The following is a 72,089-nucleotide window of genomic DNA, read 5'->3' on the forward strand; positions in this document are numbered from 1 at the left end:
AGTTGTGCACGCTAGTGCATGTATTAATTTGCCCTCTTCACATATGGAATCTTTGGTTTTTCTTGTTAATTTAGATCTACTTTTATTAATTAGTAAGTAGATTTCCATCTTAATCAGGTGTGGAGAGATCTGAAGCAGTTGCCATGGGTGCTGATGTTATCATCATGACAGTAAGTGCTCACGATGGGTGGACTTCAGAAGACACCAAACTTCTTGATAGGATTCAATCTAATAAGGTTTCACGAACAGCTCATCTCTCTTCTCTTAATTTTACATGTTGAGTCAATCACCTGTCCATCATGGTTAATAGTTTGAACTTGTGTTGGTCCATCCAGTTTTCTATCATCATATTTTATTAAGAATCTTTATCTGGGTTTAGAGTGTTATTGATTTCTTTTTAAGCTGCAGAAATCAATTGGATCTTCCTCCCCAGTGATTCTTGTAGTTAACAAAATAGACTGTGCTCCGTCTGCCCGAACCAAATGGGTTGATAAAGACGGTGATTCTTTCTGTAAGCGTGTTTTTACATGTGCTGTTACTGGCGAAGGAATACATGATTTGGAGAGAGCAATATTAGAAATTGTGGGCCTCAACAAGATTCCTACAGGCGGACGCAAATGGACTGTCAACCAGGTTAGAAACCTAAGCCCCACCCACCAATTTTCAATTGCCAAATTTAGTTGATATGTGGATCTGTTGGGGGTTGTGGTCAAAGGTAGAGTTGGTGAGTCTGTTAAGTTTGATTAAACTCATGGAATTTGGTTTATTCTGATTGTTTTACGTGATGTTCTTGGTAATTTATCAGAGGCAATGCGAGCAACTTGTTTGGACCAAGGAAGCTCTTTCAAGGTTGAAAGCGTCAATAGAGGAGGAACTGCCTCTTGACTTTTGGACAATCGATTTAAGAGATGCTGCATTGGCCCTGGGGCAGATAAGTGGAGAAGACATCTCTGAGGAGGTTTTGTCCAACATATTTGGTAAGTTCTGTATTGGTAAATAGATATTTCCAGTATGAAATTTTGTTTTATTTCTTTATTTTCTTCAGTCCTTTTATTCTAAAAATATTTATGGCTGGTGCCAGCAATGAGTGTCATGGTAGTGCTAGGCCGAAGGGTTAGAGATCATAACTGAATGGGGTATTTGTCAGGGAATTCCACCCACTTCTTTTGGACCTATTGTGCTTATATTAAATAGCATTATGCATAGTCATATACTTGAGAACTTTGTTTTTAGTAATCCAAAGTTTAATTCTCCGATTACTATTACTGTTCTGGCCAAATGGCTAATATCAAGAGACTTGGCTCTACTCCAATTTGAAAGACCATGATAGATGATACCAATGCTGCAAATACCACAATGCATGAGAGTGCGCCACCGCCACTGGTCTCGGGCGGCAAAATTATGATGCAGAAAAATTGGATGCTTGATACTAACAATGAAAACTACCATTTAAGATTTAAATGAATTCATTTAAAGAAAGGAAATGAAGACAATATTTGTCAAAAAATTAACTGTTGTTGGAATGTCCAGTTTCCCATAAATTAAACCAATTTTGGAAGTTTCTTTTTCCTCTTTTTTGGTTCCCTTGAAGAACTCGGTAGTTCTGGGTGAAAAAACTCGAGAATATTCTAGAAGGCCGAGGTTGTTCCTCCACACAATTTCCATTTGGTGCACTGGGTTCTCACATATGTCCACTCCCAATTAAGGGAAGATTAAGGATTTATTTGTAATGATGGAGGAGAAGGCCAAACTGAAGCCTAAAGTGGCTGCTACAAGCTCCCGATGAGGCGGGAGGACTTCTATAAAGACCTCTCCTGCTAAGAGAACTTCAGCGACCACAAAAGCCCAAGAGCATGAAGTCTATGGAGAAAAGGCTACGACAAACAAGAAGCAGAAAGGGTGGTATATGACGTTTCATTTTTTGCCATTAATTTGAATATGAGGGCAATGCAATTTTTAAGGGGGGGGGGGGGGGGGGGGGGGGGGGTGGGGGAACATTGTTTTTCAACAAAACATAAGTTTTCTATTTGCTATAATACGGCCACTACCTATTGAGCATTCCTCTTTCTACTTAATTGCCAAGTCGAATGGGAGATTAATATTTGCTCTGTCGTCTTCGTTACACACCGCCCATGTTGCCCATACACAGGTTTTTTTTTTTTTTTGGTTTGCTAATTCGATAGACGGGTAAATTAATCTCAAATACAGTTCTGTGTTGAGATTGTGCTTTTTTTTCTCTTTTTTTTTTTATTTTTTATTTTTATTGCTGCATGGTTATCCACATGAAAGGAGAAGAGTTCTTTGGGAGTGTTTTTTTGGTACGTTTAATGTGGTTTTAGTATTTGGAGCTTTTAATCAGCCATGCAAGAAACCAATGATTATAAGTAATGGAGCTTAAACTACCAAAACAAAACTATTACAATGCAACCTCAAAACTATAAAAAGCATTCCATTGCAGATTCAAACAATGTGTTTGAAAACATACCCCTATTCAAAGTCCCACAATTAGGGGTGTAAATTAGTCAGTCCGGTCCAGTCTGGTCTAGGTGATGGATCGAAATTTTCGGCTCATCATTTTTTCCAGACCAGACCGAACATACATAGGAACTAATGGGCCACGGTCGGTTGAAATTTTGAATTGGAAAGGATCCAACTATCTATTTTTAGTTTTTTTTATTATTATTAATCTCATTTTCACTTTCTTGTACTAAGGATAGTTGGTTTTAATGAAGATTATTAGTTGAAAAAAAAAAAAAAACTATAAACTATAAAAAGCTTATAATATGCACCCTCCTGAAAATAACGATAGAAATACACATTCCATTTATTATTTCGGGGGACATTTTTTCGTTTGTGAATATTGTTTTTCTACATTTGTTTTATTTTTCCTTGAAAATTAAAAAAGGACCCAACAAACAATACTGAGTGCGGCATGATCGTAGAAAACCATACGAGGGAGGGTAGTAAGATTCTCGTGTCCTTATTAGCATAACCAATGGGATACTTACAAAATTATTTAAATATAAGCTAAGGCAGATCAGCCATGCTGGAAACCAATTATACTGAATCTGCCAAAGCTTGTCCTCCTCTAGCTATGGGAATATGGTTGGCTATACTCAACTAAAAGACTATCAAAATTTACATCTAAGTTATCAAGATGTGACTCTGATTCAAGCAGCAAAAGTGCAAGCGGCCGTAATCACCTGTAAAGCACAACCGTTCTAACCGAGCACCTTGCGAAGTTCATCAATTAATTGTGCCCGAGTTGTTGGCTCCACCTGCATTGGATTCAAATAATCACCTCAGGTTTCTTGAGATGTAAACATGAATGCTTTGGAAACCAGAAACTTATTTTATAATGGCTTACCTTGCTTAGAAGGGCAGCAAGACCTTGAGGCAGGGCTTCCAAATCTGATATTGAGTCACCAATAGTTGTTAATTGATGCAATACCTTCTGGACCCTCAGCTGCTTAAGTTTATCCTCATAATTACTAAGATCATCCATCCATTTAAAGAAAACTTCATCATTTACCCAAGCATCTTCTCTGCCAACCGCAATATTGGAATCCCCAAACCATTTCTTGATTAAGTCCATTGCACATTGATGCGACAGTTGGTCACCACCAGCATCTGTCAGAGTCTTGATCAGTGACTCTTCAGCAATTCTCCTACGCAATCTCCGGTAGAAGAAAGAACGAGAATTAGCCCAATGCACAACTTCTCTAATGACCCCTTTTGCTGCCATCCTCAGGGAAGTATCATGTAGTTCAGCAAATTTGGTGGCTATCTGGGTGTACACAGGCAAAAGTTGCTTCTCACGGGCTCGGATCTGCTGCTGTAGAGATTCAATCAACCCATGAGCCCCATTGCTCCTGGATTCCAGAAGTTTTTCCTTCAGATTTATCAGCTGTTGATCAAGCCTACCCATGCACTCTAGCAGCTCCTTAGTTCTAAACTTGATCTCGATCATTCCCTCAGGCTCAAGGACATTACCTTTAGCTGTTCGATCAGCATACATCTCGATGTGGTTCGAATTGATCCGACTGTCCACAACCACCCATGCCCCACCACGGAGCTCGCCCATCCTAGGGATGTATACAAATACAGGCTGCTTGTATGTTCTAAGATTCTCAACAATGGTTGATCCAGCCTGAAGGATTCCTTCAAAAAGATCCCTCTGCCCACCTGAAAAGCCTCTCCAGTTGGCAAGAATGAAAAGTGGAAGCTCTTCTCTGTTGAAATCCAACAATGCCTGGGCCGTCTTAGTTGCAGAATCAGGAAACCATACCTGCCCAGCCTGAGGGACAACCCTTTCATGCGAATCAAGCTGGCCTGGGTCCGCAGGGATAACTTGCATGACCGTCTGTGTCTCAACGGCAACAATTCCCACAGGGATTCCTCCAAGCTTGGCCCTTCCTGTAACTACTGTTCTTGCCCAGCCTTCTAGTGTCTCGACAAAGCTATCCTTGTCAAAAATACCTCCCATCCACTTTCCACTATCATCCAATGCACCACTGATAGCACCACGAGGATCACACGAGTTTTCAGGGAGGTATTCAACAGCTCTTTCTGGAGGATCTGATGAACTAAGAATGGGAAGTGCACCACCTACACGTGAAGGTATGTAGCTAAGCCAGTTCAAGATAGCAGATATACCTTGAAGATCATGTGAAACTGTTAGATGAACCACCCCATTAGTTGCCATAATTTTAGGTCCACCAAGTTGCATGTGGGAGCTGTATACTTCCCGCCCAAGAAGCTTGTTTAGTGCAGAAAAACCAGTTAGAATTATGGGCTGATCAAGCCGCTGTATACACCTCATCCCAAGCCGAGCTAGATAAGCACCTATTCCAACAGTTCTGCCAGTCACATATGTTAAGGTAAAAGTTTCCTTGTATGCCCTTGAATATGCACCAGCAATTGCCCCACTGCCAGTTAAGTTCTCAACCCCCAAGCCATCGTCCTTCCCCACAATGGTATCTATAACCCATCTGGTCTCTCCACTAGGCAACTTTAGTTCATGTGCTATCACGGATGATCTGATCCGAGCATAATCATCAGGGTTTAAATATACATATTGGAAACCACGCTCTGGGCTTGATTCATCAGACCAACCAACTTTAAAGCAGGCTTTGACTTCATCAGCTACCCCAATACGAGCACCAGAGTTTGCTGCCAGATAAATTAATGGGATTTTCTTATCACATGCAAGATCAGTTACTGCAAGGAAGAATGCGTCCTCTTTTGGGCCAAAAGAACCAGCTTTGAAGGTCACATCATTTGCTACCACCAGTATCTTCCTTCCAGAAGGGAACTCAGGAGTAGACAATTCCATAAACCAGGCTACCATGCCAACATCATTGAGCGCAGGAGGCCGCTCCACAGGAATAAGAGGAGTACCCCAGGCACCACTTTGGTCAGCAAATTTGAGCTCTGTGACTTGGAGAGTAACTTTATCCTTAGGCCTTTTAATACCTGCAGACGGAACTACCCATGACTGTTCCAGTGCTGTCTCAAATGCCTGCAAGCAACATTTCCTCGGGTGACTATTCGAGATTCTTCTCTATATCAGAGAGAGAGAGAGAGAGAGAGAGAGAGAGAGAGATTGTAGAATACTCATGTTATGGTGCTTACCAGAGGAAAATCATAGCAGTAAGTGGTGTTGCTTCTCCTGGCCAAAAGACGTTTCCTATCGAGAACTCCCAAAGACTGATATTGTGCATTCACTGGCACACCATGTAGTGGACCCAAACCAGAGACCGAATGGTAGATCACCCTTTGTGTGCTGATATCCTCTAGTTCTCGATATGTCTGAATATTGTATCAAAGAATAATATGACAATTTAGAACTTAATCAACCTAGATATTAATTTAAAATAGCAATCCTAGTGTTACCACTGAATTTACTAACACTGAGAATTTTATAACTCTCCTATATGGGTATATTATTACATTAAATACTATTTCCCAGACAGTCAACACTGAGGAAAGACCAAAACTACCCTTAGCTACCTACCTTTTATACACACTACTAACTTTTGTACATCCCTGTCCATCGTCATGCTTTCATACTTATCTTCAATTCATCCAAACAATATAAGCAGAGTAGTTTACTTAGGCATATAAATGCAGTCCAATCATTGGTCAACCAAGAGCTTTTGTTTTTTGGGAGAGGTATGTTTCTACCAAATTGTTTGATTATCAAAGCCTGTAGGCCAGATTTTAAACAGGTCTAACATGACAAACATAAATTGAGAATGGTATACATACACGCCATACTGAGGCATCACCAATAGGCTACATTAGATTCTAAAAACCAACATATCAGCTTTCTAAATTCTTACTATTAGTGCCAACAATAGATTTCTTTATTAATAACTTCTTAATAGTTTGTAGAAAATTGATCCATCAGCAAGAGTTAGGTCTATTCTAAGTTTAACCTGTGATGCTAATTAATTACTGACGTATGGATCAGCAGCTACGTACTCAACTTTTTAGCAACTTTTGCAAACGAATGTTTACATTTTTTGAGTTGAAAAGGCATGGCTGGGTGGAACCCTTTCTTGAAAACTATAAATAATAAACACGCTTACATGTACAGTGCAGGTATGACCAGTCACATTTGTTACCACGACCCTCCAAGCACCATTTGCCTGTCTAGAAGAAGCCATCCAAAGCTTCACTTCCCACTCACAGACCCCTAATCTATGCATTCTTACACCAACAGACGTATGAATTTCATGTGCCAGTTCCTTCAAGATTGCCTCAACAGCACTTTCTTCTGCCTCAGCATCTATGTCAACCCTCCTGGCAAACATATCTTAATTGTAAGACCCCAGTAATGAAGTTCACATCTTATTCTGAAAGAAAAACCAATGACCTTAAAATAAACATAATTACTTTGAATAAGGCACAAGATCATCTATTTGCTGCTCCCGTACAATATAAAGATACATATGGCCATGATCAGACTTGACTGTAGTATTGTGTGTATTAAGTTCCAACTCCTCCATTGCAGCCATTAATGACCTTAAAATGCTCCTTGAAGTAAAAGACATAGCCCTTTGGCTACGTGTTGTTTCAGCATCCAGCTGCTGATATGCTGTTCCTTCATCTGACGTGGATTGTCTTACAAGCGTTCTGAGGAACATTCTTCGGATTGGTATTGGCTTGTCCACAACAGTGTACAAGTGCCATTGACGGTCCCGGGAAGGGGTATACTGTATATTTTCATAACCTTTAAGCTTTTCCTGCATTAAGACGAATATTTATAATTTATCAGGTGATATGAAATTATGGCTTTTGTGTCATTTTTAAGCATATACAGAAGGCTGAACCATATATCAGCTAACCAGCTCAAGGTAAATGGACAGAGGAGGCTCCAGATGGCGCAATAGAGGCTCCTCCTCGTAGTAGAGCTTTTCTGCCGACCAGGGGAAGGAGTGCCTCATAGGAGCTCGCCCTTCATCCCTCTGTATGATACAACTTATTACTCCAACACCTGCAGCACGTAGGCTAGAGCCTACTTCTTTCTCTTTAAGTATTTTGGCTAACTTGTTAATTCTCTCTTGCGCCTGATCTTCATCACCACTGAAAAGCATCAAAGGATAGCTCTGGTGAATAAGGGGTATTGTTATAAATGTTCTGATCACTAGATTGACAATCAGAAACTTCATCTCTCTGGCAAACATTTGACATGAGGAAAGAAAGAGGGAAGACGGGGGAGGATGAAAGGAAAACCGTAGCAGAGGAGGAAGATTTTAAAAAGAAACTATAAGCCGTTGCTTGGTATCCTAAATAGGGATGTCAAGTCCTTGAGGCTATATATGGCAATTCAATTCCAAGTAGACGGGTTGTTATTAAATTTTGACCAAATATTAATTAATGCTAGCAGATAAATTTAAATAAAATCTCAGTTTCTATATGATACAGAAATAAATTACTATTTATCCTTTGAGGCAACATATTTTAATGCGAGTAAAAAGGGCATTACATTACCTATCCTGAAGTAAACTCATCTGGTTGTTGATGCCAACCAATGCAATATGCATCATATTACCAAAGTTAGCTGGTTCTACCGATCCATTTGGAACTGCTTCATGAAGGTTGTGGGTTGTTTCTCTAATTGCAGCATCAATAATTGATGGAAGAAATTGAAGTGACTTAATAATGACCATGGCTCCCCATTTTCTCTCGCTGTGTTTCTCAACTAGTTTTTGTTCAGACATTTGATCTCCACTCCCATTCTTTCTCTCAATATGCTCTTCCAAAAACTCCCATGAAGTAATAAGACCAGATCTGTGCCACTGCATCCTTACACTCCCCTTTACAAGATAGGGCTGATGGCAAATAGACAGAGTGAAACAAGGAAATTATTGATATTAAAATAATCAGAAAGTTACAAGAGCTTGAATCATACCTGGTATAGCCTACGAACATAAGTCTCCACAACCCGTCTTTGAAGGGTGTGATCACTGTGGTCAAAGAGACCTATAAGGGCATCTTCAACAGCCAAAGGAGCACTAACGAGATCCTCCATTCTTTCATTAATGGCACTTTTTCTCTTGGGAGTATCCATATTTTCACCATCCTCAGTAAACATCTCTAATTCAGAAAGACTTCTAGCTATGCTGGAACGAAGTTCACTCAGTTTAGTTTGTTCCAGCAATTGGCTTGCCTTTAGTGCCAACTGCAAAAACAAACTACTATAAGGAATTTGTTTCAATGTTAAAAAAAAAAAAAAAAAAAAAAAAAACTTTAGAACATGGAAATAAACACTGACACTACTAAAAGATGAAAGGGAAAGATAAACCAAGAAGTGTAAACAACATATCCTCTACCCACGGTAGAGTTAGAAGTGATTATTTACAATCTAATAAGGTAAAGAACATAAAATTAAATCTTAAAAGTTAGCTATTCGTGCTTGAGTAACTCCCTGAAAAGCCCAACCTCAGAATAATTTGTATGGTTTAGTACAGAGAACCGGATTAGTGTATCTCTGTATGCAGCAGGATTAGGGTAAACAAGCTGTTCCAGGAGTTGCAGTATCAGCTTATTTTTACTCCTGACACCCTGCAGGCAATAAAATGCACATAGTTATATCATAACAAATTTTATGGAACTCTAAAATAGACAAGGGCAATCCAGCTGAGTGTGTAATAATTTGTACCTGATGTGAAAGCACAATATCCACAACCTTCAAAAGATCTTTCTTGTACTGAAGACGAAGGCGTTCAATTACATCAGCCTGGACAAGACAATTTACAAACGAAATTTGTGGGAATCATATCCAGTTCCAGAAATGTTTGGCTTTGTAAGGACTAATAACAAGCTTGAAGGACATACACACGTCTTCAAGACATTTAACTACTGTGCCTTGATCCCACTTTAGAAAAAGTAAATGCTCGAAATGTGAGAGTGCATTGAAATATACACATTGATAGAGTAATGAAAGTTCTAAAAAAAGCTGGAAAGAAAAAGAAGAGAGAGAATTGATAAACATAGTATTATAAATGGCTTTTCAGCATGCTTTGGTGAATCTAGCAGAAATGACAAGGCAGTGTGACAGCAATCAAAGGTTGTTCACACATGGAAGGAAAACCAGAATTCCATGAGAAAATTCAAGTTGGGACAAGACCTAAGACAGACACTCTAGAAGAGCAGAGGAAGAACACAATTAGGAGCACCAAAACCCCAATTCTAATGCTTCAATCAAAGCCAGCAGAATTTACAGAAGGCCAGAAAAGATTGGTCTTGGCTGTCCCTAATATGCAGCAAAAGATACATGCAATAGCGTGTAACATTGAAGAAAAATCTGTGTTCCATGCAGCAGGCTTACCTGGATGTTGTCACTGAATAATTCTTCCACAGACAAATACTCCTCAAAAAGCGACTGAACAATGACCCGGGCATGACTCTCTCTTCCACCCTCGTAAGACCTTGCCAGACTCAACAATGGTTCAACAAGCCTTTCTTGGGCTCCCTTTTCTTTATCAGGACAGGAAGATAGATGGGCCTGCAGTAAAAGAAGCATTTAAACTTAGTCTGTTGCAATTATGAGGAAACAAAAATTAACCTAAAATGAGGAATTTGAAATAGGAAACTCACTTCAAGAGCACCCCGTAATAATTTTGCAGGAAAATCAACATTCTGGGAGCTTGAAGTCCCCTCAAACTGCTTATATTTTGATTCCAGCTGAAAATTATTCACGGGTGAAGGCCAAATCAGAATCAAATATTATTCTACAGTCTCTATGTGAGCATAAAACTGGAGAGAAGACCTAGAAGACATTTACCTCATTCTTGAGTTCCTTTGGAAGGCGGGTTGCCAGAACAGCCAAGCACTCTTGCCACTGAAGAAAAGGGAGTTCGGGACTATCAAGGCAGTTGAGCAAGTTTTGCACCACCTGAGATTGTCAAACTACTTGATAAGACTGGTATTATGTCAAATTTAGTAAGGTTCATAATACTGTTTGAGGCTCCAAGTCACGAGGGAACAAGTTAACAAAGTACTTACTTCATCTATGTTGTGTTCATATCCTGCAAGAATCATTTGGGCCGTGTTTAAACTTGCAGCACATCTCTGATGAACCTTACCAGAAATTGCAGTTGGGGGCCCCAGGATTGGGAAGCTCCCATGAAAAGGTTCTGTTTTTCTTACAGCAGAAGGATCATCTAGATCAAGCCTAGCTATAAGTTCACCAGCCTACAAAAAAAGTGACTTCTTAACATCTGTCAAAATATTCAATTTCATAATTCTGTTGAACAAAATGTACCTGCATTGCTTGACCTTCTGACATTTTAAAGTGGATAACTCCAGAAGCCGGTGAAAGAAGAGGCATACACATCTTCATAACCTCAACCTCTGCATATGGTGTGTCAGCATCTATATGGCTACCATCCACAACCAGATACCTTAGAAGTTTGCATGGTGTCTCTGCTACCAACTTCGATGGATCATGGTCATTCTGGAGACAAGCAAATATTGGCAACAAATGTCACCATGCTGGGGAAAGACGGAAAAAAGGTAAGGCATGAGAAGAGAAGAAAATTAAGAGCACCTGAAGTAAGCAAGTCCTTCCATCAATGAGAAGGCGAGTTCCAGCTGCTTCTTCCTCGGCATATATAACATGACTGTTTCCATCCAACTGTACGAAAATTGACACTACCAGTCACGGTCACATACATAACTTAGAATCAACAAGATAACAAGGACTCACACAATAACAGTCACAGTCATGTACACAACTTAGAATAGAAAAGTTAGCAAGGTTCCACAGTGATATTGTCAGTTAAGAATTTATACAGCCCAAATTCTTAGCTTGTAATGAACCAATCTTCCACTGTGATGTTTCACATGTTTGGACTAATATGCATACAGACACTATTACATTTTTAAAACCTACAGCAAGAGTGCACACAAAGGCATGCGCACAAGCATGTGTGCACCCATACACATATTCATACGCATGTGTGGCACAGCTATCATACAGCCAGATAAATAGTTGACAGAACAAACACATACATAGTAAAATATAGATAGTTGACAAAAATTAGATTGAAAAAGTTTATAAAGTGTGACTATATTCAGATAATTTTAAGTAATAACAATTTACTTTATTAGCTTTATTTTTGCATACCCTTTATACCCTCTAAATTTAAACAGTTACAAGCAAGACTGCAACTATTCTACAAGCAAGACTGCAACTATTCATATAGCAATAAATACAAAATGTTCAAGAGTAAAAACTTGCCTGCATCAGCAAACCCCCATCACGTAAAGTATGTATCTCTGCTTCAATCTCTGACTCATTCATCCTCAACGTATAGCTTCCCGGCCCTCCCCTAGCCATATCAATCTAGAAACAGTTTTCCATCATGTTGGTGAAATGTATTAATAACCATATCAGCCACAAGTCTCCAAAATTCTTGATGCTTCAAAGGAACCTTCATAATGAATTGACATCATTGGAACACATACCGTATATTTGCTTCCTTCAATGTTCAAGGACACTTGAGAGTGGACAAGTGATATATGCTGCAAAGATTTATAAACATTAACATGTAAATAATTCATTCAACATGACATCAAAATTAGGACCTAAAATATAATATTATTTATCTTAGTACCTTTGGTGGGATTTGCCCCTTTTCAAGATAACCAACATAATCTGAAACCACAGCTGCACTGCTAGCAGATGCTTTCTGAGTTGGGCACAGTAGAATATATAAATGAACTTATTCTATGACAGAACACCCCATGGAATCCAGAAAATAATGGAAAACAGGTGTGCTTACAAGTAGAGCCCCTCCAACAACAGAGAGATACCAAGGAGGCCTTTCTGCTCTAACTCGCATGGCAATTCTACTGTCCAACCAACCAGTGTGGATCTTATTTTCTCTGTAATCTGAAGCCTGCACAAGATTTTTACCAGTGTTAGTAGTTTGTATTTCTTTCTTTCACTGCTTTTTTTAATGGTTGTTTTTAATGATGGACAGGATTGAATAGTTAACTAGTGACAGTTTACATGCAAAAGATCGATCGTATAATCAACATTGCTACGAATCTCTCCTCGAATTTGAATCTCCTTCAGACCAAGCACCATATTTGCGATAGCTAGAGGTCTGGACTCTCCAAACGCAAAAACATGTCCTGATAAACAAATCAAGGGTTTTAGCAATAAATCCTCCTTTGACGAATAAAGATACATGCATGGGCATACTTGTGTTTGTGATTTATTCTAGAAATATAGCCACTGTTCAGAAGAACAAATTACTAACAGAAACAGCAATATTCATTAGTTATATAGTTGATTCTTCTAAGCTACAACATTAATGAATCAAATTATTGGTGTTAAAAGGCACCCGATCACCCCTTTCTTTGAAAATCTTCTAAAGCTACTCCAAGGTATGAGTATTTTATATTTCTCCCGACGCTTTTTAGTAGTGATGCAATTTTATTAAAAGAATAGAAATTGCTCAACATAATAGCCATAAAAGAGTAGGAATCGCTCGTGCAAAATAATTTAAAATGTACAGGAGCTATTTTTTTTAATTTTACGTTGTCAAACTTGCAGCACTCATTAATTAATACATACCAAACTGAGAATCTGAGAATTCATGAATTCCTCCTCCAGACTGCAGATCACAATGTCAAGCACAATTCAGTCTGTGACTTCGAAGTTCAGTCCACATACAAATAAACAATAAAGATTACCTTAACAGAGAAGTATGCCCACACATTTGGCTTGCTTTTAAAACTCAGCTCCTGTGGAATGTGTATAACTTAGTACAGGATTATAATAGACATAAAGAAACACCAAAAGTAAGACTGCTATGAAGCTTCTTGGCTAACCTGTACTTTCCCACTTGTTGGTTTAAAACCATCATCTGGGTCCTCACTTGTTACACGCACAGCTACACAATGACCTTTTGGTCTTGTAGATTCTACCTTATCAAAATCGAATGGAGTGGCAAGAGTAGACGTTTTCCTCCAAGCATCATATCCTCCACCATATTCCCTTCCATAAAATCGCCTTATCTCTGATTAAGGCACATAAACTTAGAAGGTGAAAAACCAAAATTTTACGGCAAATAAAAAGAGCTTAAAAGAAACCATAAAATGCAGTAAGAACATACCAGGAATCTGCCACAGAGGGATACCCATCCCAACTGCAACTTGGGCTGCTGGTAGATTGATTTCAGCTATCCACTCAGTAACAGGGTGCTCCACCTAATAAGGATTAACTCATTAGACATTAGGCTATGCTTGTTAATAACCATTGCAATGACATCCTGCCCATGATTTAAACATCCAGCTGAACTCTTTTCATGATAAGCAGCATAGTTCGAAATTGCATTGTTAGCAATCACGAGGATTTCAAATTGTTTGGCAACTAACAGAAGGCAAACAGTGTCTCCATATCTACTGCAGGTCTATGCATCGGATGATCTTTTTCAAAATAGGACTCCAATAAACAAACTCAAAAGGAGCATATAAACAATTCATAAGAATGATGGCTAAATGAGCATTGCATGGGCTAGGATTAAGCTTAGAGCAAACATCACATACCTGCAAACGAGGGTTGAGCTCTAAGAAATAGTATTCACCAGTCTCCATACTGTAGAGATACTCAACTGTAGCAGCTCCAACATAGTTTACACATTTAGCTAACCTTCTAGCTGCTTGCTCAAGCTTTTTAACTGTTTCTAAAGGAGCTATAGTAATTGGACCCTCCTCAATAATCTGGTCAACAAAGATGTTCAAATTAGATCTATAAGAGAATATATCTCAGAGATAATGCCACACCTTAGAAAATTTAGGAGTAAGAAATTATGAAGAGAAAAAGACAAAGTAACACCAATTCATGAAAAGACAATAGTTGTGATAATGAACAAAAGAAACCATTTGCTATGGAGTAAGCAACATCTATATATATATATATATATATTTTTTGATAAGGAAGTAGGCAACATCTATATTTACAATATAAGAAAGTATCTTACCTTCTGATGCCGCCTTTGAACACTGCAATCACGACTATGCAAAGCTGCAACATTTCCATGCTGATCACAGAGTAACTGGACTTCTAAATGCCGGCTCTAATTACAAGTCACCAAATGAACTGTCAGAATATGATCTAGACTTCAAAAATTCTGGCAATTTAGATCGAAATGGAGTAGATAATCTAACCTGTGAAGCAACCTTCATTATGAATATGGGCGAGCCTGGAACTTCACCCTGAACTTGCTTGAATAATGCCCTAACTTCATCATCATTATGAACCTAGAAATTCATAGAATAACACAATTTACGTCAGTTCCTTTATTAAATAAGGCTGGTAGGTGGTCCAAGCAAGTTCCTTAATATGATCCATGACTAGCACATACAACAATAGAATATTTGCCACAGACAATTAGATATGCTGTCAAAATAATGCGATAATGACATGCATGACGCAAACCTTTCGTATGCCTTTACCACCACCACCCCAAGATGCCTTGATCATTGCAGGGTAACCAACAACTTGGCAGCTTGCAATCGCTTCCTCTGTTGTATAAACACATGCTTCCCTATATATTTCATCTGGAATTGTAACCAAGCAACTTTCTGGTGGAATTTTCACCTGGATAACAAACATTTTGGAGATTAGATGTGTAATGACCTTGCAAATAAATAATAGGGCATCAATTTATAGCACATAGGTTTACATGAGAGCCACTCCATGATAGGGTGGGCACTTCTGCCGCTTGAGCAATCAATGATGAACCGATCTTGTCCCCCAGTGCTGCCATAGATGTAGCTGGAGGCCCGAGAAATATGATTCCCTTTGCATTCAATGCATCTGGCAGCTCAGGGTTCTCTGATGCATGGCCCCAACCCGGCCAAACCGCATCAACATGAGTTATCTCTGCCGTCTGGGTAATGAAGAATTACAGCGCATCAGGAAATAAAGGTTACTATCAGTTCATATATTATTTTACCATTTTTAATTACCAAGACAAGGATTTATGATTCACACCTCTACAATAAGCTGTACATTGGCATAGTTATTATTATTTGTCCCACCAGGAACTTCCACAAACTTATCGGCGATTCTAATATGTTCTGCATTTATTCTCATGTCCTCTGGAGTAGCCATGGCCACCAACAGAATTGCCTTCTCCGTGCCAAATGTTTCATACGCCCAAGTCCTAATACTACGCATAAACTTGACAGCTGCCATTCCATTGTTTGAAATCAATATGCTATGGATTGGCTTCTTTCCTCCAAGAGCATAGCAGAATTTATCCACTTCAGATATTGTAGCAGGGCTCCTGATAGAAATTGCCCCATTCACGTACCCGTTCCCATGCCCAACACCAGCCATTGTGGATATCCTTTGGAACCAGCACGCTTCCCTGCCAGGGATGTAGAAGCAACAGTTCAAGTGATTGAAAGTTGAACAAAACTAATTGAGTTTCTCTAGCTCTATTCTTCAACAAACAAATGCAGAGAAATTTTGAAGAAACTTCAAAAGACACACCAATCCTTACTAGGCATTCCATACTCACCTTATTTCTTCCAGAGAATTAAACAAGAATGAATAAATTTATACCAAACTAGAATAAATTTATACCAATCCTTACTAGGCATTCCATACTCGCCTTATTTCTTCCAGAGAATTAAACAAGAATGAATAAATTTATACCAAACTAGAATATTACAGATTACGTTGAATTCAACGGGAAAAAAATTTAAAATAAAGAATTACACAAGTGAGTTAAGGTTGCGTTTGGTTGCAGATAATTGGACTGATAAGGAATTATGATTTTGCAGCATGAGGATCTCTTCCCTCCACTGATAGCTGTTTCAGCAAACTAGGAATACTACAGATTTCATCCACTCCCAAATTCATTCCCAAGTCCATTGGTCCATGAATTGTACCATCCAGTCCCTCTTCTGAGCAACCAAACACACCCTAGAAGCACAGTTCCTCGTACGCATTATCGCATAAAACACCAATTGCAACGGAAAGAGCACTACCCAAAAGATAAAGCACGCTTTTCTAACAACATAAAGCCTCAAAAAGGTGAGAATTTGATTCCCAAATCTACGCCAAAACAAATTTCCACAAAAGTACAACGTCCCAAGTTTCCATAACCAATTCTAAACTACAATTAACTAGCTTTCTCTGCCCAAAACAAAAATAGAAAAAACCGATACCCGAACCAGAAACATACAATTCTTAAACGCGACAAAGAAGAAATGGGTTACACACCTTGGAGGGGGGGAAGAAGAGCTGGAATATAGAGAGCCTGGATCAAAATTGCTTCAAATTTCTTTCTGGGGATGAATTATTGTTTATAAACAAACAAGGGGCCGGAACGTGTGGAATTTTGTGTATACACGATGATCATGCAATAGTGATACAAGGAATTGTAGAAAATGAGAGAAGCAGAGGTAGGTTTGGTTTTGGACAAGGCGGGGGTCGCGGTCCTTTTTAAGTTCTAACGAACTTTAATGCAAGCTGTGCACGTGATACCTGCCCACTTCCATCGCCACAACGCTCCTTTCATCTCTAGCCGTAGTAGTACCCATCTACCTACCCTCTCTGTCTGTCTGTCTTCCCAGATGACAATCTACTAAAAACATGCGTCATTTCCACTGATTCTTTGAATGAATATCTCTTAAATCCCACCTGGCGCTCAAACCAAACATAAACGAATTTTATGTTCGGTTGGCGTTATCGTGACTGTGAGTTGCGTGTGTGTTGTCGACCAACCCTTCCTATTAAACGAGTCACTTACCAAGCTCTCTCTCACCATTAAATTAATTTGTCGTCATTTTACTAAACAGGGAAAACTAAATTTTGTTTCTTCAAACCAGGAGAGTTTCGTTTTACCATTTTCAGACTAATCAAAAACTAATAGATTGCATCTTTCGGCTATTAAAACTTTAAGCTTTACAGTTTTCTTCTTCTATTTTGACTCTTAATTTGAAAAAGGGCAAAAAACAGTGATACTTGGGGATACATCTGATTAAACATCACCAGCAATTTTTTAAAACTTCTCATAATTTCTTTTTTAAACATCATTTAAATATAAAATATTTTTAAATTTTTAATATTTAAATTTTTTATCTAACATTTACATAATCATTACAACTTTTACAAACTTCAAAATAAAAATTAAAAATTAATACAATTTTTTCAAACTTCAAAAAAAAATTATATTCAAAAATAATATTTAAATAATTTTATAATATTTTTTTCAACTTTTATTATATTTTTTAAAATTCAATAAAATATCTTAACTTAAACTATTTCGTTACTATTAATATATTATTTCATTATTATTAACAAAATTTTAAAATATTCCGAATATCCAAACAAGTCCTAAATTTTATTTGCCTCTATCAATGAACTTAAGTTAAGTTTGAATAATAAATTGAGATGAGATTAGTTGATATGAGAATTAAAAATTGAATAAAATATAATTAAAATATTATTTTTTTAATATTATTATTTTAGAATTTATAAAAATGAATTATTTATTGTATTTTATATAAAAATTTGTAAAAATTATAATAATAAAATAAAATAAGATGCGATAAATTAAGTAGTCTTATAGATTATGTGAGAGAGAGAGAGAGAGAGAAGGGGGGGGGGGGGGGGGGATCAAGAATGAATAATAAATTAAGAAAGGGGGGTTGGTGGAGATACGATTAGTAAAGTAAGGAAAGGGGGATATTAATATTGAGTTGGGTTATAGTTGGGAGTTAGGTTTACCTTTGTATGCATGTGGTCTATTTTTAAGCTTAATTATATGGATAAAATTAAATGTTTGACCTCAGTCATAGAAGATGGCTCCGATTGGATGATTGCAACGCCATGTAGCAAAGTGGCTCAAGAAGCTTCCTTTTTGTTCTTTCCTTTACAGTTTCCACGAGATAAAATTCACGTGATTTTATAAAATTTATTAAGTTTATTTTATAATAAAAATAATTTTATAATCTGACGTATCATATCTATGAAATTAAAAGAAAAATGATATTACAAGAGAGAGAGGATATTGCAAGAGAAAGAGTTATTATTCAAATGTAAAACTTATGACATACAAGTGAATGATACTCATATATATAGGAGTATAAAGGAGTAGGTATAGCTTAAGTCTTAATTGATGGCTAAAGATAAGTCTTAATTGATGGCTTAATGATCTTAATTAATGGCTAAAGATTGGTTTTAATTGATGGCTTCAATGGTCTTAATTAATGGCTATGTATGGTCATACAATAAGTTTATAACACTTCCTATTTGGATGACCATATATAAAGAATATGTCTCGTTAAAACCTTGCCAAGGAAAAACCCAGAAGAAAAAACCAATGGCGAAGGAAAAAGAGTACAATATAAACTTACAAATGGATATCAAATTATATCAATTTGTAAGTTTATTTTTATGTAATTTTTTTATGACTAAAATATTTTTCATAAAAAATAGCCATGTTTATGAATTTGAGTTAAAGAGTACGAATGAGTTCTTATAAAACTTAGTATCAACATAGATGACTATAAATATATAATTACGTATTTTTTTTTCTCTTATTAAATATGTGGCATATGAATGATAAGTAGAAGAATTTAATTAGTTTAAGAAAAATAAATTAAAAAATAAATTAAAAAATAGAAAAAAATATGATATATAATATGTAGAGATGATGAGAAGTAAAACTTTTTATTTTTATCGAATACTAGTTTGAATTCACAAATGAAATAAGATGGATTGCAATTCATCTAGGTATAAATATTTTATTCAGCATATGTAATCATTGTAATACAAATATTTTTTCTTTTTATTTTTTTTTAATTTCTTTTTCTTTCCAATATTCTAAAAAGGAAAATATTAGATTCCCCGTTTGGAGGATTCTGCTGGGAGCAGTAGCTCCCGGTGTTTTATTTTTTTATTTCTTAATAATTAAGAAAATTTTGTTAAATATTATTATGAATTTATTTTTTTTTAAATATTTAAAAGTATTAAAAAATTATGTGAAAAAAACATAAAAAAAAAAATAATAATAATAATAAATCTAAGCGCTTTCCGCGGCTGCAGGATGATCCTTCTAAAAGGGCAGGGATTGGTAAACTTGTCAGAAAGAAACGCAAGAGGTCAACGCCGCCAGAATAAATGGAGGCTGAAAGTTGGTATATAAAGTTTGCCCAGCTCTTGTCGCCATTATTAATTGATAATTATTTTGATGAGTCTCGAATTTCTTTCTTCCAATATCCGAGAAAATTCTTTAAACTGTCTTCTTTTTTTTTCTTCTTTTCTTATTTTAAAAAAAAATTTAGAAAAAAAAAATTATAATAGAAATTATATGAAATCTAGTGAATATAATGGGTTCTATTAAAAATATATTTAGGCTTCATTTAGTTACACAATTTAGATGAGATAAAATAAGATATTTTGTTAAAAGTTGAATAAAATATTATTATAATATATTTTTTTAATATTAATTTTATTTTAAAATTTAATAAAATTAAATTATTTATTAAATTTTATATAAAAATTATAATAATTAGATAAGATGAGATAGTTTAGTATTTGGTAACTAAACCAGACTTAGATTAAAAAGCTACTTAAGAGATGTTTTTATCTTAATTGGAAAGAATGGTGAGGTTTATTGAAAATATATTTAAAATTAAATTACAAAAAATAGTTTTTAAATTGATATAACGATATTTAAATTTTAAATTGAAAATTTAAATAAATTCTTATTTCTCAAAAAGATATTATTCCCAAAAGATCTCAATACCATTCTTCTTTCTCCCATGGTATCATTCCTCCACCTCTAATTCCACCTAACTCCCTCACCTACCCCAATTCAATGTCCTCGTCTGCGACTTCCTTTTCGTCGTTAAATAGGTGATTGAGACCCCACAGATTTTTATTTTATTTTATTTTTTTTTTAGCCTTTTCTGTTCAGAGCATTTTCAGCTTTTTCTTAACGCGAAATTTGAACAGTGAGTTAAAATATTTTTAGAGTATTATTTTTTATTTTATTATAATTTTATAATTTAAAAAAAATTATTTATTATAATTTATGTGAAAATTTATAAAAGCTATAACATTTAAATAAAATAAATTAAGATAAACTCTGAATAAACTGCTATTGTATTAAGCAATTCGATGCATCTAATTACAGTCTTTGACACTAAAGTAGAGCGTCCATTCATTTTCAAACCTTTTTAATTAACAACTCTTTGACCAAACTAAAAACCCTAGTCCTCTCTAGTTTATGGATCGAATAATACTATTATATATAGTTATAAAATGTATAAATATTATGTAGTCGTTTTGAAAAAGAGTATGATTCACTATTAAAAAAGTAATTTTCTTTTTATATGGGCCTTATATTTATTCATTTTTAAAAAAAATGATTGCGCGACGCTTACACACTCACAACTATAAATATTATTTCTCGGATCATATCAAGAATAATTAATACATTTAATAAAAAATATATATTATTTTTTATTTTAAACTTTACCTTACTCAATTTTTTATCTTCAATTGTGAAGAGTAAACCACATCCAAGAGGTGCAAACACAGCTTTATACAACGCAAAACATGAAAAAAACTAACAAAGCGGGAAAAAAAAAGATTATGGGCTATGATCGATATGAAGGTGAACGATATTATGGGCTTATTTTTTCCGGGCTCTAGGATTATTCACCTTGGGCCTACAAGCCATTTTGTATGTTCAAAATAGTGGGTTGGGTCGCGAGAATTCTGACTGGACCTTTAGAACTTGAAATTCATCATTTTTTAATCCGAGCACATGCGTGGGCCAATTGGCAGTTTTCCCACCATTCTCGTAACCTCTGCTGTGGCCCATGAAGTCCATTTCTTACAAACGAATAAAAAAACAAAATATTGGAAAATCCAAGCAACGTCAAGTACGTACGTACGTCTTTAGAATGGGTTTCATGAGGCCTTTAAGATGCCTTCATCATCTTCCTTTTTTAAGAGTTATCGTTCATGATTTCATGTCTATGACTGAGCTTATATAGTAAACAAATCAAGCACGAGTTGAGTATAATAGAGACTTAAGCTGCCAACTAACCTCTTTAAATTACACTCCTATTTAGAGACTAATGTGTAAGGAATATACCATAATAAGAAATGATATTTACAGTCAGAGTATACAAGCGTCGCGTATTTATTTTGAAAAGAATAAATAAATATAAGACTCATATAAAAAATTAATTTTTTAATATTATACCTCGTTAGTTTTCAAAATGAGTATACAGTGCTTGTAAAATCCATGATTGCATTTAGCACTTCTTGAAATCAAACTCTATCGACGAACTAATAAATGCAATTCAAATGCTGCATGTCCAAATGATACTATGTAATATAATATAAGTTCGTGTTTTGATCAGGTCCATATATTATTTGCCTATTCCAAAAGTAGGTGCGGTTTGGAAAATTAAATGAGATAATGTGGTTTTAGATAAAAGTTGAATAAAGGAAAATCTTATGCTAATTGTGTAAAAACTTAAAAACAACTTTAAAATGGAAAAAGGTCGATATCGTTATTTTTAAGGTTAATTTTATGGTCGAAATAATAGGACATGTGAAGGAAACTTGGTGTCCACAATAAACAAGAAGAAGAAAACAACACTAAGAAGAATAGTGGCAGTTGATGACAAATCTGGCAACCGTGCCCAAATGAGAGTAATAATACATACCAAAGTTACAGCTCGATCTTAATTCTTATAACTATTTACACAATTACCATATTCTAAAGTATGAGTATGTTTATAAAATAATGGTATTAATTTTTATAAGTAGTTGCAACTTGCAATTGGTGAGTCCTATATATATTATATGGACCCTACCAATATTCATGTTTCATAATTCTTTATAAAACTAATTATGAAATTATTCATTTGGGTCCAAAGTCACTAATAATTATGTGCAAATTATTTAAGTACTCCATCAATATTGTCCATCAATTATTGGATTTAAATAAATATATAAAGAAATAATATGGACTACCATAGGTATTCAATGATACACGTTTTGTATAATATAACTCTTGCCAAATTTATAATTGAGTATTGCTACATACAGTTATTTTTGCACACTTCATTGATGTGATTGGCCAAAACAGTTATTTTATATTTAAAAAAATAATGAAACCAATTACATTAATAGAATATACAAAAATAAGTAAAAATAACGGTAGAATTTTTGTTTATAATTATATACAAGAGAACTTGACTTTTTCTCTTTTTGGGTAGTTGGTCCTATGGTTAATGGTATATATATATAATTAACTATAGATATTGAGATTTGGGAGTGAAATAATATATGGTTTTAAACACAAAATGCTGGATCAAATTATCTTGGTGGTCGGTCTTTATAAACACAGACTAACATATTCAATCCCTTCATCAATATTCTAATTAATAATCTCAAATCTTTGATGCATTATTATTTGCTATTGCCCCACTAGAACCTGATCAGCACATGCTTTGCTACAATGACATTATTCCCTCACATGAAGTGAATAATTGGATGCTCCATCTTTAGCATCCATTTATTAAAAACTTTAAACATTAATATTTTAGCTATTCATGACTGTGTTTCCAAAAATTATCTAATTAAACTCAATTTAATGTGATACGTCAGATTATAAAATAGACCTGACATATTATATATAATGGAATAACGTCAGTTTGAGTACAGTTTACTTCTATAATTTTTTTTATATATGACTTTAGCATTTATCAAGACAAGTAAATGAAAAAGATTACGTACGTTATATCAGAAAATCTCAACTAGAAGAATGTACTGTCCGGTAAGAAACCAGGCATTTTCTGGCTGTAGTCGGCATGGTAGCTAGCTTCTTGTACCAGATCTGTTCCGACATGAAATAAAATGGCAAGGGACAAATGGACAATCAATGAAAATAGTACGTACATTATAATTTATATGAATATAGAAAATGTTTTAAACATGTGGTAGGCCACCATCATCATTCATCCACTCTTACTTCTTGTTTCTATCTAAAACAACAATTGTTTGCACGAAGAAGACAAACATCTCCTGTAATATTGTCTTTCCCTCCTTCACCTTTTGCAGTTAGCCAACGATGCAATATGCAACCATCAACGAATTTCGCAGACAACCACATAAGATTTATTTCTATGTGAATTTAAAAATATGTATATAATTTAAAATTTATACAAATTATTATTTTTTTAATTTATTTATTTTTAAATAAATAATAAATATATACCGTGCAACCCAAAAGTAACTTTGGAATTGGGACGCTTTAGCTGTCCCTCGTGATCTACTCTAAAATAATAATTTAAAATTATTTAATAATGCCACCATTATTGAACTCTCGATCCACTGGATCGATGTTTGCTCATGACTCCAATGGTACTAAGTACGTATGTTGAGTCAGTGACACGGAACATGCAATATTTTCTTAATCGAAAGTCAGTACCACATTGATAGAACCAAAAATAGTTTGAAGTACACTTTTATTAGCCCATGATGATGCAGACACGTGCCCACAACCCTAAATTGCTTTTAATTTTATGTAGTTCAGACATATATTAATATTATCGAGACAAGTGGTTAATTTAAATAATATAGAATTTAAAAAAAAATTAAATGTAAGAAATTGAATAAAGTAACTTTCAAGCCAAAAGTAGTTTATTAGTTTATAAAATTATGAGTAAATGTCTCAGCCCCGTTATGGTGCCTATGGCTATGGTTTCCTGATTCTCGACAGAGTGGAATGTACGATTTGGTGCAGCACAAGCATCTGATACTAGCCTTGAAAGCAAATCCTAAACCAACCCCATATATTTTTCTAGAAATAATATTTATTTATTTATTTTTATCATTTTTTATATAAGATGTTGTATCTTTAATTACATTTATTTATCATTTAAGTGCTTGGCATTTACTACCAAGGTGGTAGCTCAAGTGTTTGAATCAGGACACAAATTGAAACCATCTATAATAATAAAGCCTGATCTTTAAGTCATGTGAGGTGCTTTGGATCAGTTGGATATTTTGGAAGTACTATAGTGATAGACTCGTCCTTGGAGTAGTAATTATAGCTCAAACAGAATATTTTGTAACAAAGAATGGCTCTTATAATCACGCTTAAAAATGGTTGTTACGTCGGTCACCCTCGCCTCCATTTTTCTTAAGAGACAAATAAGGTACTTGGCATATGCCAATAGTATTTTGGTTAGTTGACACTGACCCTAATTTTTCTCTAGAAGAATTAGAAATGTGATATATGACAAGTATGATTGGAAATGATCAATTTTAAAAAATAAAAATAATTTTTTTTTTCGAAGATATGTGTAATTTAAAAATTTAAAAATAATGAACTTAAGGAAAAACGACATGATATCCGAAACCAACCCTCCATTCTCAAGTGTCGACGACATGATATCTAATGGCTTACATATGAAATCATGAGAGGAGACATGCCTTGTTACAAATAATAAAAATTCTACAATATCGATGTAAGATTTAATTACATTGTTTGACATGTTAACTTTTTATAATGAAAAATTCTAAACATAAGCTCATACACAACACATTATCTTTTTTTTAATTTTTTTCTTTTACCAAATGTTTTGGTATATGAATAATGAATAGAAAAATTGAATTAATTTTAAAAGAATAAATCTAAAAATAAATAATAAATAAATAAAAAATAAAAAAATAAAAAAGATGAGGTGTGTAGTATATAAAATTTATGAATAGTAAAGCTCTATATTTGACAAACGTATATAGATCGGTACTTTATTTAAAAACAATTTCAAATTTATTGAAGCGAGCATGCACGTGGACGTGTGCATTAATAAGTGAAACATTGTACAATCGGTTGTGTTTGGTCACAAGAAATTTTCATCTCAAACATAAAATTCTCATCTCATCATTACAACTTTCTCAAATCCCTATACAAAATATAATAAACAATTTAACTTTTTATTAACTTTTTCAAATCCCAATACAATAATAATATTAAAATATAATATTTTAATATTTAATCTTAAAACTCAAAATTCTCATCTGAGAATTCTCAGTGGCCAAGCAGAGTAGACAATATGCACATATATCTATAAAGAATATTATGTAGGGGTAATAATATGATACATGATCTATTAACCCAACACGAACACGACACGATAATAACGAATTAGGATTTAATCTTAACAGATTCGGGTCAAAACGGGTTGACCCGTTAAGACATGATTGCTTAACGGGTTGATAACGGGTCAACCCGTTATGACACGTTAAGAAAATTAAAGTTACAATTATACCCTTCCACCTAAAAGTAAATTTGTTAAAATTTTAATTTCAATATTTTTATTATTTAGATTGTAATTTTGGACTTGTAGTTAGTTTTATAATTTTTATAGATATTATAATTTTAACATTTATAAAAAATTATACTAAATTTAAACAGGTCAAATAAGTTAATTTCATACCTATTCAATCCATTTACATAAACAGTTTGAAACGGGTCGTATTGTATTGTATTAACTTATTTAGTAATATTCACTAATAGGTCAAAACGGATTGACACGACACGTTATGTTAATGGATCGTGTTAGGGTTCGAGATTTTGATATTATAAAGTTAACGGATCGGGTTAGGATTGACCTATATAATATAATATACATATTTTGACACGACCCGTTAATACGATTTGACACCCCTAATATTATGCCTAATATTACGTGTACATAGAAATTGACTTGATTTATTTAGGGGATCTAGTTGAGAACAAGTTGTACTTTTATGAGTACAAGGGAAGCAAAAACAAACACACACCACGTGAAAAGACAAATAAATAATTTTTTTTTTTATAAATATTTACTTTTACGTACTCTTTTATATACTTTATGATGTGATTGAATGTGTATTAAAAAAATTGATACAATCAATCATATCAATGGAGTGTACAAAAAGTACACAAAAGTAATTGCACGTAGCATTACTTAAAAAATAAAATGATCATGGGTATTCTTGTAGCTAGGCCTTTCATTGTATAAAAAATAAGCTTGATTTTTTTTATCTACACAACACCCACTATATTTATATTTATTTTATTCTTTTTAAATTAACGAAATTCTTCTACTTATTATTATATACCACACATTTGATAGAGAATAAAATTAAAACATTATGTGTAATATGTGAATGATGAGTAAAATTTTTTTTATAGTATATCATATGAAACTATAACTTGTCAAACAAAATTTATGTAGATGGGAAAAAAATTATTATTTATATTTATATATTAACATATAATGAGTTAAGAAGTTGATCTTGTCAACTTACTTATTCGTATTCTTATTTCTCTTCAACAATAAACGAACCAATTTTATCATAAAATTGAAAAGCATAAGGAAAAAAAAAAAAAGAGAGTAAAAAACATAAAATTTGAGGATTTTTGTTCCTAATGAAAGACAAAAGTTCAACACAATAGTAGTAATATTACCCGTATGGCTTGGAAAAATAGCAAGAGCCGGTAAAAGAAACAAGCAAGATAATAGTACTGGCGGTGTTGCCAACATCAACCGAATGTATTTGTCGTGTCCACAGCAAGTGGAAATTGTATATACATATATCCATACATCGGGCATTAATGTAGCTCCAACATCCTTGTCACCCGCTCATTCATCTATACTCCCAAAAGGGCCAAAACACTCTGATTTCTCTCTCTCCACCCATGTGGCGATGTCATGTCAGAAAAGAAACTACAATCATGTGGAGCCCAGCAGTGGGCCCGCATGACAAGAAGAGTGGGGACATTGGTATTCGTAGGAGTGGTCCAAAGTCCCACCTCAAGCATACCCCAAAACCAAACACACCCCCCACCAAAATCAGTTCAAAATTCTTTTAAAAAAAAAAATCTAGAATAATAATAATAATTAATTGAAAAAAATTGACAACCCCAGTCCCATCCAAATGAATATCTTTGCGTTTCTTTCTCTTGCATGGTGCGAACTGGGTCCCATTCCATGCAAAGCTGACTCGGCCTCAGATTCCTTCCCCAACCCCTCACCATTTCCTCCCATGGCCGCTGGCAGAATCTTCTTACCTCTCCCAATTTTTCTTTCTTTCTTCTCGTTGCTTTATATACGATACATAAGACATTAGACTTTTTCGTGTATTTTATAAACATATTTATTAGATTTTAGCCTTATATCTATATATATATATATATATATATATATTTCTACGTGCTTGTTTTCCTTTCTTTTAATCTTTTTTAATTTGTTGGCCTTTTAATTAATTAATGAGAAACCAGATACCCTAGAAAGAAAAACGACGGGAATCTCTTGGAAACAGTGCCATTCCACTCGTGCTTCGATGGATATTGATTTTCTCACCAAAATTAAGCATCATTCACGTAAAAAAGAGACTGGAACTTGTAAAATATGCAGATTTCTTCCACTAATAGAAAAGGCAAAACACAGGAGGGCTGGGCAGAAACTAAACTATATGAAGAATTACAGTCTACGTACAGATCAGTACTTCTCGTTCATGTATACGTAGGTACGTATGGATCCACATAAAAAAGTAAGTGCTTCAATCCAAAATTTGAAAACCCCGAACCCATTTCCAAATCTCACAAAAAAAAAGATATCTGCAACCTCTGCGCTCTCGCAACATATTAATATTTCTATTTCTAGCTAGCTTATACGTATATGCAATATAATATGCTGTATATCAGCAGGAACAAGGGTTGTAAAGGGTCGACCGGCGGCGCTACAAAGCGGTGACGGTCTCGCCTTTGGTGGAGATCACTTGGGGACGTGCGGGAGTGGACGGCGCTGCCGCATCTTTCTTGGAAGCCAATGAACAATTTTCCATTCTCTCGTCTTGGTTCATCTGTTGCTGCCTGCACTCTAGACTGCAGAAAGCACTGTCACCCCTACAAACAAACATAAAAGGTATCTATATATTAGCATGATCTTCCAGAAGTTTTTCAAGCTAATTATAGATGAACAAGTTTAGGACTTTGAAGCTTTTGTGGTATATCAAACGTAGACTCCGAATTATTTGGAGCATAAAAACTGTAATTTCCACATAAGAGATTGTTATAAAATTTTATCAACAGAAAATCCCGGAAAATTATGGAGGAAACCGTCTTTGAATTCCAATCTCTCTGATAACAGATACCATACGATCGAAACATGATTCCTCTCTAACATATAAATACAGTAAGCTAGTAGTCTCCAATCGATATGGGATTACGCGCACGTCGAAAAGGAAAAAACATAAGAAGAAAAGATTGAAGCGAAATGAAAAATATCCAAGTAGCAAAATACGCAGAAACTAATAACCCAAAAGAGAGGAGCGGGGAGAGAGAATACCTATACATATAGATGTCGCGACCAGGGACCAAGCGGCGCTTGCAGAGGGAGCAAGACCTTAAGAAGTGAGCCGAGGTGGTCTCGACAAACTCGGCCGAATTGCGCCTCAAGTTTCTGGGTGAGACTGTGGCCGCCAGGAACCGCTGGTGATCTAGCCCATCATGACCGGGCTGTCTCTGGAGATTGAAGGGGTTCTGAGGATCGGACTGTGCACCAACAGCAGCGCCGACGCCGGTCATGTTTAGATCAAAGGTCATCTCCGTCATGCTCGTCGTCCTTTTCACAGGGTGGCGTTGCCTCTTTCCCAGCAACATCTTCTCCTCTGCAAACAACTTAAAACTCTACAATGTTGAAACAAGACGAGAGAGAGAGAGAGAGAGAAGGAGAGTGGAGGTCCAAATGGGTGGTGCGAGAGATAAAAGAAGAGCCAGAGACTCAGGAGTGAATATGGACCGTTGATATCCAGCCGATGTTCGATTTTGCATATGATTAGATGTCACTCCACGTCATTCCTCCAGTTCTTTATTGCTATATATTTACAATTTTACATTTAATGGGTAAATGGGATAGCAGCTTTGGATACTTTCAGAGCTACAATGGCAGAGGGGTCACTTTGAAGTGAGTGTTATGGGCCACCCAAATGTTGCCACGTCACTGTATTAACAGTGCAAAATCTACCGCCTTTCGTGCATCATTTTTTGCTAGACATTTTTTTTTTTACTTTAAATTTCAGTTGTAAGTTGCAAATCAAGTGCAGTAATTTTTGACTCAGTACATAGGCCCGGTTAATGATTATTCTATTGCTTAAGAAAGCGTTAATTAATTATGAAAAATGTCAAAGTTTTGATTTATTTTTAGTTAAAACTAAGAATTGTGTTATCTATAATTATTTTTATATATTTTATTAATATAATAATTATTTTATATTAAAAAAATGATACAATCAATCACATTAATAAAATACACAAAAATAACTATATATAAAATTTTTATTAACATTAAACATCAACTGCAAAATATTGACCCTATCCATATATTTTATTAATATGATTGATTAAAATAATTATTTTATATTAAAAAAATGATGCAGTCAATCACATTAATAAAATATACAAAAATAACTATATATAAAATTTTTATTAACATTAAACATCAACTGCAAAATATTGACCCTATCCATATATGTATTTTGTCTCCTAAGCTATTATACAGATATGTAAACGCGTCCAATTATTTTTACAATGTTTTGTACAATTATATTTTAAATAAATTAAATTTTGATAAAATAATTTATAAATATAACATCATTTTATATAAATATTTTTTTATCTTAAAATATTCTTATGTAAAAAGTTGTGAAAAGAAATGTGTATCGATCAATACTTATATAAACATACACAGGCTTCGTTTATTTCAACACTCATTAAAAATAGACATGAATTTGCATGTGAGAATATCATATTCTAGATCTAAAATGTCATATTGTGAGGAAAATGACATGCATTTTGTAGCTTAAAAACAAAACAAAAATGAATAATATTGATGAGAATATTATAATCTTTGTATAGTTTGTATCGAACTTATTTGCCCCGGAATTGTAGTTGGTTTTCGTATAAATTCACCATGTAAAAATAAAAATAATAAATAAAAGTATTTTTTTGCGATTAGGAAACGTATTTCTAGTTAATTTAAGTCTCATTTAATTATATAATATAAAATAAAATATTTTATTAAAAATTAAATAAAATATTATTATAATATAATTTTTTAATATTAATCTTATTTTAAAATTAAAAAAATTATAATAATAAGATAAAATTGAGATAAAATAATATAAATTTACATAAACAAACGACGCGTTAAGGATGAAGACAAGGGTTGTAGACCGCTGGGCCGCTGGCTGCTTGATTGGCTGCGTGATGGGTCGTTCTCAGGGTTTTGCTGCACTGTCTGCATCAATCATTTATGGACAATGCTATGTCCACAGACGATTCTTACAGAGAATCGTCACCGATCAAGGTTTTTTTTCTTTTTCTTTTTTCACTTTTCTTAAAACATTTTTTTAAAGTATTTAAATATTTTTTAAAAATTAAAAAAAACCCAAATTCATTTAAAATATTTTCTTAATCATTAAACCAAAAAACAAATTAAAAAAAAATAAAATGCAATTCGGTATAAATTTTCGGTAAAAACTTTATCGTAGGAATAGTATTTTCCATCATTTATATTGGATTCCAGCCCCTGGTCTACCAACTTGCATTCCAACCTGTTTGGAATTTTCGAAATTTTCAGAATTGCCAGATGAAAATAATGATTATTTTTTTTTTAGGCAAGTAAATGACAAAATCGGATTAAAATAAAAAAAGCTTTTTCAATTACAAGACTTGTGATCATCTTCTTGCATGGTTAACCATGTTGGGTTCAAGCTGTGATCTTACTGTTGAAACTTGTTTTATAATTGATGTTTTAAATTGGTTTTCTTAATTAATTATGCTAAATTGTTAAAAATATTTTATTTTCAAAAACATGATTGGCAACACATTTTTATCCGCGTGTAACTAGGTTTGATATATAAAAATTCTATATATAATTATTTTTATTTATTTTTTATACACTTCACTAATATGATTGATTGAATTATTTTTTTAACATAAAATAATTAATTTAATTAATTATATTAATAAAATATAAAAAAATAACTATATATATAGTAGAATTCTTCCATATGTAGAGACGCATTTAAGAAGATCAAGGGTAAAGGAAGTCCATATAAATTTCTGATCACCTCTCTCTCACTTCTCAATATCAATGTCGGCTAAAAGTAGTGGTCCCTCAAATGAAGTTCTCGTCACTTTAGACTTTAACGGCTGCTCTCTTGATTTTTTACTCACTTTTGTTTCACAATCAGTATTGATCACTATTTTTTTTTTTTTTTTTGATAGGAGTATTGATCACTATTGACCAATCATTTAATTCCACGTTAATTATTTTCAGTTTCAAGTGTCAACTCGTTAGAGCTTAGAAACTTGAGTATAGGCAAACAAAATACACACGGGGGCCAGAATTAATTCTAGTTAAAAGATGATTTTTTAATTAATTTATTAAATATAAAAAAATAATATTTATAATTTTAAGATTTGCAGACTCTGTATACTCTCACATAATCGTATAAAAAAATTATTTTTTATTAATAGATCTCACTTTATTTATATTCTAAAACTATATTTAGCATTATTTATATTATTAATGTAGAATCTTATGGCATCAATAGTGCAAAAAGTATTAATATTTTTAAATTTTTTTATGAATGTTTTAAGAGTTTTGCTATATATAAACAAAGTCGCGTACTAATTTACATATTAATACTGATTTATTTATACTTAAAATTTAAATTAGTACTATTTTTAATAAAATTTACTTTTTGACCAATCACAATAGATTGGTGCACATATTAATGCACAATTATGCTTGCAACTAGATTTTTCCATGTTTTAATTCAACTTTGAGCTATAGATAAATAGATTTTATGGAAAACATAATAAGTTTGAAATTATATATAGAAAGCAACTCATGATCCTTTAATTAACAAAATCGATTCATCCACTTTGAGGAGAACAGTACAGAAGATTTGGTTCAAGATGGGGTTCATTGAGAACGTACATGAGGAACATAAGAATCGAAGAAGGGAATATATGCAGATTTGCGTGATTCCAAAGGATTTTGTAAGCATAATTTTTACTAGCTTTAATCATGGAATTCATATCCTTTGGGGCTTACTTTTCATTAGATATGGTTCAATTAATATTGTGGAGGAAGTATATTCATTCATCAACTAAATTAAGCGTCCTAACGCATTCTTCTAGCCCTACAAAATAAGGTTACAGCATTATTATATATTCTTTCATAAAGTTCACTAACTTTTGTATCTATGTTTGTCTTAAAAAGACAAAAAGAGATACCGAAAGTGGAAAATAAAGAATCACCCACCACTATGAGGTATACATGTGTTCATTCTAATTTTTTTTTTTTTTAGGTATGCTACATATAACAGTTATATAGTGAGCAAGTGTTGTGCCGTCGATTTTAAAAATAATGAGATTTATTATTAAAAAATTAATTTCTTTTCGTACAGATATCGTATTTATTCACTTTTTAAAGTGATTATACGCCGTCTGCACACTCACGACTACAACTATAATTTTTTCAAATAATAACATACATAGAAAAATATAATAAAATTTAAAATGAAAAATGGTCGCTGAATGGCCCAAATCTAAGTTTTGACGTCCCTTAAAAAATAAAAAATAAATAAAGAATTAGAAACTTGTTAGAAATAAGTAACATATTTAGCACCAAAGCGGAAAGTAGGAGATAAATAAGTGAAACAACTAGTCATGGTGAGAACAGAGGCCAAAACACTCATGGGTTTTGGATGTTCAGATGGTTTTATCTTATCTTATCATATTATATGTCAACATCTAAACACCACTCAAATATACACTTTTTAATTTTAAATTTTTAACTTTCTTTTATATAATCATTACCTAATCATTACAAATTTACAAAATATAAAAAATAATTCAATTTTTTTCTAAATTTTTCAAACTCTAAAATAAAAATAATATTAAAAAATTATATTTTAACTTTATAATATTTTTATTTAACTTTTTATATCTTATTTTTAAAATCACATAAAATATCATAATTTAAATAATTCTACTACTATTCAAAAAATTTTTCACTATTTTTTTCAAATTTTTTTTTTTTATCTCATTTTATTCTCTAAACACTATCAGCATCCGTGGGTGATGCGCCTTACTAATATATATATATAAATATATATATATATATATATATACAAGTTGCGCGCTTCTCCTACAATGACCCGTGAGACCAAGCCATATATATATATATATATATATATATATGTATGCAGTACCTACTAATTAATCACAACCAAAATATCTGTCTACCTTAATTTGTTGATAGTTGGGCACCCATCTAGCAATCCAAGCATATTATATTAATATATTTTGTTTAAGAAACTAGCATAACAATATCTTCAATGCTTACACACTATTGGGTTTGATTTTTAGATGGATATAAAATACTAATTTCTTATATGCATCTGATCTCCAATTTTACAGGAGGATGGTTGCTGGTTTTTTCTCATGCTGGAAACATATAATATGATCCAAACTACAGGCCTAAAATTCAGGCATGATAATCTGTTTGCTAGGCTGATCTTTTGAATTCTTTCGGGTCTGTATATCTTATATATATGTTGGAGATTCTGCAAATATGTTTGGCTGTCTCCAGGATTTGTACGTGTGCAATGTTAAAGTGAAGAAAATAAGATGCTCAGGTTTTTGTTGTAGATGTTCTTGCGCTACAAGAAAATTGTCCAATTATGACCAATTATTTCATGTAAAAATGACTATTTTTTGCAAATAATTATTTTTGCACATCTTGAGGAATGCTACACAACCTCCCAACACTCCACACTCTATTTTTTTTCAATTTTTTAATATTGTTTTAATATTTTTTTTTGAATTTATTCTTTTTAAATTAATTTAATTCTTTTATTCATTATTTATATATTAAATATTTGATAAAAGATAAAATAATAAAAATTAAAAAAAATGTGGAGTGTGGAGTGTTGAGAAGTTGTGAAGATTTTTTCTATCATTATTTGTCAATTTTTCCAGCAAAATGCTTATGATGATGTGAAGAAGTCTTCAATATCGAACTTGTCCTTGGAAAGAAACACTAAAAAGAAGGAAATAATGGTGTGAAGTAAATAAAATATTGCAAGTTTGGTTTCAGTTGCGATCTCATTATGTCAATCATGATGAGTAATATTGAAAAAGAGAGGAATTTTAATTGTAATTTCTTGTGCAATCATTGATGTTTCCCACCAACATGAGCATGGCCAAAACTTTTATGATGTCCTCAAAAAGGATATACGACCACTTCATTTTCTATTAACTCGACTTGGTTTGTTGCTGAAGTATCATGTGTGGGGTAAATGGTAGGTGCGGACAGCAAGCGCATCATTGAAAGCAGCTAAAAGCTTCTCTCGTCATTGTGTGATTCATTATCACGACCTTCAAAGCATTGGGGGGGCCCGGCCCTTTTAAATTATATTAATTTCTGTTTAGAAACTAGTAAAATTTGGACCCCAAATCGTTTCCCACATAATTTCTGCTTTCCGCTACCATTATTATTATGTACACAAAATGTCAAATGCTGTAAGCAAATTGGACCTTATAAATTAGAGGGGCCTACGTTTGAATAATTAGTGAGTAAATCATCAGCATAATATGAGAACAGCTAGCTTTAGTTACTAAAAATAAAGAAGCCCTACAAATTAACAAGTGTGTATGGTACTAACGCTTGATATAACCATTCCTGATCATCCACTTCAAACTCTAATGGTCGTTGACGTTTCTAAGGGTCCAGTAAGCCCACCCAAATGTTGCTTGTCGATAAATATCAAGTAGGGCCTTGGCAAATCTTTGGTATTCCTCTTTTGATGCTCCTCTAACTTGCCACTCAGCTACCTATTCATCTGTAACTTGACAACAGCTAAGTCCTAGTTAATTATACATCTATATATGTTTACTTTCGATTTATTTATGTGCAACATATTAGTTGCATTGTCTTGGTTTGAGTATTTGTTGTTGAAGAAATAAATCGTGGTTCTCATCCTCTATTTATAGAGGGAGAAGTGAAATAATGTGAAATCACAACTCTTAACTTATGACTTTTCAACTGGTAGTTATAGTTTAAAAGTCATGTTGTTTTATTTAAAGACCAAAGAACATGCCCAGTCAAGTGGTTGGATACTTTTCTCCCGAAGGGAGGTCCTTGGTTCGAACCACACCTATTTAACATTTCTATTGAAATTATTTTGAAGCATTGCACTCATCCAAGTGAGTCTTTTACACAGTGGCCATGCGTGGTACCTCTTTGGCCTAAGCATCATGTCTCTTCGAGCTTACCGGTTCAGCCCAAGCATTGTGTCTGTCCAAGTCCCACACTTGACTTATTCCACAAAGTAAATCAAAGTGCACTTGTGGAATTTCGAACTCCTACTCTTTCATTTAAAACAATACATCACTACCACTAAATCAATACATCTCTTTAGATAATAGTTTACTAAAATATATAATATCCCACATTCAATAACTTCCCATATTTAATATCACAATCTATAATAAATATAATATTTGTAGACCAACAAAACATGGCATCCGAATAAAGGAATATGGTTTTGTATATTGGGGGTAGGCTTGCACATTGGCCCGCCCAAGCAATTTTTGGCCTGACCCGACTTGTCATGCATTCAAATTCAGGGCAAAATAATTTGACCAGATCCAAACCATTCGGGTCGAGTAAAAAGTCATCATTTTTTTTAGTTAGATTATGATTAGAATGTATGGAATTTATATAAGAATGTAAGCACTGATTATAGAATGTAAGGGCAATGGAATCTTACATTACTACTCAAATCACTTGAAATTCTCAATATCTTCTGCCCCTTTTTATCATTTTGAAAGGCTTTATGCAGAAATTACTTTTTTTCTTTTTACTAAAGGAGTATACATCCAACATCAACCCAGATTCAACCTCACAAAACTTTCAAATTTAACACAAATGGGTCCAAAATGATTGAACAAATGAAACCAGTCTGAACATATATAAACATGAAAATGGTTAACTTATAACTATTCTGCAACAATTTTCCAACTCTATATCAAACAGAGGAAGTGCTTTGCTAGAAGAACCTCAGCAACAATGGTGATAGCTTCAGCATCAGAGACGCAAGCCTCCCTTACTCTAACCAATATCTCATACTTGAAAGCCCTTCTCTCTCTCTATGTCTCTGCCTCAGAGACGCAGTCCATGACCAATATCTTAAAAGGCATACTCTACTCAAGGTATAGGACTCAAGGTATATCCTATACCTTGTGTAGTATAATGACTTGAATGAAAAATCAATTAAAATATATTAATCACATCAATCTGTGTGACTAGAGATGAATTAATGATGAAGAAAAACATCTCTCTAATTACAATCATTAACGTAAGAAAATGGATCAAAATTTCTCATAATTCTCAATATATTATACAGTCTAACTTTTCAAAAAGTATGAGAGATATAAGGGGTAATTTTTAAACTTCTTTTACCTCATAATTTGTAGCTCTTTGTGTATTGGTCCATTCTCAGGCACACAAAGGCAAAAAGGTACCAATTAGAAATGTGTCTTTACCCACATAACATATAAGGCTTTCTTTGGTCCATATGATCCATAGCCATTAGTGACTTGGAACTTCCCTTGGATCTTTCCCTACAAAATCCGCAGTCACCATCTCCTCTGTCTTCACCTGCACAATTTTAATGTTACAAAGAAAATATGTCACTACTCATTTTCTACTGAGTATGACCCATGACAGGGCAACTAACCTTCAACTTTCTTGTTATATTTCAACACATCGAAAGTTTGCTTATATTTATAAAGTTCGATTTCGTTTACTAATTAATGTGAGAATTGGTATTCCTCCTATGCAAGTGAGGTTGTATTAATGAAATATGAGATATAATCTTTTTGTTTTATTTTAAATAGTCAATTTGCTATTTTAAATGTTTGATTACCTTTATAATCTACCCACTTTCTATGAGTTATCCATATTTCCAAGATGGGGACTGAGGTGTTTCATGTCAAATTTTAACACGAATTCGATACTTGAGACAAAATTAATACCTGCTTTGTTGGTGTGTCTATAAAGAGTACTCACCAAACTATATGAGGATTGAGCAGGTGTTGAGGGTCATAACATTTATAGAATTGTTAAAAAATAAGTGAGTAGTAGCACTATTTGATCTTTTGCAAAATGTTGTTGATCAATCTCAATAATCGGATTGCTGGCTATGAGTAAAACATTTTGATTTATTTTTTAAAGTGAGTAGCGAGACAGATTAGTGAATTGGAGTGCTTTATTTTTTTAGAATTCTCACTTTCGCTTTGTGATACACAGTAGGCAAACAAAATTACTTAAAATATACCACATAAATAAATATATGTAGCTGGAAATGATACCAAAATCTAAGATAGGACGTTACAATATTTCTCTCTGCCCTCCGGTATTTAAATTTGCTTTGTTTTGGACACTCCAATGTTGTGCCTTCAATTCAATTTAAGTAATTAATTATCAGGTAATCTGAGAGTATGGATATAATATGATACTCGAATTATAGTGTCTAATTTATTGGTTAAAATGCTATTGAGTGCCAAATATAGTCCAATCCAATATAACAAAGTGGGAAAAAAATGTCTGATACAAATTGAGAATAGCATCTTAACTTTTTCAAATAAAACTCAATTATAAACACAAAAAGTATCTTTTGTAGTCTACCAAATAGGAGAAGAGTACAGTTATCCACATGCCTGTCAAGACTTGGATGCTAGCTTTTCCTTTAAGAAGTTGATGGCAAAGTTTGACTTGATAGCCAATCTTGACTTGAATTTTCTTGATCACAATCTTTTATCACTCTTTCTGGGGATGATAGGGGAGCTCTAGAAGGTATTTGTAAGTGTTCAACTTCTCCTTCAAGCATTTCTACAACTTTCTTCATAGAAGGACGATTACTAGGATTTGTTTGTATACACCATAATGCGACAATGATCATCTTTTTAACTATCTCTTTGTCCTCTTCAGCAGCACATTCTATTTCAATATCTTTTCCATCATTGAATTGATCATACACCCAGGTAGGAAAGTAAATCTGACTTGAATGTTCGACAAAAGCATTCAGGTTCTTTCTTTTGCCAACCAATTCCATCAAGAGCATTCCAAAACTATAAACATCCACTTTGTATGAAATACCTCCAATGTTTTTGTAGAACAATTCAGGAGCCATATAACCCAATGTCCCTCTTGCAGCAGTCAAAGAAATAGTATTGTTTTCTATGGAGTACAATTTTGCTAAGCCAAAATCAGAAATCTTAGGGGTGAAATTCTCATCTAGAAGGATGTTATGAGGTTTGATATCGAAATGCAAGATTTGCATGTCACATCCTCGATGCAAATACTCAATCCACGAGCCACTCCTAGAGCAATATTATATGTTTTCTCATTGTCTAGGAAGATACTTTCCTCCGAAGAAAAAATGTATTTATTTAGAGATCCTTTGGGCATAAAGTCATATAGAAGAGCACGCTTTGATCCATGAACGCAATAACCAATAAGTTGCACCACATTAACATGATGTATCCTTCCAATAGTTGCCATCTCATTGATAAAATCTTGCCCATTTGTGTTTGACTGGCCTAACATTTTTACTGCCACAAGACATCCACTTCGAAGTGTTCCTTTAAATACTGTGCCATATCCTCCTTCACCCAATTTTTCCTTAAAACCTTTGGTCATCCTCTTAATTTCTGAGAAGGAGTAACTTATTGGCATAAAGTTATTTTGGCTTTGTAGAAATTCTTCAATAGCATTGTACATGGATAAGTGCCTCCTTCGCCATTTATATATCAAAAATGCAATCACAAATGGAGTGCCTAACACGCTAAAAGTCACACGCCATTCTGGAAAGGAAATCACAAAAGTAATTAGAAGAAAGGGATCTTATAGTTGCAGTACCAATACTCTATTTGTTGTCAGCATTGTGTTATATTTAATTAGGAGTGCCTAACGCCCTTTTAGATTCTTTTGGTTAGGAATAGTACTATTTCTATTTAATGTCAATTTAATATTATATCCGACTATTTTCTTGTTCCTTAGTTTAAGGAACGATTTACTAAAACAATTAAAAGAGATAAAAAAGCAAGAGATAAATATTCTTACCGAGCAGGAATCCAATTATTATTTCCATTAAAACTGCAAAAGTTGTTACAAAAAATATTAATCTCCATTAAAATTTAGCCAAAACTAAAGTAAAAGAATTAAATGTACAAACATGCATGCTTAGAATGCATTCATAGTTAGTGAGATCTAAAAGGAATGCTCAGAATGCATTAATCCAACAGTTTGATCAGATCCACGAAGCGAAACGCATCCAATTATACATGCATTATACATCTCATATCTTTCTGAAATAGAAAACTCAGCCAAAAATGTCGAATATCTTCCTGTGATTGGTATGAACCGACCTAGTTTGACAAAAAAAAAAAAAAAAAAAGAAAAAAGAAAGAAGAAAAACACTGTTAGTACGTCAGCATCTGAAATCAACAATTAACAATCAAGCCATAATGTTATAGCTGGCTTTTGTTTACACATTATTATAGGTTTGCTGCTTATTGAGTTGGTGGACTCATCCTTTGTCTCCACCATTTTTTTAGTTAACTTTGATGGTTATAACATTTGGAGCAGATGCCACGTGAGAAGATTATAAGAGAAATATGAGATTAGTGCCAAGTGGCATAAGTGGATTTCACTAAGCTAAGATAAATTTTGCTAGCATTTAGTTTATTATACATAGAATAATTTTTGCGACACTTGATTTTAGAGGACTTTTTGCCTTTAAGTTCTTATTATTATGGACCTTAGGGTAAAGGGTTCACCCCAGATGCAGGGGTGTGATAATCGGCCTTTCAAAGCTTTTGTTTGTATTTATTTATGTTTTTAGCAATTCTACTTCTTTTACTATATTTTATTATCCTCAATCACAATATCTTTTGTGACATGTTTTAAGGGACTTCATAGAATTTTATTAAAATGGAAAGACAGTTAAAATGTGACATGTTAGCTTGTGTGATTGGAGATATATAACACGTCAACATTTATATATATATATTATAAATATATTATACTTGATTCATATAAGCAATGTTAGAAACTTAGATATAAGTCTGGACATGCAAGTCCAGGGTAGTCCTTTTGAAAAAACAAATTGGGCATGCCATGAGAAAGTTACTTTTTAAAGTTGGGGCCAACTTTTTTCTAAATTATATATTATTTATATATATTGATGAGAGAGACACATAATATTCTTACCGATCCAGTATGCAAAATAAAAAGCTGGGCTAGCTGCAGAAAAGAAATAAAGGTAAGTGATCAGTTAATTTATATAGAAACTAAAAAGTGATTTAAATAATCAAAACAGTCCTTTATTGCATGCATTGAATAAACAGCTCTATGATCCATTTATGTTATCAATAAATATAAACAACTTTTGAGCATGCATTGAATACCAAACCTTATTGGAAAGAAAATTTGTCAGAGAAATCAACTCTTAAGAAAACTGACCAATACATTGTAATATAAAATCACTTTTGTAAAACTAGTCCTATATATATATATATATATATATATATATATGTAGACGGCTACTTTTGAAACACGGAAGCAGCTGAGTTCATTTGAGTCGAGTTTAAATTTAAGCATAACCTAATATCCAAACACATAATTCTCAAATAATTAAATATCACTCAATTCAACACTTCTTTACATGCAGGATTAACAATTTTTTTTAATTTTTTATAAATATATTTAAATTCATCTTAATATATAAGTACATCTAAATCCATCTTAGGTGGGTCTCATAAAACTCACTCAACTATTTAAATTTAATACTATTTATAAAAAATTCAACTCAGTTCAATATCTAAATATAGCCGATGTAATCTTCAAATTTTCATTAAAGAGGGGAAGCTACTTATTTAATAAATTTGAAATTTGTTCTTTTATTTTATTAATAATTGTTTCTTAGATGGAAAAGAAGTTTAATTCAACAGTTTGAGATCACTTATGCCCACGCACAAGGTTATACGTACATAGTAGCTACCTTGTGTTACTACGTACTTATAAGAGCATGCTTAATAGCTTCTCTATCATATCCTTCAAAATACATTAATAAAATCTTCTTTTTCTATTTTACATATATTGATTTTTACAATATACCATACATCTGCTTATTAATTTTTTCTTCATATCATTTAAATATTATATTTTTTATTCTTTTGTATTCATTTCAAATATTTTTAAAAATGTTTACATATAAAGAGGAAATGGAAAGTCACATGAGGAGAAAAGAGAAAATAATTAAAAATATTTACATTTGATGAATAAGATCCTCTACATCTAGAGGGATCACTGTAGTAAAATGTATAATATTTTTAAAATACAAAATCTAATGGAGCAACATTTTAAGAACATTTTTTTATATTTTGAAGAAAAATATATTTTACAAGAATCATTAGAAGTGCTCTAAGGAACCTTCAATCTGAAACTTACTATTTAGATAACTCTCTTAGATAAGTGTCACGTGATTAATTTATTAAAAATATAAAATATAAAAAATAAAAACCTTTTAAAAAGGATCAGTTGTCGGCTGACTTTGCAAAATCTTGACTTAGAAAGAAATCAACTAAAAAGAAAAACTGACCGGCCTACACATTATAATATAATAAAATCACTTTTGTAAAACTAGTCCTATATATGCAGACGTTTCTTCTTAATTAAATATGAAAATTGTCCTTTCATTTTGTTCATTTTTTTCTGACATGTTAAAAAGGTTTAATCCAACAAGGTTATACGTACCAGCTTGCGTTACCAGTACGTACCAATCAATGCTATATTACACATGATATTCTAACATCTTATATATGGAGATAGAAAACTCACCTACATAATACAGACCATATGACAGACCATCTAGTAAGAAAGTAGCGAAAGTAAATCCTGCATGGTTTGACAAAAAATGGTATAATTAATATTAGAGTCTGGAATCTTCGATTAAAAATCAGGTCATTATAATGCTAGCTCTTGATCAGAAGAACTCCGGCAAATAATTATAGAGCCTGTATATGTATATATATGTAATATCATTAGAATTATTTATTAGTACTGATCACCCGGGAAATATCGTTTGCAATAATCGGCATCAACTCAAAAGAAAACTGACCGACACATTATAATATAAAATCACTTTTGTAATTCTAGTCCTATGTAGACTAAGTAATCATCTTCAATTAAATATCAGAAGAACTCCGGCAAATAAAAATATTAATTATAGCCCCTATCACGTATATATCCCTTTAAATTAGTATTGTCATGTCGGGTACCTACTAGGCTATATACATCAATCAGTCTAACATGAAAATCAACATATCCATCAGCTAGCACTAAATTAAAAATAGTAAAATTGATAACACCAATAAATATATCACTATGAAAATCAACCCTAGAATGTTTCAAATGTTTCGTCCTAATAAACATAAGTGCTATAAATATTGTCGAAGATCACAATAACGTACGGTGCTAATCAGAATTGGAAGAAGTACTTCAATAATTGCCAAACCAACATATATAATGACTAGATATATCTCATTAGAATTTAGATCTCAAATTTATTACTCACTCCAATATGGGTCGCAATGAGCTTGATTATCGTCACCGAGGTAGCAATCACGGTATGATCTGCAGCTTCCACAAAGTGTACTACCGTATAACCATGAAAGCTCAAAACCATATGAGAAGAAATTGCGGAGGTCAGTACAGGAAATATTAGGATCTTCATTAATTTGTCCTGGCCACGATGTCAGAGACATTTGCTCTATCGTGCACGACTCCTCCACATCCATCATACGCACCCAATCATCCGTTCTACTAATATTATTAAGATATATGTACCTTTTGGAATATTGAGATAAAGAGGAGTTGGAAGCAGACCCAGATCTATTATTAATATTAGAACAATTCGTAGAAGTCGAGACGAAATGGAAAGGGGAACCCGGAGCCACTGGCTTTTCACAGTTCACAATAACCACAACTTCTGATACATATACATGTATCCGTCCTGATCCTGCACGTCTTCTTCTAAAATGTAGTGCATATGTTGAATTTGAATTCCAATAAGTCAAACCACGACGGTTTAGAAAATGACGAGGGATGAAGGAATAATTATCCTCCTGAATACTTGCGTCTACAATTCGGATGGTGTAATTGTTGTAATTGATTTGACTTACGTAGTATTTACTACCATCATGTAAAGATAACAATGTATGGTTGTTCTCATCACATGAGAGCTCATACCTTTTGTATCCGCAGTTTGGTGGATCCCCTTTCAGTCGAAACGGATGGCTGATGTTGGGAATATTGCCACACGAAGAAGGAACACATGAGTAGTTATCATGAGTATCATTAAGACTAGAAGCTGGAGAAAGAAGCTGGATTAGGACCAGAACAGTTATACGGAGGACCATCATGAGTCCAGCAGGAAAGACCATTCCTCTTTTCATCAAAAACAGAGAGAGCATTAAGAGAGGGAGATTAGAGAAAGAGATCTAGAGGATTCGGTACAAGAGTTAAACATAAGCCCGCATTCAAGAAATGTTCACAAGAAATAGAATTGCATGGGTTGACGGAGTCAATTGTGGTAACTGTGAGAGATGAGTCCAAATTGATTATTATTGGTACTGGTTCGTTGGCCAACTTGTTTACTACGAAATTGTATAGATAGCGACTATTCATGATATTGCAGCCACTTACCCTCTCATGCCGATTCATGATATAAGACAAAAAAAAAATAAAGAAAATAGCGCCTGTACGTCAAGTATGCATCGTTTTATACATACCTACAGCTTATTTGTTCAGAAATTGAATGACAATCACAGGATCACATTCTTTCAACCCAGTTTACACGCTCTCGTATAGACTAAAAGGCATGTTTGCCACTACGAAAATTCTCAAAAGTTCCCAAATTTCTCAAGTATTTCATAATTTCATCATCAAATATTATTTAAACACAAAACAGTTTTCAATTTTAAATTTTAAATTTTAAATTTTTTTAACTAATTATTAATTACCTAGTTAACTAATTATTAATTACCTAATTAATCATTATTACTCAAACACCAAATTCAATATAACTTTTACAAATTTTAAAAGAAAAATAATATTAAAAAATAATATTCAAACAATTTCTTAATTTTATTTATTCATTTTCACAAATGCAGAATCTGCATTTCACATCCTCGATGTTAATATTAGTAGATAAACGTCTTAATCTTTAGTAGTCCCAATCTTCTTTTTCATTTTTTCAAGCCTAATATGTACGTATACAACACAAAAATATGACTAGTAAAAATTGGTAGGCCACATTGAAAAGATCATAGCGTCATTCCAATAGACTACTTGCACTCGATATTCATGTCAACTATCATAATTGATAATCATTCAAGCGTTGCATTAAATATATATATATATTAATTAATTATGTGCTCACGTAAAATACTAGAGGCTAGTTATTAGATCATAATGTCTATTTTCAAAAAAAAAAAGATGATTAAAAATATATATCAAACTCTTGGATAATGTTTTTATAAGGTTATGAATGATGCACAACGAGGAACCGTACTTTTCTTTTAGGAACTCCAAAGTTCCAAACAACAAGAAATAAATAAAATATTCTTAAATATAAAATGTAACTCAATAATAAACTCAAGTTGTGTTTGAATAAAATTAGATCATCCACCACTCCTAAAGTCTAACCACGTATATACAAATTCAATTTGTTTACGTGCACACACTTATAAATCCCAATAGTTTCTTAGGGATTTCCTAGATATCAATGGGTCATAGAAAACATGATTCAGTAGACTGGTGCTAATTTTTCTAGACAATGGACATCTTCTACTCGTCCACCACTTGCTTAATTAATCAGTGCACAACATTTCAAATTTAATGACTTGACCATCAACGTCGTGACTTTTCTTCATTTTGGTTTAGATCGATAATCCCAATCCACATTACTGGCGAAGGTCCTCTCGACCGTGGAGCTTTTTTCTTCAATCATCTAACAAGTGGGTCTCACATTTATAAATTGTTATGAAGCATGTACACATACAATATATCTATATGAGCTGGCAATAATATTATATACTCTAAAAATATATAATTAATTTTCTATATTATTAAAAAATGAGTTTCGATAAATGTCTTATAAGTTTTTGGAATATCTTTTTACTTTTTGTCAATGAAAATAAATTATATTGTTCTTTTAAACAAGAACCAAAGCTGTCCCAATCTTCTTTTTCTACCCCAATACATACGCAATGCAGGAATCTAGCTAGTGTAAATATTGTGCATAATCAACGTCCCATAGTAGTGGGCTCAACCACTATATATCATGTAGAAGACAAGCCCCTTGACATTGAAAGAGATAATAACAACTAATGGGTCTCTGTCTGATAACTTTTGTAATCTTGTTAGGGAAGTTTGAAGTATAACTAAGTGTTTGTGAAATATATAATAATATAATAAAAATTACAATGAAATTAACTTTCAAATGAAATCAGTTTGGATTGAAGTATGAAAATCTCATTTTCTTTAAGGAAATGCAAGCCTTCTGTGGTATTATTAAAACGTTTTTTTATTTTATTTTATATATATATATATATATTTAACAGACCATTATTTCTTTTTTTTTTTTTTGTAAGAAAAAGACAGTATAAATTGTAAATTTTGTAAATATTTAACTCGGATTGGTTAATTTTCTCCCCAATTATAAGCTTATCATGAGCTACTGAGCTGGATGAGCGATTTGCTACCAAGATTGGCGGAAGGGTAATGAGATGTCTTTGAGCTATTTCGTGAACAACCAATGGTCCAATGATGGCATATTGCTTTTGATTTTTAAAGTTTCACCCGAGATTGAAAGTTAGGTCTTCTAGTATTGCAATGGGGAAAGGCTAACAACAAGTCATAAAAGGCATGGTTTGAGAAGAGAAATGCAGGAGCAATGATATCATTGAAAAGAGTAGGTTTCACATGCAGCCAACGTAAATGGCGCCAACGTAAAGAAATGTAGGCCATGTTGGTTCTCTTGGGAACGATGAGACTCATTGATAGCTTTTGAAGCAATAAAAGGCTCGATTATACCAATTATAAGAGGATTTTTCTCCTCGGGCCACAAGCCAAGAAGGCAAGCTCAGATACGGAGAGCCTGGTCCAGCAAGACAGCCCCTCAGCCCACTAAGAGCCCCCAGCCTCAGAGTTGAGATCGGCACATGGCTACAATCACATGTGAAGGAGGGGACACATCACACCGGCACTCCCCTAAGATGCCTAGCCACAAGAAACACTTTACAGGCAGCTGGGCAGAATATATGGGAAGCCGTTGATTTTCTAATGGTAAAGGAAGAGGAACCTGACGACGTGCATCGGTAGGATAGAAGGGAGAGGAAGCCACACCACATTAGTGGCACCACCCTAGAAGTCACACCGCATTAAAGGAGGGGACACATACTCTTGCCATGGGGTATGAGCGATTACTCCCAGAAACTTAGTATAAAAACCGATCCACAGGTACGAAGAATGTTCTTTGAACTCTCTACTCTCTTGCATAAACTATTAAGGTGATACTGACTTAAACATCGGAGACTCTTTAACCTCTACCAAGGCTCCCGACTCTCTATATTTTCTCCAAGTCTGCAGGCCTAAGACCGAAAACTCGAGTCACTGGAGCGGGGCCCAAAGGCATACAAAACACGATGTTAATAGCGGCGAACAACTTACCTCCTCTTGATGGACGAAAGGCGAGACCAGCCCCAGCAGAAGCCCAACCTCCCTCACGGAGGAGAGTGGGTTTAGCCTCTTGGTTGTCTGAACAACCTATGCTGCCCCCACCACGACAAATTGCAGACTGGCTACTCAGCTGTCCAACACTTACCTTCCATACATGATACCAAATGGATGAGTATAATGCCTAAGGCTGTTTTATGACTTTATCCCTCCTACATCGGAGTGCAGGCCAGCCCTTGGCTGCCTGACAATTTACCTTCCTCGTGATCGTTAACAGGTAAGAGTAGGTCCAGTTCCAACCTACCTCCCCGTGAGGGTCAATAGACAAGTCTAGCCCTCGCGGCGGCCTGACATCCCCACGGAGGAGAGCTGAATGATTTGTTCTCCATCTAATTTATGAGTCATGCCATCTAATTACCAATTAGAATTTTATATTCATGAACGAATCATTCATTAAATGTGTATAGATAAATTATATAGAGGAAATTTACCAAATCATAAAGTTAGTCAAAATTTATAGATAAACATATGCCATGTACTATAAGATATTTGGTGAAAAACAAGTTACATGAGCTTGTGAATAAGTTTCAACTACTCAAAAATAAATAAATTATTTCAAAATATAAAATGCAACTCGATAATAACTTTTTCATTTAGTCATTACTCAAACATAAAAATTAATACAATTTGGACAAATTTTAAAATAAAATAATATTAAAAAATTATATTCAAACAATTTTTTAATTTTATTTATTCATTTTCACAAACTCTAATATAATACTTAGTTTAAAAAATATTTTATTTAACTTTTCTTCTTTAATTTTTTATAATTTAATAAAATATTCTCATTCAAATTATGTCATTAATATTTATAAAATGTTAAGATACTGGAAACATTCAAACATATCTTTAAAAATTGGGGTGGAGTACTTTTGACGGATTCTCTCTGGACTTTTTGGCATGGTGAAGCATCCAAGAAAACTGAATCAATTGCAGCAACACAACATATGATTAACCAACCATCGATTTACTGAATCAATTAATAAGGCAAGCATTCCAAACCCATCAGGCAAAACCCTTTGTGAGAACTCGCAATCGGCTAAGACTTCAAATAAACTAAACACTCCACGACAAGGTATGATTTGAGCATTTAATATTCACGAAGCATCAAAAGACAACAGTAAATCTATACTATTTCATCTCATCCAGAAACATCATATCAAGACTTCTCGGCTCAAGATCACACTGCCAAACAATGAACCAAGAAAGAACACCTTTCTCCCAAAACCCAAAACAATGTGGACTCAACTTTGAAAGATTTATAGATAACTCAGAAAATAAGGCTAACTTTACTAATATCATTCTGTTAAAAAATCCCAATTTTGGTCTAGCTACTCATTGATGCCGTCTTCAGAACTACAAAGCCAACAAAGACACCTATCAATTTCTGGAACTCTTGGCATGAAATTCTTAAAAACAAAAAAACAAAAAGAATATACAAAACGAGACATATCCACAAAGATAGAAATCCTCACAATCTGGCATACAAAATCCTAGGCAGCACATGCATCTCCAGACAAAGTACCAACCATAGTGCTTTCAACTCACTCTATGCTGCATGATAAAATCACTTTTCTAAAACCTCGTCTGAAACTACCAGTATAAATTCAAGGCGTAAAAATCGCATCTCCTAGATTAGCAAGGCTCATCAAAATTAGCAAATAAAGTATGACATCATAACTACAACCAACAAACTTTACAAACCACTAAATTTCTATTCACTTACAGAATGCTTCATCAGTATGAGGTTCGGCCCAACATAGTGCAGAACAGAAACGGTCGAAGTGAGAATCCAATACAAGTACAGCGAAGCCAACAAACCCAGCATCTGGCATTTTAAATCGACCATCAAACAATAACAGACAATTTGTCAACCTTGCATATGAACATAAAAATAAATTAAAAAACTTTAAATGTCAATTCTAAACATCCAAATCAGAATTTTCTAAGGGTACAGAAACGCACACCAACCACAAAGAAAGAAGTGATGAAACATATTTGGATGCCAACAAAGAATAATTTTATAAATCCACTAAAGTAAACTTTTTATCAGCCTTCCAGAGAAGATATACCGCAAGAATAGCAAGACAAATATAAATACATTGCTCCCTTGTGTCAGAAGTCAATAACTTAAAAGGAAAGAAGACCGGTAGATATCGTTTTAGTTACAATATAAAGCGCAAGTCATTACTCATCACTAATACAAGAGAATAACAAGCAAGAAAATGAATAAACCAGCAAGTAAAAGAAACCATGCAGAAAACAGGCCACGACACTGACGTTTCAGATCCAAAACCAAACAAAATATGACCAACAAAACCAGATCAAACAACCTAGAAAAAATCCAGCCAAGAGAACACAGAGCATGAGATTGACGATTCAGATGCAAAATCAAACAAAATATAACCAACAAAACGGAAAAAAAAAAAAAAAAAAAAAAAACAAGACAAGATGAAGCCGAGATATCATACCCACGGCAGATCACAACCAGAAACTTGGAACAAGAAGCCAAGAATACACAACGGGAGGCAAGGAACAGAGAGCCCGAGAGGAACTTTTTCTTTTACACTGCACAACAAAGATAGAAAACACATCATCAGAGTCTCGTTTCAGATCCAAAACCAAACAAAATTTAAACAACAAAAGCATAAAATAAATAAATAAAAGGACCGAGAGAAGATCCAGTGAAGAGACCATACCAACGGCAAGCCACAACAAAAAACGATCAACAACAAGGCCAGAACACACAACGGGAAGCAACAAACAGAGACCTCGACAGGCATTTCTTCTTCTAGAACTCGCAACCAAGAAAAAAACCACAGCATCAGACTCTCGTTTCAGATCCAAAAGCAACAAATATATAGGCAACAACAAGAGAAAAAAAAAAAAAAAACGAGAGCAGATCCAGCCGAGACATCATACCCACAACGCACGAGAGGGAGAAACGATCCAGATGATCCAAACAACACACGACGGTAGGCAAGAAACAGAGACCCTGAGACGACCTTTTTCCTCTAGACCTCAGAACGAAGATATCTAAAATCGATAGCAAGAAACATAACCCAAAAATCTCTTCTGCAGCGCCCACATCAACCGGCCAATACATCTCTTCGCCCTGGCAAAACAACGCACCACTGCACTGTAGAAGAAACGAATCTCTAGGAGCCAATGAGCAAGAGCTAAATCCAGTCCTCAAAAGACCAGATAATCGATGCCCAGCAAGAACAAATGCCGCAGTGAAACCCATTCCCAGTTGGAGCATTTCATCCCAACACTATTTTCCCTACAATTTGAGAGAAATTTTAGGAATGTAGTTAACATCTCCCCGACATCCAAATTCCTATCTTAGAAAAAAGGTTTAGGAGATTAATAGAAAATTATTATTCATATCCTAAATTATCTTTTATTAATATTTTATTTTAATAAATAAAATAAATTCTTCTTTTAATTATTTACACTTTCTTTCGTACTCCTATTTCTTATAATTTTAAATAATAATTTTTAAAATAATTTAAATAATTATGAAAATATAAAAAATAAAAATAAAAATATTAGCATATCCTCAAAAAAATAATTTAAATTTTTGTTTAAAATATTCACTAGAATAATAGTTCAAAACATGAGAAAAAATATTGAGTAATTAAGTTTATAAATTGAAGTGAGAGAAAAAAATAATAAAGAAAAAATAAAGAAATATTATTTTAATAGAATATTAAAAAATGGAGAATGAGATGTAAGAGGTTTTTGAAAGATAAATAAAATTTAGTAAAAAATTTTAATAAATGTAATTTTTAGCTAAATTATAGAAAATTTTATAGAGAATTGAATGTGAAAGCTCTTAAAAAAGAACTAAAATCAAGATCATAGCAGGCAAAAGTGAGGTCAAAAACGTAAAAATGAAAATAAAACAGAAGGAAGTGAGGGAGAAAAGGGACAAAGAAAGTAAGAAGAGGGGCAAAATAGGTAAACATGCAACAAAACAAAGGAACAAAAAAGGAAAAGAAAAATCGTCAAAAGGCCACTGTTCAGGATTTTGAGGAACAAAAAAGTCAAATCTGAGTAAAAGTATATTTAATGCTATACACCATACTGTCATCTCACTTGTATCCCACTATATATGATATGACTCATTTATCACCATTTGATGATAAAGAAGCATGTAATAAATTATATAATTCAATATTAGTAAATGTGTCACATCTTACTTAGTGAGATACAAGTAAAATGATAATATGATATATAAGATTTTCTTAAAAGTAATGCAAAAGGAGGAACAAAAAGGGGAAACAAACTAAATAGAGGGCCAAAAATGTAAAATTACGAGCAAATGAAAGAAAAACTGAGGGATAAAAAAGGAGAAATGAAACAAATGGAGGGATAGAACGGAAAATAAAAAATAGTCAAAAATTTACTTTAGATGGATGGATAACCACTTTTATTTATAGAGAATAGATAGAAATGTGATGACAAATGGAGTGCCTAAGAGTATTGGTAATGGTTTGGTCATTACAAAGTTTAAATTTTGATTAAAACTAGAGTTTTTAGCTAAAGTCCAAACCAATAGAGATAATGGCTTACTTTTGATTTATTTATGTGCAACATATTATATGCATTTGATTGGTTAGAGTTAGGGGTGTAGAGCTGGGCCTGATTATTTTTTGTCTTGTTCGAAATTCAGAATCCGGTTTTGCGACCCGGTTATCCGTAACCGGATTTTTTTTTTTTAAAAAAAAAAACAATTTATTTTAATCTTTGCCACGCTATTTTGTTTACTTTTTGATGAAAAGTGTAAAAGATAGCAACAATATTTAATAATTTTTAAAAAAGGATTATTAATATTTATGGATCTCGAAATTCCTTTAACTTGTTGAAGTAAAAACATATACTAAGCCCGCATAATGGTTTATTAATATAGAAAAAAGAACACAACTTGACGAATGTCACAAACTATAAATATTGCGGTGCTATTTTATGTGCATTTACGTGACAACACTAATGGAATCCAATTCCAGAAGGAAGTGCATGATCAAACCCACCTGAGTTGTATTGAAATTATTGCAGTAGAAGCTAATATTTTCACTACACTTAAGCTTTAATCTAACATAAAACAAGTGTAAATTGGGGCTCAAATTCATGAAAAGACCATGAAATATTTAGACACTTTGCATTAAAAGTAACCTCTACCTAGTTAAAATTTTCTTAGTAAATGTTCTTAGTTTTGATTGGAAAAGTAGTCATGGATGGATCACTTTTTGGCAACTAGGTACTTGTGAAGAGTAGTAGCATTGTATTAATCTAATTAGTTAGGTTGTATTATTATTTATTTTGTTCTTAGCAAATTATTATTTTGCATTGTGATGTAATAACAATATTATTTATTTTGTATTGTTATTTATTTTATTTTTAAAAAAACTTTTAAAAGGTGTTTAAATTATTATTTTTTTAAAATCTGGGCAATTTATCAAAAAGTGCTATAAAAATATTTTTTAAAGTTTTAAATAATTTTTTTAAGTATAAATATTTAATTTGGATTAAATCTAGTTACAATTCAGATATCCAGATTTATAAGCAAAAAAGAAAAAAAAATCTAGATATCCAGATTGAATACATTTATCTGCCCGGATTATTTCCAGATTGATCCGGGCGGATAACCACTCAGTTGTTAGAATCCAGATCTAAATCTAGTTATGGCTGGATATCCGGATTCGAATTCGGTTGCACAACCCTCGTTAGAGTATTTGTACGTTATACCTAAAAAAGTAATATAGTTTTGTAAAGGAATATGGCATTATAATAAAGGAATATTGTTTTGTAAGTTGGGGAGTATGGAGGCATTTGGACGTCATACCTACAAAAGTAAGGTGGTCATTGGAGGTTGTGACATGATTAGTAAAACGAGCTGTTTATGATGTTAGTAAAACGAGTGTGCATACTAGAAATAGATTCATCATCATTCATCTTAAACATTTCATATTCATGAGTAAGAATATAAATTTTTGATTCCTTGACTTGCGAAGTTCCTTCATAAGTTACTTCCAAGTTATCCCAAATTTCCTTTGCCGTAGCGCAATTCATTATTCTATTAAACTCATTTCCATTAAGAGCATTATATAATAAATTCATAGCAGTTAAATTTAAAGTATAAAGTCAATTGTCTTCACGATCAAACTCTTCTTCTTCCTTTTTGACCTTTACTCCACCAACTACTTTTGTTGGAATATAAGGTCCATTTACAATACATTTCCATATTTCTCTACCTTGAGCTTGAAGAAATATTCTCATTCTAACTTTCCAAAATTAGTAATTATCTCCACAAAAGAGTGGAGGCCGACTACTAGATTGACCTTCACCAAATGAAGCTGCAATGTTAGCCATAAGATCTTAACTCAAAAGATAGTTAATCTTATAATAGAGCTCTTAGCTCTGATACCAATTGTTGCCCAGATGACTAACACAAGAGGGGGGGTGAATTGAGTTGTATTAAAAAAAATAACAATTATAAATCAAATATATAATATAAAATATAAACAAAATATGAAATAACAATAAATATAAAGAGTAAGGGTAAGAGAGAAGCAAACTCAGTATGTTAACGAGGTTCGACCCCACTGCCTATGTCCTCGCCTCAAGCTACCCCTTGAGGATTCCCAAATTCACTATTCAACCTCCTTCAGGTGGAGATAGAAACCTATTACACCTTTGAACAACACCGCTACAAAGGATCCGTGTAGAACACCCTCTACACTTGCAATCACCTTACACGTGGTGATTCAACTATTCCCCGTGTAGAATACTTTCTACACACACAAGGGTTATACACACCCTTTTTCTGATACAAAAGCTGATAGTGGGTAGGTTATCAGAAAACACTCCTCAATAAGTGAAATAAGAACAATACAGCGCAAACTATATCTCTCAAAATGAACAAGGATTAAGGCTCAATGCTTAGAGAAGAGAGAATGAAAGTTTTGAATGAATGTTGTATCTCTTGGTGTTGTAAATGTGAAGCTCTCAAATGATCTATTTATAGGCATATGAGACTTCATATTCAAATTTAAAAAGATTCACATGTCAAAGACAACATCATTCACTTTTTCAAAAAATTCAAATAAAAGGTTCTTCTTTTTTAATTGTCAAAGACAATATCATTCACTTTTTCAAAGAATTCAAATAAAAGGTTCTTCTTTTTCAATTGTCAAAGACAACATCATTCACTTTTTCAAAAAAATCAAACCTAATCTTTTACTTTTGGCATATGACAAAATGAGCATACTTTCATTTTCAAAAAATTCAAACCTAATCTTTTACTTTTTGTATAAGTCTAAAAAAGCATCAATCACTTTTGAAAATATTCAAATAAAACATGCACATGTGAAAGATGACAATCAATCATCTTTAATATTTTCAAAGTTCAACCCTTTAATCAAGGCATGCACATGCAAAAGATGACAATCAATCATCTTTCAAAATTTTCAAATTTAATTTTCAAAAATATTCATGCACATGTGGAAAATGTATTTTAATGCTTTATGATAAAATATTAATTTTGAGCATTAATCCTAATTTCGAATTTTGAAGAGATTTACAACATTACTCTATAATTTTAATGTGAACTTGTTCCCTTCTTGCTCATGCTTGTTTCCTTGATGTGCTTGACTCCATTGTGTAGACAACTTGAACTTGAGACTTCTTTATTCTTTGAATTCATTTGTTATCATCAAAATCCATGTGTAAATATATAATTACACAAAACTTAAAATCTTGGGTTCAACAATCTTCCCCTTTTTGATGATGACAAATACTTGATAGAACCTGAAACCTGAATTAATACTTAAGCTCCCCCTGAGAATGTGCGTTAGTTTTTCAAGCAAAAGTATAAATATAATTCTAAATATATATAATAAGTTTAGCAATTCAAACGATGTTAATGTTCTAGTATAACACTTCTCCCCCTTTTGGCATCATTAAAAAGGATCCGCAACAAGTAAATGGACCTGAAGAAAACGGTGCGTTAGTAGACACTGTAGATAGTTAAAAAAAAAAAAAATAAATTTCATCCGTCCGTGACCCGACAAGTGCGGCTGGAGATTTGAAAAAATTGCCTGATGTTGTTGACAAACGAGATTGAAGGCTCCGAGTTTCTAAAAATGTCATTTTCACCGATCAGGAAAAAAAAATACATTGCTCTTTGACTTGGATGATAGCTTGTCTTATTCTTTATGTTATCTCTATAAAATCAGTCCTGAAGTTCATCCAATCCGCATCAAGTTTTCTTCTCATCTCTATAACTCATCTGTATTCCTTCAACATTCTCGTTTTAAGCCTTCTATTCTTTTCTCAATGGCTCATTCTTCTAACATTTCTCTAGATCCATCCATGAGGCGTTCTGCATCTCAACCTCCTGTTCTTTCTGCAGCTACCATTGGTCCCATGTTGCAGCAAGAAAATAATAATCTGACTAATAAGTCAGATTCTGATGCTATTTATGACTTGGTGAGTCTTGGGACTCGCTACTCTTCCTCTATTGTGGCTTTTTCTTAGCGGCTACAAGCCAAAAATCACGAAGTTGAAAAGCTCAAAGAACAAATTGTTGTACTTCAACAAATTGTTCAAGAGTCTCACACAAAGGAAGGAATCATTCGGCAGAAGAATAAACAGTTGAAATCTTTATTAGATTCTTCATTCCGCTTGCCGGTTCTCATGAATAAGAATGACATGATATTGTATGAAGAGAATGAACGTCTCAAACATGAGGCTAAGAATCTCAAGTTTATGTAAAAGTATTTAAAAAAAATCTATCTCTATTTTTATTGACTCTGGTCTATCTTTTAAGAGATATTCATAGCATGCATCATACCTATTTCTCTTCTGATCATACATAATCTATCTTCTGGTAAAGGTTTTGTGAAAATATCTGCTAACTGATCGTGTGTGTTTGTGAATTCTAGTACTATATCTCCTTTCTGCACATGATCTCGAAGAAAATGATATCTTATTTCAATATGCTTAGTTTTAGAATGTTGTATTGGGTTCTTTGAAAGATTTATAGCACTTGTATTATCACATTTGATTGGAATGTGATTATACTTGAGTTTAAAATCTTCAAGTTGTTGCTTCATGTAGAGAACTTGAGCACAACAACTACCCGCAGCAACATATTCTGCCTCAGCAGTAGATAGTGCAACAGAATTTTGTTTTTTACTGAACCAGGAAACTAATGCATGACCTAAGAAATGACATGCTCCACTAGTGCTTTTTCGATCTATTTTACAGCCAGCATAATCTGCATCTGTGTAGCTGATTAGATCGAAAGATGTGTGCTTAGAGTACCATAACCCTAGGTTAATTGTACCACTAAGATATCTAAGAATGCGCTTAACTGTAATTAAATGTGATTCTTTTGGAGATGATTGAAAGCGTGCACATAAGCACACACTAAACATAATATCTGGTCTACTGGCTGTTAAATATAATAAGCTACCAATCATACCTCGATATATCTTCGAGTCAACTGGCTTACCGGATTCATCTTTATCAAGCTTAGTTGATGGGCTCATTGGTGTTTCAATTTCCTTAGCATTTTCCATCCCAAACTTCTTCAGTAATTCCTTAAAATATTTTGATTGATTGATGAATGTCCCACTTTTTGCTTGCTTAATTTGCAATCCGAGAAAGAATGTAAGTTCTCCCATCATGCTCATCTCAAATTCTTCCTGCATAGTCTTAGCAAAAACTTGACACATATTTTCATTAGTAGCACCGAATATTATATCATCAACATAAATCTGAATCAAAAGAATATCATCATTTTCATATTTAATGAAAAGAGTTGTGTCGATTTTTCCTCTTGAAAAACCTTTTTCAATCAAGAAACCACTAAGTCTTTCGTACCAAGCTCTAGGAGCTTGTTTAAGTCCATATAGTACTTTTGTGAGTTTAAAAACATGATTTGGGGAAATATGATTTTCAAAACCTGGAGGTTGCTCAACATATACCTCTTCATTTATAAAACCATTTAAGAAAGCACTTTTAATATCCATTTGAAAAAGTTTGAAATCTTTATAACAAGCATATGCAAGTAGTATTCGAATAGCTTCTAATCTTGCGACAAGTGCATATGTCTCATCATAATCGATTCCTTCTTCTTGATTAAAACCTTGGGCTACAAGTCGAGCCTTATTTCTAGTTATGACTCCGGACTCATCTTTCTTATTTCTAAAAACCCATTTTGTTCCAATAATAGTATGATTTTTGGGTCTAGGAACAAGTGTCCAAACATCATTTCTTTCAAATTGATTCAACTCTTCTTGCATAGCTAGAATCCAAGACTCATCAAGAAGTGCGTCATCAATATTTTTGGGTTCAATTTGAGATAGAAAAGCAGTATGATTGCAAATATTTCTAAGAGATGATCGAGTACTTACACCTTGTGAAGGTTCTCCCAAAATTTGTTCCACTGGATGATCTTTCACAAATTTCCACTGTTTGGTTGCATCTTGTATTAAATTTTGATGATCTTTCCTGATGGCTCCATGTTGAACTTCCTCTATTGTTTTCTCTTTGTTGAAATTGACACTTTCTGTGTTATTTATACCTCCTGTTTCTTCATCAATAGATTTCTTGGAGAGTGGAGAATTAGATTCATCAAATACTACATGCATAGATTCTTGTACAGTCAAAGTCTTTTTATTGAATACTCTATAAGCTTTACTATTAGTAGAATACCCGAAAAAGATACCTTCATCAGATTTTGCATCAAACTTGCCTAAATTATCCCTGTCATTCAAAATAAAACATTTGCATCCAAATACATGAAGGTAATCAATGTTGGGCTTTTTCTCATTCCAAAGCTCATAGGGAGTTTTATCTAACTTAGACCTTAGCATAACTCTATTTATAACATAACATGCAGTACTTACCGCTTCGGCCCAAAAATAACTAGGCAAGTTGTTCTCATTGAGCATTGTTCTTGCCATCTCTAGAAGAGATCTATTTTTCCTCTCTACTACCCCATTTTGTTGAGGAGTTCGAGGAGCAGAAAAATTATGCACAAAACCGTTTTCATCACAAAATGTTTCAATATTTTTATTAACAAACTCTTTTCCCCTATCACTTCGGATACTTGAAATAGTATAGCCCTTTTCATTTTGAATTTTCTTGCATAACTTGGTAAAGGCATTATGTGCCTCATCTTTATGAGCAAGAAAGATGACCCAAGTATATCTAGAGAAATCATCAACAATAACAAATGCATAATATTTTCCTCCTAAACTTGCAACTCTATTTGGTCCAAAAAGATCCACGTGTATCAGTTGCAATGGTCTAGTAGTGGAAATATGTTTCTTAGTTTTAAAAGAAGTTTTTGTTTGTTTACCAAATTGACATGCATCACAAATTTTGTCTTTAAGAAAATTTGTTTTTGGTAAACCTCTCACAAGATCATTTTTTGAAAGTTTGGAAATAAGTTCCATATTGGCATGACCTAATCTTCTATGCCATAGCCAACTAGTTTCATTTTGAGCTGAAAAGCAAATAGCATCTTGTGAGGTAATTTCTTCAAAATCGATTGTATAAACATTATTGTTTCTAAAAGCAATAAAACAAATATTACAATCATGATTATTCAAAATAATGCATTTATCCATTTTGAAAGTAACTGTAAATCCTTTATCACATAATTGACTTATGCTCAAAAGATTATGTTTCAAACCTTCAACAAGTAGAACATCTTCAATTATGAGAGAAGATTCATTACCAATTTTACCTATTCCCACGATCTTCCCTTTCAAGTTGTCTCCAAATATCACGTGTCCTTTTTCTTTAGATCTAAGATCAAAGAACTTAGTCTTGTCTCCCGTCATGTGTCTTGAACATCCACTATCTAAAAACCATTTATTTTTGCTTGTGGAAGACTTCATGCATACCTATAAAAACAATTAAAATGATTTTTCTTGGTACCCAAGTTCTTTGGGTCCTTTATTTATTAGTATTAGAAGAAACAAGATTTTTAGGTACCCATATGGCCCTAATAGTCATTGTATGATTTCTTCTAATAGGACAAGTATGATAATTATGACCATTTCTATTACAAAAATTACAAATAGCATGTGACATATATGAAAAACTTGAATGATTATAATAATATCCTTTTTTGACAAAATTTTTTTTATGAAAAGAATTTTGAATATTAGTCTTTGATGTAGAATGATTATCAAAGAAATTTTTATAAGGTTTGTATTTTTGTTTTGGCATATATCCCAAACCTGCCTTGTCAAAAACACATCTTTGACTACCAAGAAGTTTTTCAAAATTTCTTTTTCCATTCGTAAAGTTTTCAACAATATTTTCTAAATCGGTTTTCTTTTTATTCAATTCAAGATTTTCATCTTTCAAAATGATACTTTCTTTTCTTAAAATTTCAATTTTGTTTGTTAAAGAAGAATTTTTCTTTTTCAAAGCAGTATACTTGATACCCAATTTTTCAAATTCCTCATATACCTCTTCTAAAACATTTTACAATTCTTCATATGAAGGATTTTCAATATTATCAAGATTTGTTACCTCAATGTCATCTTTAGCCATAAGACAAAGATTTGCTGATTCTTCATTGCTTGCTTCACTATCTGAGCTACTTGAATCATCATCCCATGTAGCTTTCATTGCTTTCTTGCCCTTGTTTCGATCTTTCTTTAGTAGAGGACAATCTGGCTTGATATGACCAGGTTTATTGCATTTATAACAAATTAAAGTATCATTTTTACCTGAATCTTTCTTGGAAAACTTTTTGAAGGATTTCCTATGAGGAGTTCTATTTTTCTTCAAGAACCTCTGAATTTTTCTTGTTATCATCGCAACTTCTTCATCTTTATCGTCATTTTCCTCATCTTCATCACTTTCACTTTCATGAGGAACAGCTTTAAGTGCTAAGCTCTTCTTTGGCTTTCCTTCTTCTTCTTCTCTTTTCAATGTGTACTCATGGGTGATAAGTGACCCGATGAGTTCATTGACTTCGAGCTTCTTGAGGTCTCTAGCTTCAAGAATCGCTGTAACTTTTGATTCCCAAAGCTTTGGTAAAGAGTTGAGAATTTTTCTTACTATCTCCACCTTGGAATAAACTTTGCCAAGAGCTGTCAAGTTGTTTATGATGTTAGTAAAACGAGTGTGCATACTAGAAATAGATTCATCATCATTCATCTTAAACATTTCATATTCATGAGTAAGAATATAAATTTTTGATTCCTTGACTTGCGAAGTTCCTTCATAAGTTACTTCCAAGTTATCCCAAATTTCCTTTGCCGTAGCGCAATTCATTATTCTATTAAACTCATTTCCATTAAGAGCATTATATAATAAATTCATAGCAGTTAAATTTAAAGTATAAAGTCAATCGTCTTCACGAGCAAACTCTTCTTCTTCCTTTTTGACCTTTACTCCACCAACCACTTTTGTTGGAATATAAGGTCCATTTACAATACATTTCCATATTTCTCTACCTTGAGCTTGAAGAAATATTCTCATTCTAACTTTCCAGAATGAGTAATTATCTCCACAAAAGAGTGGAGGCCGACTACTAGATTGACCTTCACCAAATGAAGTTGCAATGTTAGCCATAAGATCTTAACTCAAAAGATAGTTAATCTTATAATAGAGCTCTTAGCTCTGATACCAATTGTTGCCCAGATGACTAACACAAGAGGGGGGGTGAATTGAGTTGTATTAAAAAAAATAACAATTATAAATCAAATATATAATATAAAATATAAACAAAATATGAAATAACAATAAATATAAAGAGTAAGGGTAAGAGAGAAGCAAACTCAGTATGTTAACGAGGTTCGGCCCCACTGCCTACGTCCTCGCCTCAAGCTACCCCTTGAGGATTCCCAAATTCACTATTCAACCTCCTTCAGGTGGAAATAGAAACCTATTACACCTTTGAACAACACCGCTACAAAGGATCCGTGTAGAACACCCTCTACACTTGCAATCACCTTACACGTGGTGATTCAACTATTCCCCGTGTAGAATAGTTTCTACACACACAAGGGTTATATACACCCTTTTTCTGATACAAAAGCTGATAGTGGGTAGGTTATCAGAAAACACTCCTCAATGAGTGAAATAAGAACAATACAGCACAAACTATATCTCTCAAAATGAACAAGGATTAAGGCTCAATGCTTAGAGAAGAGAGAATGAAAGCTTTGAATGAATGTTGTATCTCTTGGTGTTGTAAATGTGAAGCTCTCAAATGATCTATTTATAGGCATATGAGACTTCATATTCAAATTTAAAAAGATTCACATGTCAAAGACAACATCATTCACTTTTTCAAAAAATTCAAATAAAAGGTTCTTCTTTTTCAATTGTCAAAGACAATATCATTCACTTTTTCAAAGAATTCAAATAAAAGGTTCTTCTTTTTCAATTGTCAAAGACAACATCATTCACTTTTTCAAAAAAATCAAACCTAATCTTTTACTTTTGGCATATGACAAAATGAGCATACTTTCATTTTCAAAAAATTCAAACTTAATCTTTTACTTTTTGTATAAGTCTAAAAAAGCATCAATCACTTTTGAAAATATTCAAATAAAACATGCACATGTGAAAGATGACAATCAATCATCTTTAATATTTTCAAAGTTCAACCCTTTAATCAAGGCATGCACATGCAAAAGATGACAATCAATCATCTTTCAAAATTTTCAAATTTAATTTTCAAAAATATTCATGCACATGTGGAAAATGTATTTTAATGCTTTATGATAAAATATTAATTTTGAGCATTAATCTTAATTTCGAATTTTGAAGAGATTTACAACATTACTCTATAATTTTAATGTGAACTTGTTCCCTTCTTGTTCATGCTTGTTTCCTTGATGTGCTTGACTCCATTGTGTAGACAACTTGAGTTTGAGACTTCTTTATTCTTTGAATTCATTTATTATCATCAAAATCCATGTGTAAATATATAATTACACAAAACTTGAAATTTTGGGTTGAACAATACCTACAAAAGTAAGGTGGTCATTGAAGGTTGTGACATGATTAAACTATTGGGTCTTGTTGGTATTGATGAAATCAATGTTCGTTAATGGAAAAAAAGGTTATAACAGTGGACATCTATAATAGATCCCATTAGCTAAAGGGAAGAGCCATCTTGGGTCATTTGGTCCCAACCGGTTAGACAGAACGACATAAGCCTTGGAAGAGTGCTTGATGACTGCATCATGACCAGCCTTGTAGTACTTGTTTAGGCTCTCAAGATCAGATGCTCTTGATGCCAGAGGCTCATTAGTGAGTTCAACTGCATAAAGGCTCAGGCTCCTTGAGTAAGTAACTATACATGTGGAAGTCACGAGATTCAAATATAAACACAGTCAAATGGTCGGAGGTTGATATATAATGCCATATTATCACAGTCGAATAGAAATAATACACAAAGCCCTGCAAGTTTTGAGGGTAAAAGAAAATCTCTCCTACTTTTTGAAAAGTTGGCCGACTGTTTCTTTTAATTTTTTGGGTTAAACTAATAATTTTTTATTAACCCCATCAAATAATACAGACTACAAACCATCAATACAATCTAGTCGCACACCATCTTTGTTATCCTTTTCTTTTCTTTTCTTTTGTTCTCTTTTTGATCCCTTGTTGTGACATTTTTCTAGAGAGTCCACTTGACAGAGTTTAGAGATCAGATTTGAACTAAGATGTTTTTCTATTATTTTCTATTATGTATGACCCATGACAGGGTAACCAACCTTCAACATTCTTGCTAAATTTCAACATATCGAAAGTTTGATTATATTTATAAAGTTTGATTAATTAATATGAGATTTGATATTCCTTCGAAGCAAGTGAGGCTATATTAATAAAACACGAGATATAATCCCTCTTTTTAAGGGAACCTAGCAATCGGGAGATTTCATCTAATCCAAAAATAGTTACGGACTCGTTGGCAATTGTGCAGATACATGATTCGGAGGTCACACGTGGAACGAAAGAAGATCATGGTTTTGATGGTTTGGGAGCGGGAATTACAGACAAAGAACGATTAAATGATGATATCGGTGAGACTCTGGATATGGAGGGCATGTAGTTTATACAGCCTATGGAACCAGTTTTCGAGTCGGGGAAAAAGGAAAATCAGGAGGCAATTGGCAAACCGGTCGTTTCTTTGGATTCTGTTAGTGAGGGACAACCTGCAGGTAAAATATTTGAAACTGGTAATATGGGTATTGCAGAATAGAGAGTTGATACTGAATATAATGAGAAAGGAACTATACCTGCATCCGTGGGCTTTGGAGAGGATGGGCCCCATGTAGAGTCTTTCCAATCCAAGGGGCCGAATGGGGTTTCTATTTTGACTGAGTCTCAGTCCATGATTATTAATAAAGAATTGCATGATCATGCTGTACCGTTTATTGAATTGGATGCCAGATATGAAGTACATTCGGACCAAGACTCAGATAGAGATCAACTTAAAGAGGACATGGGAAAAGACTACTGCTCTGAATCTGAAGGCCTTAAAAAATCTGTTGGAAATTTTAGTAAAAGGTATTCTACAAGGGCGACTACACGCCCATCTAAACTTAACTTATGATTAGTCCTTTTATGTTTTGGAATATTCGGGGAGTTCGCACTTCTCAGGTGCGCTTGAGGAAACTTATTCAACAGTTCCGTCCTAATATTATAGCTCTGGCAGAGCCTTTTTTGCTAGAAGATAAAATTCTTTCATTCCTGAGAAGGTTCAGTTGTGAATCTTTTTTAACTAATGAAGCTCATGGTGGTAAAATCTGGTTGATGTGGAATTCTAATGTTTCTGTTCATTGGCTAGCTGGAACCAATCAATTTATCTCTGTGAAAGTTGAGGATAATGGAATCGTTTATGTGCTTACCATTGTGTACGCTAAGTGTAATCAGTTTGAGAGAAAGACTCTTTGGGAAGATCTAGAAGCGAATGGTCATGGGAATTTTCCTTGGGTGGTTTGTGGCGACTTTAACATAATAAAAGTTGATACAGAACGACGAGGTGGTCTTCCCCGTCCTTTTGCTGCAATGGAGGATTTTAACACGTTCATTCGAAACTGTGGTTTGCTGGAAATGTCTCATCAAGGCTCGAGAATGACCTGGTGTAATGGTCAAGGCGGGCTAGCTCGGAGTTGGGCCAGGTTAGACCGTTGTCTCCTTGATTCTAATTTTCTTAATCAATTCCCTAATGTGTCTTACCAGGTTTTAGCTCGAACGACTTCCGATCATTCGCCACTGGTAATTCAAATGGGTTCTGACCCTTTCAGGTATGGACCTTGTCCTTTTCGTTTTCAGTATATGTGGACTGATCACGCGGACTTCCTTCGTGTGGTTGAGGGGGTTTGGAAAGAGGAGGTCACTAGTTCTGGTATGTTTAAATTATCTTGGAAATTAAAAAAGCTCAAAATGGTTTTAAGGGATTGGAACAAACAAGTGTTTGGTAGGACTAATACCATTATCAATGATCTAGAGAACCACATTGAGAACCTGGAGATTAGTCTTCAAGATAATTATAATATTGAAGATGAAAATGACCTCATGGCTTCCAAGTTGGAGCTTTTCACTTGGATGGGCAGAGAGGACACCCGTCTCTCCCATATGGCTAAAAAAAAGCTGGTTAAAAGATGGGGATCAGAACTCAAAGTTTTACCATGCTTATTTGAATGCTAAAAATCATAAAAGGGTCAAAACTATGTGTTTATCTTATGGAACGGTGTTAGAGTCCCCTTCTAATATTCATCAGGCAGCTGTGGACTATTTTACTCAATTCTTAGGAGATGAGAGATATAGTCTTTTGCCCACGTTAAGTGATCTGATTTCTCCTGTCATCACTCCAGATGAAAATTTGGATATTTGTAAAGCACCTACTCTTGAGGAAATGAAGGATGCTCTTTTTAGTATCCCCATTGAAAGTAGTCTGGGGCCGGATGGCTTTGGTTCTGGTTTTTTCAGATTTTGTTGGAATATTGTTAAAGATGATCTTTTGGAAGCCATTAATGATTTTTTTGTTAATTCTTCTCTTCCCAGGTTTTACACTGCCTCTTTTATAGTTTTGATTCCCAAAATGGAAAATCCTACAGGTTTTGATAAATTCAGACCTATCAGCCTTTGTTCTGTGACGTACAAGATTTGTGCTAAAATTATTGTGAATCGTATGACTAATTTGCTTGTTAAGATGATTTCACAGGAACAAGGAGCTTTCATTCCTGGACGAAATATTTTTGAAAACATTAGTCTTACCCAAGAGATGGTTCATTCGATTCATAAAAAATCCAATGGGGGCAATGTGGTTATCAAGCTTGACATGTCTAAGGCCTATGATAGAGTTGACTGGAAATTCTTATTACATGTTTTGGCAGCTTTCGGGTTTTCTCCTAGGGTGTGCAACCTTATTGATATGTGCATCTCTACGCCTTGGTATTCAATTATGATGAATGGTACCTCCTTGGGTTTTTTCAAAGGGAAATGCGGTCTGAGGCAGGGTGACCCGCTCTCTCCTTACTTATTCATAATCATGCAAGAGGTGCTCTCACGCCTTATTAAGGCTTCTTTTGATAATGGATCTATTGGTCATTTCTCCCAAGCTCGAGGCACCCCGCTTATATCTCATCTTATGTATGCGGATGATATTGTTGTTTTTGCTAATGGTGCTCAAAAGTCTATAAGGAAATTGATGCAGGTTCTTAAACTGTATGAATCTTGGTCGGGTCAATTCCTTAGTAAAGAAAAGAGTGCTATTTATTTCTCTCGTAAGATTCTTCTTCATAGGAAGGCTTCCTTACTTCGCACTACTGGTTTTGTTGAAGGGACTTTTCCTTTTAAGTACTTGGGTGTTCCTATAGTGGATGGGAGGCTCAGAACTAATGACTTTGGTGATTTGCTTGGTAAAATTAACAAGAAGATTGCGGGTTGGAAAATGAAGATGCTCTCTGCTGGTGGCCGGACAATCCTCCTTCGACATGTGCTATCAAGTATGGCTACCCACCTTCTGGCTGTGTTACATGTTCCTCATACTGTGATTTTGGCTTTGAACAGAATTTTAAGTTCTTTCTTTTGGGGCGACGTTGACGGGAGAGGAAAACGGAAATGGGTCGCTTGGAAAAATATTTGTAGGCCTATTGAGGAAGGTGGTTTGGGTATTCGGGATTTTGATGACATTCAAAAGGCCTTACACTGCAAACTTGCTTGGCGTCTTATTCAGGGCAAGTCTCTTTGGGCTGATTTCTTTACAGGTAAGTATGTTCGAGGCAATCATTTATCTCTTTTGGAGTCTACGAAGGGTACTAGGTTTTGGAAATCTATTGTTAGGTGTATTCCAGATGTTCTGTCTAATTCAAAGTGGATTGTTAGAGAAGGTAATCTTTCTTTCTGGTACGATAACTGGGATGATAGGGGTCCTCTGTGTGCTATATATCCTGTGATTGGGCATCCATTGTTGAAGATTAAAGAGTGCCGTCTTGATAATGGTTGGGATTTCTCATTGCTGGAGAGGTTAGTGGGTTATCAGCAAGCTTCTCATTTGTGGCAGTTATTGGCTCGGAGTAAAGAGGGGAATGATGTTCTTATTTGGTTGAAAGATAATAATGGAAATTTTTCTACCAAAAGTGCTTGGGATTGCATTCGGGTGAGGGCTTCTCCTTTACCTTGGGCTCAGTGGATTTGGCACAACAACCTCCCTAAAAAAATCTCTATTATGATGTGGAAGGCTATTCATAATTGTTTGAGTGTTGATGAAAAGATTAGAAATACTGGTATCCCAATAGTCTCTAAATGCAATTGCTGCCTCATAGGTCATTCTGAAGATCTGAATCACGTGCTTTGCAATGGGGATATTGCTCGGAAAATTTGGCACTTGGCTGCAGTCAACTTAGGCGTGCATATGGGAGTTTTTCTTACATGGAATGATCAAATAAATTTTTGGTTTCGTCGTGCGGGTAAGTCCTCTCAGATTCGCCTTATTTTTGGTCTTCTTCCCTCTATTGTGTCTTGGAAGCTTTGGGATTGGCGTTGTAAAGCTCGGTATGAAAATAAGATTGACACAGTGGAGTCGGTGTGGCAAGTTATTAAATTTTGGATTCGTCGTATTATGCATTTGATTATGAAAGTTACTCATATTTCGAATCATGATGTGGCCCTTTTAAATAGATTGGATATTCCGGTCTTATTGCCCAGGCCTAAGAAGGTTCAAGTGGTAAGATGGTTGAAACCTAGGCAGGACTGGGTGAAGCTTAACTCAGATGGTAGTAGTTTGGGCAATCCTGGGCAGGCTGGTGCTGGGGGTGTCATTCGTGATAATTGTGGTAGACTCTGCATGGCCTATTCTGTTCATTTAGGCATAGGATCCAATAATCTTGCTGAGATGAGGAGTCTTTTGGAGGGGGTCCGAAGGTGTCATCAGATGGGTTTTTATAAGGTTGAAATAGAATCAGACTCTCATATTTTGGTCAACTGGATTATTAAAGGTGATTGTAATATTTGGTATCTGGAAGATTATTGGGACTAGGGCTGGGCAACCGGGCCGGATTTTTTTTGGCCCGTTCCGGAACCCGGATAACCGGGTTCCGGTTACGGGCACCGGCCCGGAAAACATCCGGGCCGGTACCCGGTTTCAACAACTCGGGTGAACCCGGGCCGGGTACCGGATTTCAAACCCGGTACCCGGGTTTTTTAAAAACCCTAACCCAGTGCCAAAACGACGCCGTTTTGACACTGGGTTATATCCCTTCGGCAGCTCGATTTCCCCCCCCCAATCTGACTCTCTCTCTCTCTCTCTCTCTCTCTCTCTCTCTCTCTCTCTCAAAGAATCTTCCCGAAACCCTAGCCTCATCCCGTCGTCGCCGTCATCCACTCATCCCGTCGCCGCCGTCATCCCGTCGTCGCCGTCATCTTGTCGTCGTTTCATCTAGTCATCCTCAGAAACACTACAAATCAGGTTAGTTTTTCTTCTTCCATTTCGGTTTCTTTAGTTTATGGTGTGGTTTTTTTAGTGGGTGTGATTTGGTTGGTGTGGTTTCTGATTTTGGGTGTGATTTATTTTGGGTTTCTGATTTGGGTGTGATTTCGGTTTCTTTATTTTTTTTACCGTGTCCTGCTTCTACTTGATTGGATATTGCATTCTTGCTTGGCCATTGTGCCATCAAAAGTTCTTTCAATTGCATATTTGCCTCCATTAATTCTCTTGACATCATATATAAGATTTCATAGTGACACAATATTTCGTTATTCAGGCTGAGAGGGTGAAGGAAAGGGTTAGGTTCTTCTTTTTATTCTAATATATATGTGTGTGTGTGTGTGTGTGTGTGTGTATTAAAACAAAAAGAAACCACTGATCAAATAAGCGTACGTTAAGTACTTGTGAAACTCAATGACTAATTATCAGTAAAGTAAACTGATAATGGCTAATTAATTAATGACGTCTAATTAATTTCCATTTTTTAATATTTAAAAGTGATAATAAAGGCTTCTTTTCATGATTGAAGCTCAACAAATTCACCACATGTTCTCATGCTGAGAAACATCATTCTATAAAATAAAATAAAAATATATTTTTTAATTAAAAATCTTAAACTACATCACGCATAGCATGATTTTATGACTACTGCATGTATTCAATATTGATGATCTACATGCTTTATATATAGCAAAGTTCAATCAAAAAGGGATTGTTCTCAACTGTGCAACTTTCAAGTCTTCATCTTCATTCTAAGCAGTATTGTAATATGTATGAATAAATTAAAGCTAAAGCTTAGATGAAAGATGACAAGAAGTTGATGCATTTTTTAGTTGTAAATCATAAGAAGGTTCAGAACCTGACCTTAAATACAATAGACGAGTACATCATTGTTTCATCCAAGAATAGAGCAAACAGTTCGTTACTCTAGAAACATACCAAAATACGAATTATAAGTTTCTGTTTGTTATATACAAAACTAGTAATCAAGTGTAATTTCAGTACTAATACCACTCTAAACAAATTCTCAAAAAATTTAAGATGTTTATGGTAAGGTATCAGGGTTACAATTTTAGGCGTATTTCGCAATTGATCCAATAAGGTGTCCTGATTGGTAAATTGTGAACTCCATGCTAGAATCATTCCATGAACTTGAATGGAAGTTTCCAGATCGAGTCATTTGTTATGAACCTTGTCAGATACTTTCTAACTTAACACTAATACCGATCGAACCCAGATCTAAAATTAAGTTCTACACCATGCGCGCGGGCATGTTATAATATAGTAAACATGTTACACACACATGACATATTAATTTCAAACTTCCCACGATTCAATCTATGTGCACATGATGACAAACATGTTCACAAAAATAAGTACTTGTTGAAACCATATTTTTACTAACCAGGAGTATAATTAGCTTGCCATTAAAGGTCCTTTTAGATTTACCCAAATACATCAAATTAATAAAAAAGATGGAATGTTTGGGAGGTCATAATCTTATACCAAGTCATAATGACGAGAGATGTTTCTGCGAACGTTTGTAAGAGTGTTTTGCCTTGAAAATGCTTGAAAAAGTTTATTACAAATGCTATACCGGCTGTGAATAGCAATGGCATCCACCATCCCCTAAAGTTCTGGCAATTGTGATATATATACCTTGTCTTCTTTTTGGGATTTAGAATACCAACTCATTTTGGTTACAATTAGCCAACTGATTTTTCCAACTAAATAATTAGTTGTTATGCCTTCAAACTCACCTCCTTTTGAGTTTCAATAGTTTCTTTGTCATACTTGTGTTTTAATTTCCTTTTTTTTTTTTTTTTTTTGTAACTTTAATAGATGGAAGAAGATTTTGTGAGCTGTAATGTCGGTATAACCCAAGGGGTTGGCGACTCCTCTTCTATTCCATTGGATGTAGAGGAGCTTGGGACTCTTCCAACCCCTTCTTCATCCACACATACACAAGAACCTACCCGTTCCATCCCACCTTTACCCAAGAAATCCAAAAAAAAACCAAGCAACCAATCTGTGGTATGGGAACACTATACTAGAGTGCAACCTATTGACCACGATAACCCAAAAGCTCAGTGCAATTATTGCGCTAAGCTATACAGTTGCCACTACAAAAATGGCACTTCATCTATGTTACACCACCTCCAGAATGCATGTGAAACTTCCCCTCTTAGAGTTAAAGGAGTTGGAAGAAGTCAATCCTCTAGTGTTAAGAGGGATGCGGAGGGAAGAGTGTGTAGTCCACAAGTCCTAGTAAAGTACGATGCAGAAAAACTTAGGGTGTCAACCGCTAAGTATTTTATTAGATGCGAATTGCCTTTTAGGCTTGTGGAGCATGAAGGTTTTATTGAATATGTAACGGATTTAGAGCCTCGATTTACTTTGCCATCCCGAGGCACTTTAAAAAGGGATTGTATTAAACTGTATAAAGAAGAGAAGATACAGTTAAAAAAATTGTTGGATGGTCAAAGAATTTGTCTTACCACCGATACTTGGACGTCGGTGCAAAATCTGAACTACATGTGCATTACCGCACATTTTATTGATTGCAATTGGAGATTGCACAAAAAAATACTTAAGTTTTGCCAAATTCCTGACCATAGGGGCGAAACCATTGGGAGAGTGTTAAACTCAGGATTGCATGAATGGGGTATTGATAAAATTTTAACCATCACAGTTGATAATGCATCCTCAAATGATGTTGCTGTTGATTATATGAGGAGGAGAATAAAAGACCATGATCGTACTATACTGGGTGGTGAATTTCTTCACATGTGATGTGCTGCCCATATATTGAATCTGATTGTTATGGACGGCTTGAAGGATGTAATTGATTTTGTGTCAAAGATTAGGGATGCTGTCCGGTATGTGAAATCCTCACCTTCAAGATTTGCCAAGTTCAAGGCTTGTGCGGTAAAGGAAAAAATTAGTGGGAGGATGATTTGCTTGGATGTTCCTACTAGATGGAACTCTACATATTTGATGTTGAGTACCGCTGAAAAACACAAACAAGCCTTTGAACAATATGCGTTTGTGGATGACCAATTCTTGAACCCCACTAGCAATGATTGGAAAAATGCACAGATTTTTGTGGAGTTGCTGAAAGTTTTTTATCATGTTACATTGAGCATTTCTGGTTCTTTGTATGTGACAGCTAATGTTTATTTTGAGCAACTTTGCACAATTGAGGATACATTAAATGATATGTGCTTGAGTGATGATATTATCACTAGTACTATGGGCATAAATATGAGAAACAAGTATGAGAAGTATTGGGGTAGCACAAATAGGTTCAACTTGATGATATATGTTGCTTTTGTGCTTGATCCACGATATAAAATGATGGCAATGAATTTCTGGTTGCAAAAATGCAGAGGGTGTGAGTTGGCGAATAAGATAGAGGACAGGGTTAAACTCCTTTTAGGCCGTTTGATTGAGCAGTATAACACATTTCGTGTGGCTAGTGGGAGGAGTTCTAATGTGGCTCAAGGAAGGCCAAGCAGCACTAATATAAATATTGGTAATGAGCCAGCACCGGTTCCTACTAAATTTAAGATCATGTTTACCAACTTTCTTAAGGAACGGT

At 33.8% G+C, this 72,089-nt stretch overlaps 4 protein-coding genes and 1 pseudogene across 12 annotated transcripts in view; 1 reads left to right on the forward strand and 4 right to left on the reverse strand.

The window, feature by feature from the left end:
* LOC122311734 (tRNA modification GTPase MnmE) overlaps positions 1–1,221 on the forward strand; it is a 4,965-nt gene extending 3,744 nt beyond the window's left edge. The window contains exons 7-9 of the mRNA XM_043126381.1: positions 118–236; positions 409–633; positions 806–1,221. Coding sequence (XP_042982315.1) covers positions 118–236; positions 409–633; positions 806–1,000 — 539 coding nt within the window. The 3' untranslated portion in view covers positions 1,001–1,221. The remainder of the gene's footprint in view (positions 1–117; positions 237–408; positions 634–805) is intronic.
* A 1,735-nt stretch (positions 1,222–2,956) lies between these two features.
* Positions 2,957–17,195, reverse strand: LOC122311908 (acetyl-CoA carboxylase 1-like). 2 transcript variants are annotated; one of them, XM_043126678.1, is made up of 32 exons: positions 16,760–17,195; positions 15,521–15,894; positions 15,210–15,416; positions 14,963–15,124; positions 14,692–14,784; positions 14,505–14,600; positions 14,071–14,244; positions 13,638–13,731; positions 13,354–13,541; positions 13,216–13,266; positions 13,097–13,136; positions 12,527–12,651; positions 12,297–12,413; positions 12,129–12,203; positions 11,980–12,036; positions 11,753–11,857; positions 11,060–11,146; positions 10,775–10,966; positions 10,516–10,704; positions 10,295–10,405; positions 10,108–10,194; positions 9,839–10,015; positions 9,170–9,247; positions 8,950–9,072; positions 8,420–8,689; positions 7,999–8,339; positions 7,353–7,590; positions 6,901–7,250; positions 6,594–6,807; positions 5,635–5,811; positions 3,368–5,521; positions 2,957–3,278 (listed from the first exon to the last, which is right to left on the reverse strand). In XM_043126678.1, the coding sequence occupies exons 2-32, from the start codon at positions 15,866–15,868 to the stop codon at positions 3,222–3,224; spliced, it is 6,777 nt and encodes a 2,258-aa protein (XP_042982612.1). In that variant the 5' UTR covers positions 15,869–15,894; positions 16,760–17,195; the 3' UTR covers positions 2,957–3,221. The 2 variants fall into 2 exon arrangements, with proteins under 2 accessions (XP_042982612.1, XP_042982611.1); XM_043126677.1 differs by having other exon boundaries at positions 15,521–15,899.
* A 10,768-nt stretch (positions 17,196–27,963) lies between these two features.
* Positions 27,964–29,311, reverse strand: LOC122309173 (FCS-Like Zinc finger 6-like). The gene is made up of 2 exons (XM_043122545.1): positions 28,912–29,311; positions 27,964–28,469 (listed from the first exon to the last, which is right to left on the reverse strand). The coding sequence occupies exons 1-2, from the start codon at positions 29,223–29,225 to the stop codon at positions 28,304–28,306; spliced, it is 480 nt and encodes a 159-aa protein (XP_042978479.1). The 5' UTR covers positions 29,226–29,311; the 3' UTR covers positions 27,964–28,303.
* An 8,888-nt stretch (positions 29,312–38,199) lies between these two features.
* On the reverse strand, positions 38,200–44,423 carry LOC122309647 (annotated as a pseudogene).
* A 4,134-nt stretch (positions 44,424–48,557) lies between these two features.
* Positions 48,558–50,887, reverse strand: LOC122309648. 8 transcript variants are annotated; one of them, XR_006242481.1, is made up of 6 exons: positions 50,428–50,885; positions 50,205–50,296; positions 49,977–50,073; positions 49,232–49,333; positions 48,981–49,059; positions 48,558–48,861 (listed from the first exon to the last, which is right to left on the reverse strand). XR_006242481.1 is itself a non-coding variant. In XM_043123184.1 (4 exons), the coding sequence occupies exons 1-3, from the start codon at positions 50,765–50,767 to the stop codon at positions 49,987–49,989; spliced, it is 525 nt and encodes a 174-aa protein (XP_042979118.1). In that variant the 5' UTR covers positions 50,768–50,887; the 3' UTR covers positions 48,890–49,380; positions 49,977–49,986. The 8 variants fall into 8 exon arrangements, 2 of the variants coding, with proteins under 2 accessions (XP_042979118.1, XP_042979117.1); XR_006242479.1 differs by having other exon boundaries at positions 48,981–49,333; positions 50,428–50,886; XR_006242484.1 differs by lacking the exon at positions 48,981–49,059 and having other exon boundaries at positions 49,232–49,380.
* Between the last annotated feature and the right edge of the window lie 21,202 nt (positions 50,888–72,089).

The sequence above is a fragment of the Carya illinoinensis genome, chromosome 5 (assembly GCF_018687715.1).
Source record: "Carya illinoinensis cultivar Pawnee chromosome 5, C.illinoinensisPawnee_v1, whole genome shotgun sequence".
NCBI classification, from domain to species: domain Eukaryota; kingdom Viridiplantae; phylum Streptophyta; class Magnoliopsida; order Fagales; family Juglandaceae; genus Carya; species Carya illinoinensis.

Excerpts from the sequence above, each read along its gene's own strand:
- LOC122311908 (XM_043126678.1), bottom strand. The coding sequence starts at position 15,868 with ATGGCTGGTGTTGGGCATGGGAACGGGTACGTGAATGGGGCAATTTCT. Across the intron at positions 11,858-11,979 it reads TTGAAGGAAGCAAATATACG|ATTGATATGGCTAGGGGAGG; the intron begins GTATGTGTTCCA and ends AACTGTTTCTAG. Across the intron at positions 5,812-6,593 it reads GTCATACCTGCACTGTACAT|ACATATCGAGAACTAGAGGA; the intron begins GTAAGCGTGTTT and ends TACAATATTCAG.
- LOC122309173 (XM_043122545.1), bottom strand. The coding sequence starts at position 29,225 with ATGTTGCTGGGAAAGAGGCAACGCCACCCTGTGAAAAGGACGACGAGC. Across the intron at positions 28,470-28,911 it reads CGCGACATCTATATGTATAG|GGGTGACAGTGCTTTCTGCA; the intron begins GTATTCTCTCTC and ends GTTTGTTTGTAG.
- LOC122309648 (XM_043123184.1), bottom strand. The coding sequence starts at position 50,767 with ATGCTCCAACTGGGAATGGGTTTCACTGCGGCATTTGTTCTTGCTGGG. Across the intron at positions 50,303-50,427 it reads CTCCCTCTCGTGCGTTGTGG|TTCTAGAAGAAGAAATGCCT; the intron begins GTATGATGTCTC and ends CTTGGTTGCGAG. Across the intron at positions 50,074-50,204 it reads TTTGTTGTGGCTTGCCGTTG|TGTAAAAGAAAAAGTTCCTC; the intron begins GTATGGTCTCTT and ends TTTGTTGTGCAG.